This window comes from Lactuca sativa, chromosome 3 (assembly GCF_002870075.4).
Source record: "Lactuca sativa cultivar Salinas chromosome 3, Lsat_Salinas_v11, whole genome shotgun sequence".
Classification (NCBI taxonomy): domain Eukaryota; kingdom Viridiplantae; phylum Streptophyta; class Magnoliopsida; order Asterales; family Asteraceae; genus Lactuca; species Lactuca sativa.
Window position 1 is genome coordinate 115,080,127 of NC_056625.2, and position 72,089 is coordinate 115,152,215.

The window sequence follows — 72,089 nt, forward strand, 5'->3', positions numbered from 1 at the left end:
CTTCTGCCACATTGACTATTCGACAATCAACATCAAGCCACATTCAACACTCACCTTCTTCTTTAAATCCATCGATTTTCTGATTTTGTGGGTCTTTGTGGAGGGTGAGAAGTTAGCAGAGCTCGACCAAGCTTTTGGTTTGATTTTTCCGGCAAGATCTGGGAGGGAAAGGCATATAGTAGGGTTTTCTAGAAAAAATCTGATGACCGGTGGTTTGGTGGTTGGTGGTGAAAGCTTATCAGGTTAAGGAAGGAGAGGTGGGGTGGGGGAGATAGAGGTGGTTAGCGGCAAATGGTGTTAGGGAATGGAGATAGTGGCAGGAGGAGTGATAAAGAAAGATTTGGGGTGTGTTCTTAAACGGATGGTGGAGAACAACGACGGTGGCAGACGGATGGTGGTGGTAAATGGCGATGATGGCAGACAGATGGTGGTGATGAACGTCGTTGGTAGCAGATGGATCTTGGTGGTGAACGATGGTGGGATATGTTGGGAGTTCTTGAGAGGGTGGCATCTGGTGGGTATACTTGAGAGAGAGAGAGAGAGAGAGAGAGAGAGAGGAGAGAGAGAGAGACTTTTTGTATCTTTAATTATTTAAAAACATTTAAAAAATAGAAAATACAAATCTAAAGGGTATAATAGTCATTTTAAGTGTATAGGGACCAAAAACACTAAAAAGATCCAAAATTGGACCATTGATGCACCACCAAACTTTTTGGACCAAAACCGCAAAATTTTGTCAACCACAGGGACCATTTTTGCAATTTTGTCTTTCTACTTTCATAGTTTCAATTTTCATCAAATATTTAAATGAATATTGTTATTAGATGACATTGATTTTGAAGAGTGAACTATTTTTTCTTCCAAGAATGTTACGAAAATCTTGTGATTCATGTAGTTATATAATATTACATATTGTACTACATTTGTTTGTTTGATATATGTTATAACTATGATAGCATTAATGAATTCTGGTTATAAGTAAAAAAAAGTATACTTAAAGACCTTTTTATTAATTCACACATGTTCCTTAAAATCAACGGACCTGGATAAAGGCATTAGTGGCGTCGGCAAGAATTAGCAATGACAAACATATTCATGACGACATATATTATTAGCAACAACTTAAGCAATAACAACGACGAATCATTCGTGGTGACACATTAACGACGACTTGTTATTAGTGGGGACAATTATATCCCCTATTTCTCTTATTTTCTTTCTAGTGATGGATCATTTTTATTTTTTTATGGTTTTCTAGTATAAACAAAACAAACAGTATTAATAAATAACTAAATTTTGGCATAAAAATATGCTTTTACGTGTTCGCTTTTCACATTTTAAGATCAACAGTCTACTTTCATAATGGGGTTACATTTTTTACCGATATATGCAAGGAATTTGATTTATTACCAACTTAAGGACTCATCTCATCAATAGGCAAGAAATTTATTTTGTTTTATAATTTATAAATTGATGAAAATGGACATATGCAACAAATAGAATATGCCGACTCCATCGCAGCAAAGCAAGGCTTTGACCTAAGCAAGTGTTTGTGACATTTCTCTTTCCACCTCTATCGGTTCATATTGGAACCTTTAGATTATTTTCTTTTGTATGTCACACGACTCTATTTTAATGATGTCGACCTATCTTCAATTTTTGCCCTTGCATCTTCTTGTCTCAATGTCTTTCCGAACTTTTTGGTGTGATATTTTCGTATATATTCTTGTATTATCAGTTAATGATTCTTTGTGTCTAAATGTAGTCGTATAGGATATGTGACATTTTATTTGTCGTATTTGCCTCATCGACATTGTTACAAAGAATTTTTTAGGATATATATATATATATATATATATATATATATATATATATATATATATATATATATATATATATATATATATATATATACACACTAGGTGTGAGACCCGTGTATTACACGGGTTGATTTAAAAAAAGATTAAACATTAAAGTGTAAATTATTAATATTTTTTAATGTACAATTTTAAAATAAGAAAGAAAGAAATGTATTTATTGCAATTTAATATCATATATATGATATTTAATACTTTGCATATATAGTATATGACTTTAATTTTAAAAATTGAACAAACCAAAAATTAACAAGTAGATAATATTTTTTTCAAAAATACCACAAAATAACAAATGTCAAAAGTAATGAGAGATTGAGTTTATACCTTAACTTATTTATGAAGGATATATATATATATATATATATATATATATATATATATATATATATATATATATATATATATATATATATATATATATATATATATATATATATATATATATGCACCTTTATTGAGTTTATACCTTAACTTATTAACAAAAAAAAATTGTATGATATTACATATTATTTTATAAACATCATGATCGGTAAAACTCTCTAAAATCTTAATCCTTCAAAGACTACAAAAACTATATTTTTTTAACAAACTCAAAAGTTGAAAGCTATGGTATGCCAACATGGATGAACTCTTTTTACAATGTTTAATTTTTAAGTGATTTTCGTTTTTGTTTGATACGAAACTTTTGAGAGTTTTAGGAGCTTTTAACGAAAAATTTAATTTTCTTTATTTTTTATTTTTATTTATTTATTGTAGTAGGAGCTTTTAGTTTTTATTCTAAACAAAAAAAACTTTGAATGTGAAAGCTTTTCAAAACTTTTAATTTTGAGTTTTAACTAATTTTACGTATATAAAAGTTAACAACTATTTTTATCAAAAAATTTCTTGTTCTTGTTTCTGACTATTATCTATCAATTATTTATGCGAGACATACAGTAGGCTACATTGATTGTTAAAATCATGACATTAAATTCCAATTTAAAAATCTTAGTAGGAACATTATGGAAGGTGTAATTTTATAATTGTAAAAAAAAAAAAAAAAAAAAAAAAAAAGCAATTCGAATGTTCGACGTAAAAAAAGGGCAATATCAAGAAATATCACTATATATGTTGGTTATGTTTGTGGATTAATCACTGTGAGTGAAAATGTTTCGTTATAACCACCCAAGTTTGACGTTTTTTCTATGCTAACTATATTGACATGCTATAGTAGGTAAAATAGAATATAAAAAGTTATCAAAACATTCACTATGAATAAAAAAATATTTCAATACAATCGAAAACATTATTTGAAACCATAAATCATGATCTAGCACACTTAGGGTTTAAAAATATCCGTCATCACATGGAATGCTAAATGTGAATCAAATCCTAGAAATCTTACTATTAGTCATGAATTAACAAATGGATTATTGATTTACAAGAAAATAGATAATTGAATCACAAATTCAAGCTCATATCATTGCTTGGTGTAACATCTCGAAAACCATGACAAAATTTTTCATTTTATTAAAAACATTTTCATAAAACCATAAGATGATCAACCATTTTTTTCAAATCAAATCCATAGAATCAAAGTATCAAATAATCTTTCATGTATAAATCAGCAGGAGGATATGTACGATCATGTCTTCGCCTTGTCATGATCATTTGAAGTACCTGAAAACATTGAAATCAACAATTATAAGTCAAAGCTTAGTAAGTTCCCCTAAAATACCTCTAACAACAATACATAAACAATATATGCACACCATGCCCACAATATAACATTGGATTGCCCTTAGGCTCACAGTCTCTCGGCTAGATTGCCCCGGGTTTGTTGGCCTACAACACAAAATTGTATCGCCTTAACCCAATCACACTATGTAGACATATGCAAAGAGGTAATCAATGACCAGCAAGTATAGATAATTATACAAATTTACCAATCTAATAGACCATTATAGCATAGCAGCATCTTATACACAAGGATATATAATACAATCTAGTGGGTCGGCACTGATGCCTTCAACCCACGATGTCACACCCCCAAACCAGAACGGCGGAAACGTCTGGGGGCGGATGACTTTCATGTACAGTATCATAACAATTTAATATAATTGAAACGTAGCAACACAAACATTCATACATTGAGGATTCAAGTTTACATTGTTTACAACACTTTGTTTGTTCAAAAGTTAAATACAAATAACTGAAAAGTAGAAAACATGAAATGACAACGCCGACCCTCAAGACGGGTTGAATACTTGTCTACTGGGTTCCTGAGAATACAAGTGATTTTGAAAAGTGTCAACAATTAAGTTGGTGAGTTCATAAGCGTTTTGTGTGAGAAGGATTTGTAACTTTTTCGCGTAAAATGATTTGTATACTTCTAGAAAATCCAATATTTTCTTTAATATGAACTATAAATGTATGTGGTTCCTTTGTATCTTTTCCTTGTAAGATAATAATGTATGTTTCCAGAAAATCCAGTATTTTCTTTTGTAAATAAAATGTAGTCTTAGGCCTTAAGACCAAAAATGTACAAGTTTTCTTATGCTTAAAAGTTGTGATGCGAAGTATGAAATTCATGTAAGTAGTGTAACCCTTTCTAGTTCCTTCTATGATCACTTAGTGTATACAAGTTATATATAATTAAGATCGAACGGACAGTCGATTGAATGATTCTGCCCTAAGCCCACAACCAAACAAGGAATAGGAAGTAAAGCGGAAATCAGACATTTGACTACCTATCGGTTCTTCATTTTATATAACCCTAACGCATACACTAAGAAATTATAGAGAGAACGATAATGTTCCTATCAGAAATGTAAGTTGCACTGTACTAGAAAATAGTATGCTATAATTGTATTTGTATGTAATCCTTTTTAGTGTATGTGTCCAGATTCACCATTTGTACTGTAAAATATTGTATTGTAGTTTTACTATTTAATAAAACTAACTGAAGTTATTTATGTATTCATACACTAATCGTATTGTTAATACCAAATTGTGAGTTATTATAACCATACTTGATGACCTAGCATGACCTGATTACGATGTTCTTCAAGGGTCGACAAAGATACGACATTTGTCACCCCAGGCCTGCTGGCCTAACTCTAGCTAACAGTTTAGGTGCGGGGTTGTCAGTCCCATATAAATCTATACACAAGTGTCACGCTCTCCCTCCAGGAGACTCTGGTTATAATGTCAGGTCTTTTGTTGGTACTTAGGTAAGTACTTGAAGTGTGTCTCACAAAGCTATATTTACGATTACATGTAGAATAATGAAAAAAAAACTTCATGTAATGAATAAACTGTATGTATGCCTCATAAACTATATATATATATATATATATATATATATATATATATATATATATATATATATATATATATATATATATATTATAGTTTATTTGTTTGATTCCCTAATGTATCTTAAACTTAGTGAAATAGTACGTAGGTTCCATAAACTATATCTATTATAGTTTAACATGTTTGTTTGTTAAGTACATTTATATAACCATTTATATAAATATGTAGTAATTATCTTGTCTAGTTTCAAAATGTAAGGTTAAAACATTATGTTTTGGGTTGTAACCCACAAAATAGTAACTAACTAGGATGTACTCCCTTTGTTATAAAAGTTATATTTTAGTAAAAGCTTCAAAAATCATGTAGTTTCACAAGACATAAATTTCTTATGATTTTATAACATAGATTAGACAAATAATATCTTGTCTTGAACATAAAGATGAAAAACACGTAAATATTTGTATGATAAACGAAGTTTTATTTGTATTCCCCCCCCCCCCCTCTAAACATGAAAAAGATTGAAAATGTGGGGGTATGAACTCATCTTGAGTTGATTTTGTGGATGGTTTGAAGGAAGATGATGAGGATTTTCGAGCCTAGCTTTTGGTATGAACTTGAAGAGCTTCTTGGAGGTGTTAGTATCCTAGTAATTTAACACATGAAAATGTGTGTAAAAATGATGGAACCAACATAAAATTACATAGGAAAAGCTAGAGTTTCATGTACTATCTTACCTAAAACCCAAAAATTTCAAGATGGAGAAGAAACTCTTTGAGACTCTAACTTGTCTTTGAGAGAGAGATGGAGAATGAAAGAATTTTAAGCCTTTGGAGTGTGGCAGAAATGGCCTCTCAGCCATGGTATTTATGGAGGGAGTAAAATAAATTCCATGGATGTATAATGGATATAAGCATGTATAGCATAGATGTATGGAGGATATTAGCATGTATAACATTGATGTATGGAGAATATTAGCATGTATAACATGGATGTATGGAGGGTAAAGAAGTGTAAAGTTGTTTGTGGTTAATTGTATGCTTTGCATGGGAATATGTTAGGTAATGGCTTGTGTTGGATAAAAGGTGGTAAAGTGGATGCATGGTTGTTTGGTGGGTATTAGTATGGTTTGTATAGAATTATGATGGGTAATAGAAGGTAAAGTTGGTAGGTTAAATCACAAAGTCAACTTCTTGAACTTTACACCCAACTGAGACCCTTAAACCGAGGAGAGGTTCTCAGGTTTTGAAGCCACCGAGATTTCGGTCCAAAGAGGCCAAGAACTAGGTTCTCGGTCCCAACCGAGAACCATGCGTGCGAGGTTTCTGGTCCGAGGGAGAGGGTTCTCAGTTGCGAGTCTTCTCGGCCCAAGCTTGAGTCTTTCAACTACAAATTGAGATTTTGAAATCCTTAATCCAAGTTTAAAACTTCCTCCATGCAAATTGAAATTTCTAAATTTTTTGATCTATCACATTAAATCTTCAAATATTTATTACAACAAGATTGTGATGTGGTTTTATACCATCTATAAAGGTACCTTGCTTGATCAAAATTTCATGGTTGTCACACACGAGTATAGTGAGAAACTTACCTCAATCCGAAGACAAGATGGACCCACACACCTAATTTAAAGATATCTAGTCTCCTCATGTTAAACGTATAATAAAACTCTAATTAATAATTAAGGTAATAACTAACTCACGAAAGGTCTAGGCTCAGAATTAAACCTTCTTTGGGAAAAAGACCATTTTGCCCTCCCAATACTAAGTCCCAACATGGTTGAACAAAAGTCAAATCGGCCAAAAAGTCAATGATCGAACCTCAATTGACTTTCACTCAACGTAACACCCTAATCTACGCCCAGCGTAGAGCTACGCTCAATGTACAGAAGTCTACGCCTAGTGTAGAGCTACACCCAACGTAGAGCCTATATTTCCCAAACCTTCTATTAAGCTCTTAATACAACAAGACAAAATCTCAAACTCCCAGATATGATCTAAATGAACGTCTTATTGGATAAAGTCTCTGACTTTATCTATTTTCATGGTTACAAAGAGCACAAAACCAAAACCTAGGTCCATAAAGTTATCTACTGCTCAAGAACTCATGCATGGATGGATGAGAGTGACTAAACTCTAATTTTTATGACTCTATAACCTCAAAATCATCAGAAAAAGGCATTCAAATGGTCTGGAGTAACCCATACTCACAAGAACTAAGATTATGGGGACAAAAGCATGGAAATCTCAAGAGTAACTAGATCTAACATGAAACATCATCAAGGTAGAAACTTTTTACCTTTTGGAGATAGATGTTGGCTTGCAAATCCCAGATCTACACACCTTGAAGCTTCCCACTTGATTCTACAAACACTTTCTTCCTTCAAAGGGCACACAAAGCTCTCTAAAAGCTCCAAAAACTCATAAATGGTGGCTAGGGTTTCATAGGAACAATATGAGGTGATGGAGGCTGGTCATGGGAATGACCCCAAGAAGTTAGAGCCCTTAAATACGACTTAAAACCTTAGGGTTAGGGTTTTGGTCTGCAACGGCTACGCCCAACATAGCATAACCTATGCCAAACGTAGGTCATTAAACTCATGACCAGACTTCAGCACCTACGTCCATCGTAGGGCAAAATTTCCAGCTTCCAATTCAGCTTTAAACAACATAACTTCTTCGTTAAAACTCCATTTTCGGCATTCTTTATATGCATAGAAAGGTATTGACGACGCCCACAATTCTATCTAGTTGCTTTTGACTAAAAACATATTAAACTAAAATCCTTAAATCATGCAAGAAGCCCAAGATATCACCTTTCCAAATTTACCCTTTTGCTTCAAGGCACAATCGAGGGCTTTAATCACTTAATCCAACATTATCAACATCTGAAAGACTCTAAACTCTACTCCTTTGAAGCCCAAGACCTACACTTGATCAAATTCCGGCCTAATGTCCCGAAATTATAACATCGCTAAAATTAGGTGTTACACTTAGTACACAAATTTCGGATTTGAAGATCTAGGATTATGGAAACCCATTAAATAACATTAGTTCTCACAAATATCCCAACTACTTGTTAATTGGATTTTGTAGATAGTTTAAGGAATTAAACCACATTAACAATTTCACATTAACATCATAATTTAGCCATAAAATTCATATTTAAGGTTTAACAAAATCCAAGAACGAATTTGTCGAAAAAGGGAAAGAAATCTACCTTTTTATGTAGGATATTGAAAGGATTTGAGAAATGAACCATCTAGAAATTGCAATCACCAAATCACCATGAATCTAGAGGGAAAAATCAATTATGAATATGGGAGAGAGGTTTGGATCGAATGGATAAGAAAGTGGGTGAAATGAATGAGAAAAAATTGTTGCACTAAACGATGATATAATTTGGACAACGTTCTGAGCACGACACTTCAAACTAAAGGGCGCAATGTGTTCCAAAATTTTGGTCAAACTGACATTTTTGGTCCCTTATGCCAAATTCTTTTCAATATTGGTCCCCAACTTGGCTAAAAACTAAATAAAATTTATCTATAGTCTAAAATTTCTCCTTCTCCACCATAACTTAAGAAAACATAGTCTGGGATGCTTATTTGGTCAAATTCTCGGATCAAACACAAGTTTCCTTAAGTTGACACTATTAGTCCCATTTTTACAAAAGTCTTATTTAACGCCAAATTCTCTATGATATATTTATTTAAATTAATGGAAAAGTTATTATTGTTATTGTTCTAAAATATTCATTTATTTCACTTTATTTTATTTTATTTTAATTTAAGAAAAAAATATAGTTTTACCAAAAAGCCCAAAACTTCTAGCCCCAAAAACAAGTTGTTATGTTTATGCCCAAAAGTCATTATATAATGATATTTGTTAATAACATATGGTCATATAGGCTTACACCTTATAGCAAGTTACTACTTAATGATTATGTATTAGTATTTCGTTACTAATAAATATTATCAACATTTGTATTTAATTGTACAATTATTATTTATGGAAATAATATTTTCTATGAGAGAAAAACAACTAGTAATTCATAAGGTATGAATTTATAAGTTGTGTACATTATTTTGGAATAGTTAGAGTTTATTTATATAGTTTTAAAAAATACAAACACATGTTATAAAATAAGATGGAATAAAAGAAAAACTAGTTTTGACTTTTGGTGGTCATCACCATGGGTCCCCCATGGTATGAGAGAGTTTGCTCATAAAGCAACCTCTTACATCTCCATGCTTATTTCAAGATCCATGATTTGAATTGATGGAAGTATGGTCTTAAGATACACTTGTGCAAGTATATAAAGTATATAAATGAGACAAATGCTAGTTGTTAGAACTCTATCTTCTTCTTTTTTTCCTCTCTAAAATCCAAAAGCAACAAGTCTTTTTTCCTTCTTCTCTCTTGCATTGTGTAGTGTAGAGTTTGAGTACTTATAAGTTGCTTCTCCTTAAGACTAATTTGGTATTAGTTCTTAATGGATAAAGAAGTGCTTAATACAAGTGAAGACTAGCATCTTTTGGTGGTTTACTCTTGCCTAGTGGATACATTATAGAGAACTTCTACTTTGGAGTTTTTTTCCTCACTTCATCAACTTCCAATCTCTCATGAGAATCAAAGTCTTAAAAGGTTGTATTTCTTTTTTTCTTCTATGGTTGATTTAATCTTTCCATGTTTTGCAAAATGATCCTTGGTGGGTTAAAATGGTTTTAAGTTTATTCATTTTAAAATCATTTCGTTGTTAATCTCATAGTTTATTATAGACTATTTTTTTAATAAAACCCAACACTTAAGACTAATTTTATAATTAGCTTTGGGACAACTATATAACATCAAAATCTATGTGTTTGGATATATTGGACAAGTTTGGAATTTAGGGTGACAAAAGGGAAATGAGTGAAGTTATTTTACCTAACTTCCCAAAGTGAGTATATAAAGATATTTCCTTATTGAGGTACATGTCATAGCTAAATGTTTTTATAACATAGATTATCTTGTAAAGTATACAAGTATGATTTCAAGTATGTCAAGTTGTTTTACTTGAGAACTCTTTTGTGGAGTAAGCTAGTATATCTCAAGTATTTTATGAAATAAAAATCATGTTATGTACTCTTTTATTTTAAAAAAAAGTTTTCTAAGTTCATTATTTCCATTATTTTATGAAAAGCTTTATATATAACATCTTTCATGAATTATGTTAAAGTAAAAGGTTTTGTCAAATACTTTTAAAGTTATATTTTGTTAAAAACCCATGTAGCTCGTGAGATATTATGTTATTACATACAGTGTTCTAAATACCATGTATTCAAGATTCCTGTATCAAGAACTAAAAGAATATAGTTCATATAATATTTTATATGCATTTTTTGTTGGTAGCAAGAAGAAAGGCTTGTGAAGTTAGATGGAGTGAATCGATGTAGTTACACTACTTATGTTGAACTTATATTTGTACTTATGATTTGCTTTTATTATGCCCCATATTGATATGAAGTTGTAACCTCATGATGGATGGACACGTTTCCAAATGTTTTTGTTGGACCATATTATGCAAGATGTAACTTTATGTCAAATAATGTTTTAAAAATATGATATCATAAATTCATAAAAGGATGGGGTATTAAGAAGGATCACAAAGCTTTATCTTAAATCCTACTCCATCTACACAACAATATACTTAGAGAAGTGTTTAAATAAAACATTGTCATCGCTTGTATGGTCCATACTAGAATCGATTTGTCTTAAGAATGATCTTATGAGAAATATGCAATAGAGAAAGAAGTTGGCCTTATATAATCTTCAAGATTGAGGAAACTTGCTCATCTACATATTTGAATTCAAAGATATCATTTCCTAATTTAGCCACTACTGCGTCTAAAACTCTTACTTTGAATAGAGTCTATGAAGCTTTGTATTCTAAGGAAGATATAAAACACATGGTTTCTTTCAATGGGTCACGTAATTCTAATGTAATTATATAGGATTGATCAATATAAAAAGGTTCTCAAGAAAAAACAACAAATGTAAATACTGGGGAATATATAAGTCTTGCAAGTATTGTAAGAAAGATGCACACATGATTTCCAAATGTTATAAATTGCAGAATAAAGAGAAACGAAACGAATTTAAGAAAGATGAGACCAATAAGCAAATTATGTTTGTGACAACAATTGTGATGGTGAAGTTCTTACGGTTGTTATCAGATATGTCGACATCAACAATGGCTTATGTGTATTGTGTATTGAGTATTGTGTATGTGATAATGTAGCCTAACATCTATGTTTATATACTCAAAAGTATAATTAGTTAATAGCTTGACTACTATTATATAGACAAGTAGCCTTCATAAGTGAATCTTTAAGTTCCATCATCCCTCTAACAAACTTCAACAACTATACCAAGGATATCATGTTGACAAGGATATCATGTTGGATTGTTAATGGCTTAAGTACTTTAACAAGCTAAGCATCTACGATGCCATGTTGAAAAATTATGGTGTTGTGTATAATATATATCAAGTCACATCATCTCAAGATCTACACTATAGATAATTTCTAAGTAGAAACCATAGTCTTGAGTAAACTGTTAAATAGGCTTCGTAGGTTCAAATATGATGCAAAAACTATGGTATGAGAACTGTTGACTTGGCAATTCTTCATTTTTTCTTTTGTGTAAGTATAAATGCCACTTCAAATTACTTTTACATGAATGCATTCTAAGTTTCAGCATCAATCACTTCAAAGAAACAATATCCAACATGTTTATTACGCATGACATAAGAGAACAAACAAACTTGTATTGTGTTTAATATTCATGGATCAAGACTATGATTGATATCAATAAAAAATGAAATTTGTTATGTGCTAAAAAAGATGAAACAATGTGGTATTTGATTTGTCTAATCTCTTCTATATACAAAAGACGTAAAAACGCTTCTCATCCTCAAAAAGAAAAAATATATATATAAATATAATATTCGTTCAGTCTCAGTCTCATCTTGTCTAATTCATTTTAGTCTTCTCATGCCCCATGTAACAAACACAACCTTAAAGAAATGACAATGTGGCATCCGCCCTTTAACCATTCTCTAAAGATGCACCAATCAAACAAGAGTGCCAATGTGTAATGTTGATAGAGTAGGAAAAAGAATAGATGCAATGTGATGCTAAAAATATCCTTACTAAAGTCATTTTTTCGTGTTGATTTGAGCCCTTATTCTTTGCTATTTTTGTATAGCATGAAACAACAAATATGGAGAAAGTTGTACCTTTTTATTCACCCTAAACAAAAGAATAAACACCAATATAAGAACAAGAAATTCCATCAATACCATTCTTATGCTTTAGAGTTTGTAACAAATCGATGAGTTTAGTATATCTTATTAGGAGGCTTTAATGACCATTAATCCAACCATGAATCAGAATGTATCCTCATTAGATCTCACATATTTTGAAAAATAATAAATTTATCCATTCTATCAATAATCAAGTCGATCAAATCTGTTGTATCAACAAAGATTTGTTCTTTTTTATTGATTCCTATTCATTTGATTTATTAAAAACATGACAAGATGTATATAAAATATAAAATATGCTTGTAGATTATCAATATTGAGATTTGATCACATGGTGATTCCTAGAGCACCTTTCGAAAGATGATGTCATATATGCTTTATGAGTTCAGTCTACTAATTATGTTAATCTTTTATAATGAATTTTTTTTTTATGAATGTGAATGTATATGTTTATTTGGTTAAATATTAGGAAAAAACTGAAGAATCAAAAAAGAAGAAAAAGGTGTAAAGTTTGTGCAATTTGTATGAATTCCTTCCTTCATGAAGAAGCTTCTATGATATGGCTCAAATCAATCAATCCTCTTACTCTTTCCTCCACTCATTGTTCATCATCCATGGCCGACCATACCCCACCACTCCTTTCTTCATGCATATCGTTGTTAGAAAACCCCCACAATCATCGACTCCAAAAGCCCCCCAACCCACTCCCTTTTTCGCTCAAAAGCTTGAAAATTCAACAAGAAGAGAGAAGAAGAAAGAAAAAAGGTTTGGTTGCGTACCTGTAGCATTAGCTTTTGAGGAATGAAATTGCCCTTTGCTTCACAGCAAAACAATCTCTCTTCTCCTGAAGTAAAGCACCAAATAATTAGTGGTGGTGTTGGTGGTGGTGGAACTGGTAGATACGAGCCCAAATCGGTTCTTGATATTTGCCGGAGTTTGCCTGGTAAGACGTCGGAGTTTGATTCGGGTGATCATAATAGCATTGTGTTATCATCGTCGGAGGATCCGTTGCGATTGGATAATTACGAACATGGAATCGTGAATCAGTTTGAAGAATGGGATTCTCTCATGAAAGAATTAGGTCTTAATGATGATTCTGCAAAATCTGCTTACCTCCCTGAACTCCCCGACCTCCCGCCGATTCAATCTGAGGTGACTGCTCCGACCATGTCGCTGTTCTTAAACCCGGATTTTGAGAATCCAAACACGAACACGAACCCTAACTCGCTTGATTTCACGAACCAGTATAATATTGATAATAGAACAGGGTTTGATTTCGTCGATGATATAATCCGGATTGCTGAGTGCTTTGAAACTCAATCTCTCCACCTGGCACAGGTGATATTGGCGCGGCTCAATCAGCGGCTTCCTTCTCCAAACGGAAAACCTCTCCAGCGTGCTGCTTTCTACTTCAAAGAAGCGATTCAGTCTCTGATCTCCGGGTCAACTCGATTGACTCAGTCATCTTCCTCTTCTGAAATTGTACAAACAATTAAAGCTTACAAGACGTTCATCACCGTCTCCCCGATCCCGATGTTTTCCAGCTTCACCGCCAATCAAGCTATCCTGGAGGCGGTTGACGGTGCGATGATCATCCACGTCATCGATTTCGATATCGGAATCGGCGGTCATTGGGCGTCGTTCATGAAAGAGATCTCGGAGAAATCAGAATCACGGAAGGTTAACTCGCCTGCGTTCAGAATCACAGCCGTTGTTCCTGAAGAGTACGAAACCGAATCGAGATTGATCAGAGATAATCTACGTCAGTTTGCTCGTGATCTAAAACTACGATTCGATATCGATTTCATCTCCGTTAGAACTTTCGAAAGCCTCTCGTTTAAATCGATCAAGTTCATGGACGGAGAGAAGACTGCTGTTCTATTAACTCCAACGATCTTCCAACGAATCGGCACTGGTTTCATCAACGATCTCCGACGATTATCTCCACAAGTAGTAGTTCACGTAGACGGAGAGGGATTGACGGGAGACGGAACGTCGTCCTTCCGTCAGTCGGTGATCGAGGGTTTAGAACTTTATTCGACGATATTAGAATCATTGGAAGCAGCAAACGTTGGTATCGGAGTAGGAGCTGGTGACTGGTTACGGAAGATTGAGATATGCGTGTTGCTCCCGAAGATAATAGCAGCGATGGGGGCGGCAGGCCGCCATGTGACGCCGTGGAGGGAGGCGTTTGGTAGAGCCGGGCTGCGGCCGGTGGGGCAAAGTCAATTTGCTGACTTTCAAGCGGAGTGTTTACTGAGGAGGTTACAAGTCAGGGGATTCCACGTGGCGAAACAACAAGGGGAGATGATGCTTTGCTGGCATGATAGGCCCCTTGTTGCCACGTCAGCATGGAAATGTTAGGCAATTAAAGGGTATATATAATTAATTTTAAACAATAAAAAAAATACTAATGCAACAAATGAACCAACCATTGTAACTTTTTTTTTTTTTTTTAACTTTTTAATTTTTCTTTTTTTATCTTATTAATCATAATTCCAAAAAATAACACTGCTCTTTTTTTATTAGGGCGTTATAAATAATATAATTAAGAGAATGCATTAAGGTTAATTTATGAGCATAAGATGCTCAAGGAGTCGTTTGACTTTTTTTTTTTTTTTTGTCAACTATCATATCTTGTTTGATAATATATTAGAATGTACTATGAATAATTTCTCTTTTATTAAGTACTTGAAATTGGATGTTGTGTTATGATTTTGTTCTTCTTCCTTTTGCTTATTCGATCTAGTTGCCATGAACATGAAGTATTGTCTCTATCGAATTTAAATATGTGAGGATTGTTGGAAAAAGTGGGTTGTGAAGATATAGAACATTTATTTCTTTATGATATTACATGTATTAAAATTACTTGTTAAATTTGTTTTTTTTATTTCTGAGCATGTTGATAGTCCTATGAGCATTCAAATGTTTATAAGGGGTGTAAGTTAACTTGAGCTATCTATTAACGACCTTTCAAATATTCGATTTGAGATCAAGTTAAATGAGCCCAAGTTGAGCTTAATTTAAGACTTATTGTAGTAAATGAGCTAGAGTCCAAGATTTAATCGGTGAATCTGATAAAAACCAAGATTCAGTTAAGGTTAAAAAGATGTTGGATAAAAGAAATGGAATCAAATGGATTTGGAAAATGAGTTGTGTTTTTCGAATGACTTTGGAAAAAATGATTCTAGAAAACATTTAGATAATTTTTATGTGGACACTTTCTAGAGGCACTTATGGAAATGCCTTAGCTCAACGTTCTTCAAAAATTTCTCATACAAAATAAAACCAGATGCATTAGTAGTTATTTATTAAGGATTAATGAGATGGCTAGGAACGGGCAACGGGTATCCCCGTTATTCCTAGGTGGCATCCAAAAAACGGCGTTATAATGTTGGAAACACCGCCCCCATACTTGTTTTTGACCGTAACGTTAAGAGGTATTATGGTGTCAATGGGAAGAAACGGGGCTTGCATCGAGTTAACGGTCATTTTTTCGACCGTTGTGAAACGGTCACATAGTAAAAAAAAATTCATTTTAACTCCAATATATATAAGCATATAAATTCAAATTTTTACCTACATATTTAACATATTTCTCTCATCTTATTTCATACAACCCAAACAATTTCACATTCACTCACTATGGATCAAAACTCCAACACTCCTCCAAACACAAACACATTCCCTCCTCTCGGTTTTGCACAATATGAAGCGTACACGAACATCCTCAACTCGCAAAGGTCACCGCAACTTCCATTTTCCGACAACTTTTTCAATACTGCCTCATCCCACCACAATTCGCTACAAGCCTTCCACAAAACATTTTCAACACATTTGCTACCATGCAACAAAATACCATAGAACCATCACTCACATAAGAAGCGGCTGCCGAGACGCAAACAGGGGGGTCGGAAAAAAAACGGCCAACAAAGGGAGAGAAAGAAAGAAAGGAAAAGCGGTCGCGGTGGAGTAATCGGAAGAAGAGCGTCCAACATGGTGGACTGCAGAGGAAGAATACATGTTGGCGGTGTCGTGGTGCAGGACATCAAAAAACCCAACTAAGGGAAAAAATATAAGAAAAGTCGTTTTTTGGGAAGTTGTGATCGGCAAATTTCAGACTATTTTGAAGAAGGATGAAAATTATCGCAATCATGATATGTTGAATAGCAAGTAGACTCAAATAAGCAAGAAGTGCACCATGTTCAATTCCATCTACAACAAACTATCATCGCATAAGCAAAGTGGTGCGACCGATTTTGATGTTTTTAGAGCAGCGATGGACCAATATCATGTCAATACGGGTCACGTTTTCGAGCACGAAAAAATTTGAGAGATTGTTAAGGACGACCCAAATGGACTGAAACGGACACATTTTCGGAACAACAATTCAAGACGTCTCGCGGCTCAGGTTCGGTCAACGTTTCAGACGCATGCACGAACATCAACCTCAATGCGGACATAGATGAGCTACCAGACGACCTCAATGGCATCAAAGAGGTATCCCCACCTCGACGACCGATAGAGCGCGACAAAATGAGGCGGGCTCAACAACATGCGGAGGAAAGCGAAAGTAGACTTCGAGAGCAGACGGAACTGAAACATATATTTGACGCCCATAACGACATTACAATGAAAATATATGACTTGCAACATGAGCATTTGGAATTCCTTCATTGAGAAGCCGAGGTAGATCGCATAATGAAGTACGTGACAATTCTTCAAACTAGAGAGGATAATATGTCACCGAAACAAACGGTAGTGCTCCGAAAAATAAAGGCAAAGATCAAGCGGAAATATTTGGACGACAAATAATGTATCGGTTTTAAGTTTTTTAAATTATTAGGATTATTGTATGTTTTTTGTCAATGTTTTTTTTGCTTTGTAATGTTGTTTTTAGTTTTAAAATGGTATGTTAATTTAATAGTTAATTGAATTATGTTTTTATTAATTTATATGTTTTTTTATAATTATTTTGACATAAATTAAGAAAAAAAACAAATTAGAAAAATAGAAATTAAAAACATAAAAATATAAAAATATAAAAGAAATATAAAATAATAAGTGTGATCATATGTTATTTTATGTTGTCCATTTTTATATTAGGTGTTATAACACTAAAAATATGACTATAATGATAAGGTAGACATTTTAAATGTGATAACATGTAATAACATATTGTCCCTGTATTTCGAGATCAAAGTTTTTGAAAAGTAAACAATTAATTTAAGTTAAAAATGTGCTAAGTTTATCTTAAATTTAGGAAAATATAATGGGCCTATAATACACCATCATTGACTTACATTTATCCATGAGGCTAATATGGCATCCATATGTATTTAAAAAAAAACTATTATTATTATTATTATTATTATTATTATTATTATTATTATTATTAAACCTAATAAACCATACCCAAGTTTATGTTGTGATCCAGAGTTGAACATAGGAAAAAAAAAAGAGAGAATAAGAGAATAGAGAAAATACACAATGTATTTTATATTTCAAAGTTTAATAGAAATATACGTAACGTCTTAAAATTAAGACCAAAATTTTTTTATTTTTAAATTAATAAAACTATTATCCAAAATATCATCATAAAACCATGGTGGAACAAAGTGTATCAGAGTAATCATAAAATGCGAAATGAGGTGGTGTGCACTGTAATCGTTTTGGGCTCTTCCCATTCGAACCAGAAGTATCTAAAATATAATTAAAAACTGTGAGCACAAAGCTTAGTGAGTTCTCAAAAATTCCACATACCATACATAATAAACACATAATGGGCCCCATCCGGCATCTAGCCCCGCTTGATATACAGATCTGTCAGTCAACGGGCCCCGCTTGTATACATATAACAAATAAACACATAAACACATACCACATGCTGTGACAACCCAAAAAATCTCGTTAGTTTTAACGTCGAAATTAAGCACGTCAAAAATTAGCCAAATTTATCCCAAAAATATTTTTGACCGGATTTAAACCCGTTGGAATATTTTAAATAATATTCGTCAAGCGAACCAATATTAAGGAGGTATAATTTTAAAATTTGCCATGTTTAACGGTAGTCGTGAAAAACCCCGTTCGCGGTTGGTGTCGGGTGAACCCCCAACCAGGCCATAAACTCCACCTTATATAAGGGTTGAGTGGGTTTCATCCCAACCTTTTTCCCACCTTAGACACTTTCTCTCTCTACTTTCTCTCTCTACAAATCGGGTTTTAGTCAAAAATCGCCCCTTCGAGCTTTAAATCGGTAAGTTAACCTTCCTAGCTTGTTGTTTAGCTCATTTGACTTGCAAATTCATGGCTTAAACATCCAAAAACCCCCAAGAACAAGAGTTTACGGTCTTGGGAGCATCCCAAAACCGTAAACACCTTGAAAGAGGGTTTTGGTGCCCAAAAACCCCTCCAAACCACTTCTAATGCTTAGCAATGACTTAGGGGCTTACATGAAAGGACTTAGAACACCAAAATTTTAACATATGGGGAGTAAACATGATTTTATGGTCTAATAAAATTCTTGGACCGTAAACCCATCTTCAAGGACCATAAACACCTTTTAAGGTGTTAAATTGCCCCTTAAACACCTCCAAAAGCTTCTATGAGCTTCAATGAGTGTATAGAACCTTATATTCCTTCATGAAATGCACCAAAACATACATAAGTGAGTCACACTTGAGTTTACGGCCCAAGAACATTCTTGGACCGTAAACACCCTTTCTTAGACCATAAACACCCCCAAAGGGTGTTAAAGTGCCCTTAATACTTTGTATGGCTTAGAATTGGACCTAGAACTTTGTATGCTTAACCTACAACCACCAAAACACATGATTCATGGACTAACATGAGTTTACTGCCGTAAACTCATGTGTTTAAGGTAGTAAACTCCCCAAGAACACCTTCATAGACCGTAAACACCTTTCCAAGGTGTTTAAGTGCCTTTAACACCTTCCTATGATCATATAAGTGACTAGAACCTTGCCTACATAGCCTAGAACCACCAAAGCACAAAAGAAATGGACTAACATGAGTTTACTACCGTAAACTCATGTGTTTACGGCCGTAAACTCCTCAAGGAGTGGTCAATGGACCATAAACTCCCTATTGTGTCCATTTTGAGCCCCAATCACTTCCTTAGCCCTTGATTCGACTCTAGCATGATTCTATGAGTGAGTTAAGACCTTTAAACATCCCATGACACCACTACCATGAGTTTACGGCCGTAAACTCATGGGGGAAGTGGTCTTGAAACCGTAAACACCCATAAGGGCCATCATTTGAAGAGTAAACTCCAATGTGAGTCCATACACACCTTCTATGCAACCCTTGGTACTTCTAGCACTTGTAGCAGAGTGTTTTTATGTAGTAAGACATCCTTACTTGCTTAATTTAGTAATTAAATGACTAATTAGATACTTAAATGTATCATTACATGTTAAATAGGATTCGAGTGTGTGGTCAAGTCCTCACTTGACACTTAGCATCCTATACCGTTCATTCATCTGAAACACCAACGTCAGGTGAGTTCATACCCCTGAATTAACCTTTTAAATGTTTTTACATGCTTTCATGGGGGGGGGGGGGGGAATACAAGTTAAAACATGCTAGTTATCATATCAATCATATGTGATTGATAACCCGCATGCAAAAGGATTTATCACACTTTCAGCTGTTTTACCAAGTATAATACTATAGGTGGTTTTCCAAAACGTCTTCACTTGTTTAAATCTTTTCTCAAATTGTCTCTCGTGCTGTATGTTTTACTTCAAAACCAGTTACAGCAGTATTTTAAACAAAGGTTTTCTTTACTTATATTGTTTTATCAAAATTTATATTCAAAACGTGTTTATGAACGATTTTCAAAGCTTGTTTTACATAACTATATCAAGTCGTAAATTCTTATTTTTAAAGGTTTTCCAAAAGTTTACCAAAGTTTTTTTCTATACTTCTATACTTCTGCTTCATTAAATGCATGCCTGTACTTGTATAGTTATATAAATAATGTTTAAAAGACTTAGGAAGGCTAGTTCGCTCTATTTCCTTTTCCTCGTTTGGATGTGGTCTGGTGGGTATCGGATATCCGTCCGAAGGTCGTTTAATCATTAATTATATATCATGTATACATGTATAGACATAAAGGTTTCCATCGGCTAGTTCATGTTCCTTGGGTAGCAAGGGCATCCTCTCACTCGTCACTCATAGATGAGGGACACTAGTAACTATTATAGGAATAGTTAGGAAGCTCTATTTACTCCTTCTAGTACGCGAATTCCAAAGGAGTCAGTTCAGTTGTGAGTCTCTATCGTTAGTCCAACACTTACATCAGAAATTCACTATACGAGATGCATCTTCAGGACACGGATTTCCCCGTTGTCATGTTGGTAACCAGAGTCTCCTGTAGGGAGAGCGGGCATTGTGTGTATAGATCTATACGGGGCTGACACTCCCACACCCTGACTGCTAGATACGGTCCACAACCTACCAAGCCAAGGGGTGACAAATGCCACATTTATTCCGACGCTTGCAGGGCGTCAAGTACTCTAGTGTCAATCAGTATGGTTACGAGTATCTCCATGTTTACCTTATAATTCATGGCCTTAAGGTAACGAGAATTTAACACTGTATTCTTGAAACAACCCACTTAATATTTCCCTTTGTTTCAGACCTTGCTAGCTATATCTTTCATTTGATACTGTCTGGGGTCTGTGTTTCTTTGTTTTAGACCTTGCTAGTTGTATCTTTCATTTGATACTGTCTGGGGTCTGTGTTTCTTTGTTTTAGACTTTGCTAGCCGTATCGTACATTTGATACCGTCTGGGGTCTGTGTTTCCTTTTGTTAGACTAAGTTAGGCGTATCATTCATTCGATACTCTCCTGGAGTCTATGATTTCTTTTGCCTTAATCAGCAGTATTTTCTGCTGAGGCATATGTTATTTTCCCCTAATATTTTTACTAGTGATATCCTCCTACTTTCATTAAAAATCAAATACCGTATTTTGGTAATGATAGTATTTCGGGGAAAATTACTTTTTAAAACATAACTCTGTCGAGTCTTAGTAGAAGACTGCTTTTATTTAGAAAATATAGGATTTTCTGGAAAGGACTCTAATACACCATAGATTCTAAACTACTACTTTTTATAAAGTTATTTTGAATAAAATGCTTACTTACACAAATGACACTAAATACTTATGAACTCAGCAGCATTTATAAAAATGCTGATACTCGCTTTCAAAATAACTTATATTCTCAGGTCAGTGATAGATAGGTACATCCCAGGAGCTTTTGGCGAAGTAAGCCTAGTATCAAGCTGCACCTATATTATTACTTGTATTACTTTGATGTTGCTATGAATTGTAACTTATGTAAAACTATTACTATTAATGTAATGGTTGTTGTACTTTGATTACTATACTGCATATGTTGTGATACTTGACATGACGTCATTCACCCCAGAACGTTTCCGCCGTTCCGGTTTTGGGGTGTGACACATGCAATAATCACAAAGATAAATAGCATACAGAATGGTCATTAGGTCGCGCCCAGAAAATAATATTTTAGCAATTAAGCCGTTCTGAAATCCAACAACCTTATGCGCTATGCAACCCTTCAAAGCAGATTCTCCGTACTGTAAGTAGTAGAGTAGTAATAATATTTTTATGTGATTTATATCGCATAAAAATAATGATTTTGTTTGTATAAACAAAACATTTAGACACATACACACACTAACATGGTGTGTCATGTCCGTATCAAGTTAAAACTTAAATGGGTAGAGGTAGCTTGACCCTAACCCGACCGATTCGATTACTATGTCGTGTCAACTCGTTTATTGTCGTATCATGTTGGTATGTTTAAGGTTTAGACCTTGTAAATATGTCTTGTTGTACTAGATTGCAACACTAAATAATTAGAGAGAGTAGGAGTTTGAGATGTGGAGAAAAAATGAAAAAAAAAAATAAAGGAGTAGTAGTTTGGGAGACGGATAGACAAAATGCAATAAGGGAAAGTTGGCCAGTGAAATTATGGAGTATGAGATACTAATTAAAAATTGAAAAATTAAAAAATAAGTATTGACTGAGACCGTTAATTTAGTGGTTTTCACATGATAAAAAGACTCAAACAAAAATTTTCTTTTTCAATTGGTTTTCGGCATGTCAAATTCACCTAAAAGATTAAAAGAAGTTGCATATAAATAAACACAACATTTTCGTGTTGAAAGTTTGGACCCTATCATTACTCTTTTAATTTGTGCGTCGTGTCTTGTCAACCTATTTAGTAGAATCAATTGAAAGCTCTTACTTAAACCCATTTATTTGCGTATGAGGTTCGTGTCTATTTTGAATCATGTCGAGAATTATCACCCCATATATGGTTGGTGGTGGTGGCTAAAGGGGAGCCGTTTGTGCGTTTGGTGTTTGTTTGTGGATGAAAGAGATATGGTTATGGTAGATTTGTTGGTTGCATTCTATGGTGTCGACTTAATGAACAAAAATTGGTTTTAAGTCAGTGAAGGAGGCAGAGTCAAAGTAAAGGGGTATCTCAAAAAAAATTGCGTAATATACAATAAAAAAAATAAAAAAAATAAATAAAAAAAATAAAACAGCTATTTCATTAGGCATAAAGTTCAACTTTCATGACAAAGTTACGTTTTAAAGTTCACATCTTCGCTCTTTCATTTTACGAAAGCAAACAAGCAGTCTTATCATTCACAAGTAACCATTCATAAAATTGTCACCTATTTTATTATGCAAATCGGTCTTCAATAACTTCATTGTAGAAAAACACTATTCAACGGTTGTGGTTGCGACGGACAAAACCAAAGTTAATTTTAATAATCTATAAACCAAAGGGAAAGAGAGATGCTTTCTAGTTTCCACAAACAAGCGAGAGAAGTCCGCAATTCCCTTCATGTTGAAAATTTTCAACACAATGCATAAAAATTAAATTTCAATTAACCTAACAATAAATAATAGGATTGAGTTTTTTTTGTACTTACATGTTTCATTTTGCACTAATCACTAATTACTCCCCACCGGGGGATTTCGCCGAAAAAATCCACGGCAGCATGCAAATCGCCAACAGAAAGAAGGGAGGCCGAAGGCAACAACATGTGTGAGACGTGAGTTGCAGTGGAGTTGGGAGATCGTCGATTAGTTTGCCGAGTTGCAGATGTCCGATTTTTCATAATTATTGGGCTAAATTTTGTATATCATTAAACTAATTTTGTGTTGGGCATTTGGTCAATTGGGTTTAACAAGTTTGGACTAGTTTGTCTTTGCATTTACAATTTAGAAATAACCTAAAAAAATATTTTATGGTAGCCCAAATTATTTTCCAGGATATCACCGCAACATAAACAAAAATTTTCCGTAAAAAGTCACTCCTGAATTTTTTTTGAGGAGCATGAGGGTTCTATATCAAATCCGCTTATGTTATAAGTTTGATGTACTAAAAATAAGTTTGCTGAACAAAAAAGATGTACAAACAGTTTAAAACAATACAATTAAAAACGTCATATCGTCTCCAAAGTCTAAACTTCCAAATTTCCAATAGAGCGAGGTGATAAAAAAGAATATATATATATATATATATATATATATATATATATATATATATATATATATATATATATATATATATATATATATATATATATATATATATATATATATATATATATATATATATATATATATATATATATTTCATGTTTTCAAGCTAACATAACAAAAAATCAACTTCAATACCTCGTTTTTCCATATTAATTTAACATCAACTTCCACACAAGAAACATTGACCTACATCATGACCAATTTATAACAACTAGTCTTTTGAAAAATACCTCGTTTGCATAATTTTTGTACACTTTTTTTATGCAAAAAATCATATCAAAAGAACTGAAATTAAACCCCATCTGTTCCATTACAACATTCAACCACATAACACTTGTACATCAAGCTTTCTACGTCTGTTTGAAGTATGAATGAACGATATAAAACAGTAACTTATAAATTTTTTAAAAAAAATTACAACTTACAGTTACATGTATATGAAGAAAAGTAGAAAAAACACAACATATTAGTCTCTCTCACGTCAGTTGAAAAGATTTAGTCCTAATTTTATAACTTTAATCACTAACTTTTTTTTTCGCTATATCTCTCTCTTTCTCAACTGTTTCCTTCATCAAGCTTCGACACTGCCTCTGGTCCACAAAACCTGGTCAACTCATCCTGGTCAAAGTCAAACAGTAAATCATTTTATTCTTTTTTCTTTTTTTAATTATTTGTTAAGCTAATAATTTAAAAAAAAAAAAAAAGAAAGAAACCTTTATGGAATTATTTTCAGAAGTAAGCTTCTGACATTCTTCAGAGAGCCTCTGAAGCTCATCTCTTAGTGTATGATTTTCACTGGTCAGCGCCTCGACTCTCGTCTGTAACTCTTCGCATTCCGCCTGCCCAAACAACGGAATCAGAAAAGAAACGGAATGGAATTGATCATTCCGACGGTGGAATTAGATTTTGTCATTTTGATACCTGTTTGCGCAATCTTGATCTCCTGGCTGACTCACGGTTAGACTGCTTCCTCTTTTGTCTCTTCAGTTCACGCTCGTCCTGCTGATGTCATAAGTCATAAAATCATAAATTCATTAATTAATATTTTTATAACTTTCGAGTAAATTACACAAATGGTCCCTATGGTTTTGGGTAATTTGCATGTTTGGTCCCCAACTTATTTTTTTAACTCAGAAGGTCCCTACTGTTTGTTTTTGTTGCGCGCTTGGTCTCTGTCTAACCTAAAAAGACTATTTTACCCTTGATTTTTTAATTTATTTAAATAAACCTACCCCACTTTATTTAAATAAATGAAAAAATCAAGGGCAAAATAGTCTTTTTAGGTAGGACAGGGACCACACACGCAAGAAAAACAAATAGTAGGCACCTTCCGAGTAATAAGTTAGGGACCAAATGTGCAAATTACCCCAAACCATAGGGACCATTTGTGTAATTTACTCTATCTTATAACAAGAAAAGGAAATTCATTTATTCACACCTGAACCCACTGATCAGGCATCATGGGAGGCGGCACCACCCCACGAGACACACCGGGTCGCATTTTGATGGCGGTGTTTCCGGCGGCCGGATTCCACAAATCCATTCCCATGTTTAGATTGGTGCCTGGAATTGAAGCTACAGGATTCCCGGGAACCGGTGTCTGTATATTGTTATTCTGTGCATTTGCTGAAAATAGCAACATACTTTCATATTAACTTATTATTAAAAAAAAAAGTAATTTTTTTTTTGAATTTAATTATTTATATAAATGGAAGTGAAAATGTGTAGAACTACGGAATTACCATCTGCAAGCATCTGATTGAAGCTTCCTTTCTTGCCTCCAGAAAATTCCTGTATATATTTGTGTATTAATTAATAATTATAATTATCATACCTTCAAAAAAAATTCTTATTTAAAAAAAAAAAAAGAATTATTAAGAGTTTCTGAGATATGTACATTTTGGTCATTTTCATCACTTCCATCTGAAGAACCATCGCTTCCACTATCAGCACTGTTTAGTTCAAATTTCAAAAATTACAATAATTTAAAAAACAAGGGTATTTTTGGCATAACAAATGAAAACTTCGAATAAAAAAAATAGAAAATTAAAAAACCTTTGGGTGGCGCCTCCATCATTCCCTGAACTTGATGCTGCTTTTCCACTCTCTCCAGTTCTAACACCAACATTTCCATTTCCAGAAATACCCTTTGACTTTTTATTAGTAGTAGTTGACCTTTCTTTTCCTTCATACGCCTTTGCTTCCATTTCTGTGTTTGGTGGAGCAGTAGTTGGAGTCTGTAAGAACAAAATTCAATAATCATAAATAACACATAAAAGATTAAAAGGCAAAAAAATAAAAAAGAAAAAGAAAAAAGAAAAAAGAAATTATGAATACCATAGGCATATTAGGATGAGCATAAACTCCAGCTGGTGGATATAAAGCTGGATATGGAACTGGAGTTCCATATGGTGACATCATAGGATGCTGAAATAAATCAAAACATTTTCCAATCATTAATTTCTACAAGAATCCAATAAGATCTTTGAATTTTGCCACATCATCATCATCACCTGGCCTCCCCACATGTATGGATGAGGAGTTGGAGAAGCAACAGTTGAAGCAAAAAAAGGTGGAGTTCCTCCAGCACCATAATAAGCCTAAACATGAAAATTGCAAAGCCACAATAAGAATCTTGTAACAAAAAGTTTAAAACTTTAAATCAAAAATTTAAATCATGCCTGCATTGAGTTTGACCAGTCAGCATATGAAGGTGGAGGTGTTTCCTGAGTTGGAGCAGGTTTGGAATGCTTAGCAGGTGAGTTATCTTCTCCAGCCCCCATGAATTTACAGGGAAAAACTCAATATGCAGAGTCTGAAAGTTAGATTTGTGTGTAACTGTGTTTCCTTGAAATATTATCTACAAGAACATTGAGAGATTAAAGATTTGTTCAGGTTAGGTATTAATGAAAGGTGTTTAATGATTTGTAATCCATACAGCAATTCCTATGCAGCAATCATAAGTTCATAACTGTGATTTATCTTAACAAATATGGAATTAAGCTTTCTATACTGCAATTTCCTTCCATCAACTACAAAATCGTTCCCTTTCAGACTGAATAAATCCTTCTAAGCTTTTTTTTTTTTTTTTACCAAAAATAGGGGAAGCAGAATATTCAGATAAAATGATTTCATTCTCTTTGTCTTAAAGTCTACACATGTCATGTAAGAACCCAAAACCCTACCTACACTTGCAGCCTCAACAAAAAAAAAATTACAAAAATAACTGAAGAACAAATAGTCTGAGCGATTTCAAGGAAAAGCCCCAAATTATTATCAGATCTGGCTTCTTAATTTAAACAATTGTTCACAAAAAGCGTAAAACAATCGCGAGTATCTGTTTATTCTTGATAAGATAAGATACATAATTACCCGAAAACTAATCGGGATGTTTGTGTTTTTATGTGTGTCGACATGCGAATATAGAGGAAGCTTAAATTTAGAGAGAGGAGAGAGACTGACTTGTTTCAGCCGCCGGCTTCGGAAGAGATGCTAATCCGACTAGGATCAAGCAAATCCAGTAAACATGGCAGCTTTTAATACAAAATTCCAGAGCTTTGGAAGAAATTCAACAGCTGAGATTTGAGAAAGAAGGATTCCCTCTTCTATTTGGTATATCGAAAAAAACAACTCTGAAATTCGAAAGTAGCCAAAAGGAGACAGGTCGTTTACTTGCTTACAAGCTGCTTGATGCGTAGGGGAGAAGCGGAGGCGGAGGCGGAGGCGGAGGCCGGGGAGGAGGGAGAGACCACCGTGAGAGAATGGCAGTGCGGTGGTTGAGGGTAGGGTTAGAGGGATGACATGTGAGGGTGAGGAGGGATCCAGCTGTTAAAAGGGGAGTGGATAGAGAGGCATGACAAGGCAATTACGTTTTGTTGATGACTGGGAGCTTTTAAAGTATTAAAAAGGATAATTTATTTTAGAGATATTAGCATTTACTTCCCCTCATTTAATCTTATTTGCATTTCACGCCATATTCTTAATGTTTGGTGTTAAATCTTTTAATTTGAGAAAAACAGGTTAATTCTAACTTTTTTATTATTTTCTTTTTTTAAGATTTAAGTAAAAATTAGAAGGTTTTTATAAGTTGTCATGAAATGTTTGCAGTTATTATATGCAAAATCATAAAATAGACTGCAAAAGATGATATGGGTGAGAAATGATAATATAAGAAATTCTTCACATGTTTTATTTTTTTTTTCTTACTTAGAGAATTTTTTTATGAAAAAATGGAACAATACCACAACAATCTATACTATGTTGTAAGTTTTTTATTCGTTTTATTTAATTTTTTACATTTTTGATGTTGTATACGATTTATTCCTAGAGAAAATATATTTTTTGCAGATGACATCTGCGGAAATCTCATATTTACCTATGGAAATCTATTTCCGTAAGTATATGAGTGAGTAATATAGTTTTTTCATAGGTGTTAATTAATTTGTAATGCTTCGTTTTCCGTTTAATTATTTAAAAAATGAACACATTATAAGAATAATTCTTATATAGATATTAAAGGAGGACCATTGTTAGAAATAGTAAACTTGAGTTTTTTTTATAGGAATGGTCATTTGTTTATGGGTGTATGTTATGTTTTGGTTCTTTTTCTATTCTGGGTAGCATTTGTTGTTTCTTTAAAACTTTTATTCCACGTGTTTGCCTGTTGTTTTGTTCACCGTCATGCTAGCTAATTGTCTTTAGATTAGTGTCCTTATTATTTTGTATTTTTTTTAATACTTTTTAACAATTCCCTACCCTCTGCTCCCCACCTACTGTCTACATTTACGTCTACTCCACCGATTCCAGTCTATATTCGGTAACTGGGAGAAGAAGACGCCTCCACCACTTTCAGGTCTTCGTCAACCGTGTCTTCCCGATCCTTCCACCACCCGTCAGTTTTTTTTATGTGTTCTCTTCTCAACTTAGTCAGAGCAAACCGAAAAAACCCTCAGCCCATTTACCATTGACGTCACCATTTTCTCTATCATCTACAACCGTGTCATAAGGGCTTCCGCCCCTATCACCACCATCGATTGGTGGAGCCTAGACGACATCGTTACGACTTGTGAAGGTGCATCAGTCGGAGATTAGTGGTTGGCTGTTGGTGGTTTGGATCAGGTCGCCGATGGTGGCGACACATGAGGAGAAGGAAATAGAGGTCGGCGATCGTTGTTGGTGCCTTTGACGAACACTGATGTTTTGATTCGCTTCGTAGGAGAAAACGGTATCCCGGAGGTGCTTTGTCGGCGTTGAAGGCGACTAGTTTTTATGGTTTAGGTCGTAAAGTGAATCGTGATTTTTTGTTTGGGTTTTGTAGGAAGAAAAGAATGAACAATGGGGATCTGGTGGATCAAATACTTCTAGGCGACCTCAACAGTTAATGTTAAGTTAAGTTGATGACTGTGGATTGATCTATTTTCTGCTGATTCGACATACATAAAGTCAACAAGTTCAATTGTTGATGAAATTGTTAAATCATTTTGATTGAAGTTTCCTGTTCATATGCGTTCAAGTTATAGAAATCACATATAGGAAAACAAACAAAGTATCCACTCAAACCAGATTTCATTAGTTGTAACATAATGTTAGAAATGTCTGAATTGCAGGCTTCGAATGATTATAATCAAAGGCAATATCACAAGGTTGTTTAGTTGTTCTTAATAATCAATCACAATTTTAATAGCTTAATATCTAACAGTTTAAGTGGATTAATCCAGACTGAAGAGGAAAACAATGATGGCTAGGAGACAGTTAAGAAGAAGACTATGAAATCGACTATGGTGAAGGAAAGAAAGAACAAGCTGGTTTCATTGAAGAGATATGTAGAACTGCACCAATTACATACCTTTTTAAGTATCTTTCTTCAAATGGTGGTGTATCCCAAGATTATGTTTTAGGTTCAACACACATTTTATCATTTAGGTTCCACTACTCTTCTTTCGGATTTCGTGTAGGTACTGCTTTCTTACTACAATTCATCATGTTTGTGACCGTGAATGTTAATAATTTTGTTCATTTTGTTTGATCATGTTGATTGTTGAGGCGACCTCATTGGGTAAATGATATGTTATTCATACAAACACCTTCTTTACTTGAATATGTGCTACATTTTCATATTTTTAAATAGGACTTCTATATTGCCTTCCAAAAAGTTTTTTTTTTTTTTTTTTAATTTGTTGGATTAAATTTCATTGTAGTTTTTTTAATTCATTTCAGTTTGTTTTTTGGGCCCATTTTATGATGTATTTGGTGTTATTGATTGTTTCAGGTTAAAAAGAACACAGAAGACCTAACACATCAACATGTAGATGCTCGGTCAAAGGCCAGGTGTAAAAAATGTCATAGTTAATGATTTTAAATTTTATATTATGAACTTAATGGTGTTTTTTTTTTAATTTTGATTTGTTTTCAAGTTTGATAGGGAACAAGAAGTGGCCATGTACTTGGGAGCAATTGCATTCTTTTTGCTCAGGTAACCATAAATTGTCTGTAAATGAGAGTACATACCTGATGTATGTGATGTTTTCTTTTTTATTTGTTAAAATTAGATTGATTATAAATGATACTTATTTTGTATTAATAATGATGATCTATTTGCCATTATGTAATTATGTTTGTAGCAAAACAGTAAAACAAAGTTGGCATGAAACCAACCCTGCTTTGGAAATTTTGGTCCATGAATCGTTAATCAAATCTACCCAACTGTTAATAGCTTTAAATTGACCATTTTTTCCAAGTGATACACTATATCTTCGGGTTTTGTCCTAAGGGCATAATTTCTTTGGGTTTTGTCCCAATGACAGAATGGTCTTTTAGGGATTAAGGGACCAAAATCATTATGAAACATTAACTAAAACTGCTAAGTGATTTATTTACAAAAAAAACGAAAAAACTACTAATATAGCTGATTTTATTTATTTATTTATTTATTTTTTGCAAATTTCGTCTCTAAAGGTTTTCTTTTGCAATTTTTGTCTTTATTTTCTTTTGCAGTTTTCGTTCCATTTTTTTTTCATGTCTGGTCATAAAAAAAATTTCTTTGCATTTTTGGTCCTAAAAAGTTTGTCTTTTGAAATTCTGGTCCTCATTTAAAGTTTTTGTAAGTTCTTTTTTTTTGTTATCTTCTAAGTAAAATGACAATATTACCCATTTTTTTAATATTTGTTATTTAATTACCCTGATTTCAATAATAATAGAACTACATGATAAATAATAAAAATAATTTCAAAAAGTTAAATAAAGGGTGATATAGTCATTTGCACATGGAAGAAGGACAAACATTATTATGATTCTCTAAAATAAGGAGCATATAGCAATATACATTACAAAACCATTAATTTTGATGTGTTTGCATGTTTGTGCCATTATAGGCTTACTAGCCTACTACTTTAATCATTTGGGGCTTTTAGGTTAGTTTGGTCAAATATGAGCTTACTTTAATTTAATTTATTACTTATATTCATGATTTTTTTTTGTCAGGTTTGGATCATATAATTAGGAAATTGGTAAAATATCTTCAACACCAAAGAGTTAGTGGAAAAGTCATACCATGTTAAATAGAAAACTATGCTGTGTAAATGAGCAAAGTAAATGCATAGTAACAAAGTAGGTTTCCAAAGTCAATTTGTAACATAATAGTGTTATGTAGTAAACAGCAATGTACTTTCACCTTTCATTTTTTTTTTTGTTTTTTGTATTTACTTTTTATTTTTTTCCCAAATAACTAACTTCATTACCATTAGGCTCATCACTCATTCTGAGGAGTTACATACACTAAATAACAACGTAGTTTGAATTTACATCTACTTTTTCCTTTTTTTTGCAATTTCTTTTGGATGTCTTAAATTTGGTATTTCATCATGTTTCAGGACTTTTGTTTGAAGCTGAAAGAAACATCAATAGACAAGTATTGAATGGGCTTTAGACTATAAATTATAATTTTGTCAAGTATCTAGTATTGTTTCTCTGGTATGCGAAGAAGACAATGAAGTTGAATGGCTCACTTTCCGACTCAAATCAAATGCTCTCAATCGTATCTGTTTAGCTCCTTCCCCGCAACGCGGGGCTCCTTATCTAGTTATATAATTAAAAATAAAACTTTTAATGCTTAACAAATAATTAAAAGTATGAAAATAACCTTAAAAGAAAACAAACAAAATATGAATGACTATTTAGGGTGTTTTATAAACTTCATATCTCAAGATTTTAGACATAAGGGAAAATAATTATTTATCATAAAATCGTGGGACTAATTTTATAGTTTATGGAAACATGTGAGCATGGGCCTTTTAGCAACACAAATTCTTGTTACTTGTTTCTCAGCCCATGAATGGGTCAATATCGCTTATTACCCTTCAAACAAACCCCTTATCCTTTGTGTAAAACCTATATAACCCTAGCCTAAAATCATGTGTGTACGCTTTCTTTGGTTTGACCATAAGCAGGGGAATGAGCTAAGGAGAAAAGTAGAATGCCAAGAAGAAGAGGAGGAAACTAGGGAAGACGAAGGTTTTAGAGGCTCACCAAAGCAGTGGTCATAGGTGGGAGAAGGCGGAGGATAAAGGTGGTAGCTTGACATCCTTGTGTAGGTAAGTAATCTCTTTAACATCTAGCTCGTTTCTCTTCTTTTTTCTCATATCAACCACCAAGAATCACCACAAGTTACTACCGTCGTCGGTGGTGGTGGTGGATGCTAGAAATTCATCGCATCACCACCATTGGGTGGTGGTGAGGTCTTGGATGCTTACATTTTCATGGCTAAAGTGTTGGAATCATAAATTTATTCTTCTTGATTGGTATAAGCACCGGTGTAAGGGTAAAACCCACCCTATGACCACCATTACACCACCTTGTCACCGCCATTTCATGGTGGTTGAATGGTGTTGTGGTTTCCAACTCTTTTTAGAGGGTATAAAGTGCTTAATAGGTTTAGATTGAAGACCAAACCCATAAATCCCTTCTAATGGTCATTAAGTGAAAAAGTATGGGTTATATGTTGATTTTTAGTCAAGATCTTAATGCATCAAGATTCTTTTTTTACATCTCTCAATTAAGATGTTTAGAATTTATATATTGTTGTAATTGCTGGTTATAAGTTTAATAGTTAAGTGCTTAATAAGTAGGTCCCAAATGGGACTTAAACATGGTGGTATTATGATTTCAAGAATTTGTCCTCTATATTTCAAACACCATATAAAAATAACAGGATGCCCAAATTTCATGAAATTTATGTCCCTTAAAAGGTATGGATGTCTTAAAGGGTTTGATGTCGTTTTATATATAAATGTAAAGATTTTTCATCCAATGCAGACTGGTACATAAAAACTACTATGATATTTGTCATTTTGTAGAATTCATAATTAAATCTAGGGAAATCCAAATTACACCAGGTTTTAGTCTGGAACTTGTTCAGAATGTCTAGTTTCTTCCCTAAAAATTCCTTAGCCTGATTCCACTCCCAAATTGGATGGGCATTCTTTGCATATTGGTCTAGGAAGATGGTAACCATCTTGTAAAATGTGTAATTAATCCTAGAAAATACAATTAGCATGAGCTCTTGGACTACGTTTAGAGAAAGGATTCAATTTTAACATTTTTTTTCAGGGAATGATATGAAAGATCTTTATGCTCTAGAAACATTATCGAATGATATTTACAACATAATATATGATCCTAAAGGATCACACTAACAACAACTTGAGGTTAATATATTGTTTGTAAGAATTTGATCTTTGATAAATATTTATATTTCTTGTATTTAATTGGAAAATTATTATTTTATGAAAATAGTATTTTACCAACATAAAGGGAATTATTGTTTCTAGGAAATAATAATAAAATAGAACATTAACTAGTTATATTTATATAATATGAGTATATAAGTCTTATACATTTATTTAAACTTTGAGTGACCATCTAGTTACTACATGTAACTAACTAGTTCGAAGATATAGTAATAGACACACAAACATCTTATCCTCTTTCGTGTTGCCATGAATTACAAGAGGAAAAGAAGGTTGAATGTTGGTCTTCTTTCTTCTGAGCCTTACCTCTTAGAATGCCACACTTTGATTTGATTAAAGGCATGATACTCTTGTACATGTAGGAGGTATAAAAGGAAGTGTAAGGAACAAAAACATGCTAGTTTTTCCTACTTATTTCTCTTTTCTTTTCTCTTTAATTATCGAGAGCAATTAAGGGTTCTCCCCTCTCCTTTCTCATGATGTGTTGTGTAAAGTTTGAGTGATTACAAGTTGCTTCTCATTAAGACTAATTTGGTATTATTAGTTCTTTATCGCTTAAGACGTGCTTAATAAACAAGAAGTATTAGCATCCATGAAACGTACCAAAAAAATACCAAGTAAACATTTCATTTTAAATAAGTTAAAGTCATTCATTCATTATTTTAAAAGACGATCATAGTCAAAGTATTCTCAAAACATTAGAGTAATTTGTAAATATTCAATGTGGAATAAAACTCCAGGGAATGCAGTGTGATCAAGACGGACCCTTCCTTTTGGAAACGAAAATACCTGAAATCATAAACATAAATTGTAAGCACAAAGCTTAGTGAGTTCCCCATGGTACCACATACCATACACACATATCATACTAAAACATGTAATGGGTCTATTTCAACCCTGAGTCCCTCCCGACTCGTTGAGTCCCTTCTGACTCCTTCGATATCTTTCAACCGGTACGGGTCTATTTCACCCCTGACAACTAAGCATATAGTCATACTATTAAGAGTCAAAAAGATATCAAGCACATATAGGTATATCGATAAGTGTCAGAAAGACCACTACTATCCTACAACATAATCCAATGGGTCGGAATTGGTGCCTTCGACCCACAAGTACAATGATGAGACTCACCTCACAGTCTAAAAGAATAGATACACCGATCAATGCTCCAAAAGTTATCTCTATCGGATACGTATACAATTAACAGGGACCCAAATCATAACTACAATTCAAATTACCCAAAATACCCTTAGGTCAAACTTGGTCAAATTAAAAAATTCAAAAAGTCAAAGGAGGTCAACACAGACTGAGTACGCCCAACATACTTAGTCACTACACTCATTGTAGTAGATCCCTTCTTGATTACCAGCCTGGTATGCTCAATGTACTACCTGGTATGCCCAACGTACATGACTAATTCCATTTACCTTCATTAAGTGTTTATTTCATTAAGATCTCATGTCCAAAGCTCAAATATCTATGTCATAAAGTTCCCAACTTTATGACTTTCCATGGCTAGAAGGAGACAATACACCACAACCCTAAATTAATACACAAACCAAGAAATCATAACTCTTGCATTGAGGGAAGAAAGGGACCAAGATCACATTTTTTATAGTTCCTAATAGCTCCATAATGGATAAAGTTGGGTTTCCAACTTTATCCATTAGGATGGTCCAAATAACCAAGATCTAGTCTTTAAGTCTCAAAGGGACCAAAAATGCATCTTTCTCAACTTAATCCATTAAGTCCAAGTCTCCAACCTTCGTATCTGAATCAATATAATGTTTAGATGGATAAAGTTTCCAACTTTATCCATACCAAGGTTACAAACTTTTAAGACCTAAACTTTATGCACTAAACTGACCAAAAAGTGACAAATATGAAAATTAAAAAGATCTATGAAACTAATGAACAAATTTGAAGCTTTGTACTCATAAAGGTCCATAAATGATGTAATCTTGTTGGATCTATGCTTGAATCCTTCTTCCATACACTTTGCCACCACCTTGTTCTTCAAGATCCCACCTTCTAATGGAGAAATAAGCTCATAAATGATGACAAGGCTCAAAATAAGAGAGAGGAGGCTAGGGTTTTGAGTTAGAGGTTCAAGAGGGCGGAGGCTCATGATAGGAAGGACCCCCAAGGGGTTAGAGACCTTAAGTAGGGCTCAAAACCATGAAAATAGGATTTTTACTCTACGGCGGTACACCCAACGTACCTAAAGTTACACCTATCGTAATGACCTAAAAACGCTTTCCTTCAGCCTAGTACACCTACGCCCAGTGTACTGCCAGACCCCATTTCTCCAGGTTAACTTCAAATAGCCATAACTTCTACATTTCAACTCCGTTTTCGATGATCTTTATATCCACGAAAAGGTATCGAAGAGCTCTACAATTATATATTGATACTTATGAATAAAAACATCTCGAACTAAAATCCTTAACTTATGCAAGAAGCTCGAAACATAACCTTTCCCATTTAGCCCTCAGCTTCCATCGAACAGTATAAGGTTTAAATCACTTGTCCAACATCATATACCTCCAATAGAGTCTAAACTCCATTCCATTGAATCCCAAGGCATCCATTTGTCTACAGTCCTGAAATAAGAACTTCTCGAAACAGGATGTTACAATCCATGTCAAGTTGAAGTATTCTTGGTGTTTCTAACTAAGGTAAAGTTTTATATCTACATTCTTCATCAACTTCCAACCTCCCAAGAAGATCAAAGTCTTCAAAGGTTGTAGCTCCTTTCATCTTATGCTTGTTTTTATTCTTTTCATGTTTTGAAAAATGATCATTACTAGGTTAAAATGATTTAAATTTATTAATAATTTTAAAAGATTTTGTTGTCGTTTCTAGTGTTTTTAGAAATCGATTTTTGAATAATACCCGACAATTAGTATTAAAGTCATTTTTTCAAGATTGGTTAGATTATTAGATTATTTGGTATATTCTTTGTTTTTGGAAAACATGGATGTTTTTCTATTTGTAAGAAAATTTCGTACATATTTTCTATGACAACTTTAAAATGTTTATAATTGTTATTTTTATGACTAGAAGCTTACTTGCATCTTTTTAGTAATAAAAGTTGTCTTATAAAAACAAAGAGTTGTTTATATATATATATATATATATATATATATATATATATATGTGTGTGTGTGTGTGTGTGTGTGTGTGTGTGTGTGTGTGTGATGTGCATAAACTAGCCATTGACCTCTTGTGTTGTTGTATGTGTTGATTTGACAAAATGGTTATAATATTTATTTATTCATATGGCATGTAATAATTAAATATATAGTTTTCATTTTGTTTATTTTTACAAGTAATAAATTAGCTATTAGAATAATTTATTTTTATAAAAATGTAACAAGATGAAGATGAAGACCACTTTGGAGGATCAAATGTCTCCCCATAATTTTATAAAGTTTTTATAATTTTATAGAATTGTGAAGTTTTGCTACTTGGAGTTGTCAAAACAAGTGGGATGACAAAAGTGCAACAAGTTGAAGTTTTGGTCCCTTTATGTCCCTTAGGAATGAACTTTATATTTTTGTGATGACTCACAAAATGTCACTAGATTTTGTTGGTTTATGCACACATCTTTGTAAAATTAGATTTTAAAATTTCTAGATAATTTTTAAACAGAAAATGATCACAAGAAGTTTGGTTTTAATGAAATTTATATTTTAACGTAAGATGGTAAAAAGGTTTTAAAAATAAATTGAGTTTTATCATTTAAAACTAGTTAACGGTAAATTCTGACGATTAATATTATATAAGTTTAAAATTGAGATGTTAGAGACTTATCATACTCAAAACCTTATATTATAAAATGATGTTTTATTAAAAGGGTTATAAATATTCTTTAGCGCTCAAACATTAAAACTTAATACTATATATTAATTTTAAAATTTTATCGCGTCAATTTTATAAAATTAGATGAAATGTATAAAAGAATATTGCTAAAATATGATTTTAAATCAAATTATAATGTGACTTATTGGATGTATGCAATAACCATGATAGCGAATCTTTTTTTAAACTAGAAATCTAGAATTATAAAAATATCAAAGATCCCTTATTAAACTCAAATCTATGCATTCCAATTTGAAAGCACTCGCACACCACTTGTATGCACTAGTGGGATAAATGTCACATAACCGATAGTGATATCTTTTGATAGCCGAGGTCTATTCACGATTTTAATAACCACATTATAGGCCGATTACACATGTTCCTCAAACTGGATGATTTGATCGGGAATCTATCGTGATAAAGGTCACCTAAGCAATAGAGATTCAAGACATAGATGAGATCAAACATGTCTATTAATATTTGTTATTAGTGATCTCATAACGCTAGGAGGTATTAATTATAATATAATTGGTACTCGATATCTACCTAGTTGGATTCAATGAATGGGTTAAATGATATCTAACCATTTATTTGTTTTGCAACTTGGATCCTCGACTTTGATAATTAATGTTTTTGGAAACATAAAGGGTATTAATAATTAAAGATTTAAATGTTGAAAATACTAAAAGAATTCTATTAAAATATTGTATATGAAAACAAAATCTGATCTCATTACCATGCATCATCTTTCTCTTGTTTATAAGAGATTATAATATTCGATGGATACAATTTCAATGAATGTGTTCATACCTTGAGAGAGAATCTCAAGAGAGATCGGAAATTGTATATTCTTGAAGGTCCTATTCCTGAATAACCTGCTTTGAGCAAAAGACATGAACATGATACTTGGTGGAAGCACCACTGTAATGCTAAAGATGTTTCTGACATCATATTATAGAGAATTAGAAAAATTAGAATCATTTTGATGTGTTATAAAACAAAGATTTAAAATTTATATCATATCTATTCAACTCAGCTAAAACACAATAGGCAGTGTACCTAGTAATGTAGTAGTAAAGTAGAGTAAGTTAGATTCGAACACATGGAACATAATTTTAGTTAAGAAAATAATGCTAATAATTAAACTAAAAGAAGTAAACTTTGATTTGGGGGGTTTTGTATCTGATTTTTCAAGTCTAGAAAAACTTAATTTAAGCAATCTACTAAAAACACTTTAAACCAAAACAAACAACTAGAAAATGAGATTTAGTCAAGAATTAAAAGATATTTCCTTTTAGCTTCAAATCCCCCTTTTCATATGGTTAATTTCAAACAATGGATTAATTATGTTGGCTACCAAATTGGAAGTTACTAGATATCATGATCAGACTAACTAGCATAAGTCAATTTATGAACTTTAACCCCAATGATCATGCAAGTTAAGTACATCAAATTGATTTTAAGATATATTTGGACCATTAATGAATATATCTAAGAATTATCTATATATCAAGATGAACAATCAATGTAATAATGCTCTCTAACACAATTAAGCAACTAACTTTACCACCTATACTAGGATATAGTCAATTTCTAGCTCTATCAATTTAATGATCATAAACAACTAGGTAAAAAAGTTCATGCAATAAATGGTCATTTAACTACAAAAAACTTGAGGGAAAGGCAATGAAGATTGAAACTATAACATGCTAGGATAATGATCTACCAAACACAAGATACAACTAACTCCAATAATCCATAAAAGTGGAAATTAATACATAGTATTAGGGTTCATCTGATCTAAACGAAAGTAAAGGGTTATTAGACCATGATTATAGAAAAACACTCACAATCAAATAGTAATCTAGGTTAAACATAGTTAATCTAGGCAAACCAAATTATTAATGATGAATCTTTACTTCAATATATTTAACTCTTGTTCTTCAATTGAAATAATATCTCCAAGGGTTCTTGGTTGCTTTTGGTCAAGGAAAACAATAACTCTCTATGAATGTATTCTGAATTTTGACCTAAAAACCGATATTTATACTTGCCAAATTATAGCTTCCATGTCATGACTATATGATCGCCACGCCGTGGGAATTATTCCAAACGCGTATTCCTCAAGCTTCATCAACGGTCAATCGAGAAGGTTCTTATTGTCATGCCATAGATTAGAAGATGCCACGCCATGAGAATCTTTTTATGCATAATTCTTCTATTCTTCTGTCACACTCCATCCAGCGGTGGAAACGTCGGGCTGTGCAATGTTAGGATGTTGGATCACAGTTATCAGATACTGTGACAACCCGGAATTTTCATTCGGTCAAACCCTGAAAGTCAATCACTTCATATTATAAGTCAAGTTCACTTTTACTTGTTTTTGGGAAAAATAAATTTCTTTGATTATTTTAATATTATTTTTAAACGAACGGGTGAAAGAAAGTGTCGTCTCGGGTTTTGAATTTTAAAAACCGCAAACACCTCGCGTCTTAGAAGTTCCCGGCCAAAATATTTTGTTTGGGTCGAAAAATCATCCCAAAAATCCATAAACTCATGCTTATCCATGAGTTTACTCCCCAAGATTAGTCATTCTTGAGTTTACTCCCCAAACACCAAAAGAGTAAACTCCAAAATATCCTCTCAAGTATCATCTTAGATTTTATTCAAGATCTTCAATCTAGTAAGTGTTTCTAGCCCTTTCAAGTTAGTATATCACTTAATCTAGTGATTGTACATCCTTTAATCCATCCATTTTTGTGTTTTGATTAGTTTTCCAAAAACACCAAGAACACCAAGAACACACACTAAGTGTTCTTGGACTTTTAGCTCAATTCAAGCTTCCTTATGTAAGTACTTCTATCCTAGAGTCATTTAAAGCTAGCTATTCATGTTTATACCAAGGAAAAGTCCCAAGAACACCAAGTTAAAGGTGTTCACGGTTTTAGGAGGTCCCAAAACCGTAAACACCAAGATTAGGGCCAAAGTGGTGTGTTAGGGTGCCTAGATGCTTCGCAATGCCTTAGGGACTAGTCTAGATTCATCCTTGATGAGTTTATCACACAAAAAGCACCAAAATCATACATTTTTATGTGTTTACAGTTTGGGGATCTCCCAAAACTGTAAACACCCCAAATGATGTGTAAAAGTCCCATAAATGTCCCACGGTTGTTCCTTATGTCTAAATCTAACCTAGACTACTGCCATGTTTGAGCTAAGGACTTGAAAACCGCCAAATACCAAACTTATGGGTTTAAGGTAGTAAACTCATGAGTTTAAGGTAGTAAACTCATGGAGAAATGGTCCTTAGACCATAAACTCCATTTAGGAGTGTTTTGATGCCACATAACACTTCCTAAGGCTAAATCATGAAGTAGGAATGCTTGGAATAGCTTAGAAGACTTCAAAAAAACAAATGGTCAAAAGGTTAGGAGTTTACGACTGTAAACTCAAGGGGTGTTGGTCCTTAGGGAGTAAACTCATTTTAAGAGTGTTCCTTGAACCCCAAGCATACTAGCCTTTCCCTACAACACTTAGATGCACTCCTGAACACTTATAACACTTATACAAAGTGTTTGTCATGTCCTCGAGTGTCTTGACTTGTTTATTAGTTGTTTAAAGACTAATTGTTTATATACATATGTCCTCATATGTAATTAGGATCTTTGTGCGTGTCTAAGTCTTCACTTGACACCAAGCACTTATCCGACACTTCCTTCCAATCCACTCGCAACAGGTGAGTTCATACCCCCTTAATCAATGTTTTAAATGTTTTTAAATGCTTTATGGGGGGGGGGGATACAAGTAGAATCATGCTACTTATTATATCAATCACATGTGATTAATAAGCAGCATTCAAATGATTGGCTACTCATTAGCCGTTTTACCAAACAGTTTCCTTTAAATGTTTTTCATAAACACTTATTATGTTTAAAACTCCTTATTAAGCTGTACATTTTACTCTGTATGTTTCATTCAAACTCATTTACAATTGTGTTTCAAACAAATGCTTCTTTATACTTAAACTGTTTTATCAAACCCATGCCTTTAAACCGTTTTATAGATTGACATCAAGTCGATCTTTTCTTAGATAATAATTATGTTCAAAGGTTTTACAAAACTTATTTTATGATTTTATATTATCAATTGCATGCCTATATATGTATAGTTATATAAGAAATGTTTAAAAGACTTAGGAAGGCTATCCACCCTATTTCCTTTTCGTGCTTGAGATGTGGTCTGGTGGGATATCGGGTATCCGTCCGAAGGTCCTTTAAATATTAGTTATATATCACGTTTACATATATAGTCATAAAGGTCCTTCCAGTTCATCCAATGCCATTGGGTAGCAAGGGTATACATCCATGTTCATATGTACCAGTTACATTAATAGTAAGCTACCATATGGGTAGTTTAGGAAGATACTAGAACTATTACTAGAACACGATATCATACAATGAGTTAGTTCATTCATGAGTCAATACTTGCTAGATAGAGAGAGAACAAACATTACAGCTAGTACACACAGTACATTACTATACTATTACATAGACACATCTACATGAGTACATTTACATGAATACGTTTACATATATATACTTACATGAGTACTCTACATAGATACATCTACATGAGTACATCTTCATGAGTACATTTACATGATTACACTTACATGAGTACGTTTACATATACGATGATAGGACAGACATCACTAGGTGCTATAGCATGGAACAAGTTCAGGATCTAACTATACCGATGAATCACAACGCAATTGTGATAGTTATATTGGGTATACATGATCATAGTAATGTGGATGTGTCACGACATGCATATATGCATGGGCGTGTAAAGGTATCAAAATACCTTTGACAGGGGAGCGTCTAGCCTGGGATCTAGCCATCACATTATACCTTATCCCTCAAATAAGGCAATAGGAGTATAGAAGTAGTTATTTATTACAAATACTACAGTACTTAGAAGAATTACCCTAGACTTGAGGTAATTGGTACGGTTGTAGTTCGACACTACACCATAGTACTATTTCATTTTCCCATTACATTCACTTCGTGAACATTCACACGACGCATGGTAATGTAGAAACTATATTTTTGGTTAATGATAGTCAGACTTGGGAAAATACACACTCTTACAAGAGACACATACACAGACACTAGATGCCTTGGTAGAAGGCTACATTTAGAACAGTTAAGTCTTGGTAGAAGACTCCCTTTTATAATAGTAGGAATCATAGGGATTTCTAGGGTTTTTCAAACGTTTACAGTTGCTTTACAAACATTTTCATACTTACAATTCATATACATACAAATACTTACAATTCATATACATATACTTACAATTCATATACATACAAATACTTACATGCAAATTAAGACACTAAAATACTTATGATCTCACCAGCTTTAAAGCTGATACTCTCTTTCAAAATAACTTGTATCCTCAGGTCAACCATAGACAGGTACCGATGCAAGGTTTAGAGAAGATGAAGCTCGTTCAAGACTCATCTTTCATTTTGTTTATACTTTAGTGTCTATTATAATTTGATAGAACAATTGTATTAAAATTATATTATTAATGTAATGGATGATGTTGTTGCTTGTTTACTACTTTTCATTGTTGTGATACTGTACATGATGTCCTCCACCCCAGAACGTGTCCGCCGTTCTTGGTTTTGGGGTGTGACAGATACATTGAACAATACACATAATATATTATAGAGCATTACTTTTTATTCAATATAAAATAAATATTACACAATTGTCTACAATACAAGTACGGGACTAATACAAAGTAGATAATTAAAGAGCAAATGTTTCCAATGGTACTCTTGATGAAATCCCCAACACGCCTGTCACATTCGGTACTCATTCTCTGAGAATACATGTGGTTTTGAAAGGTCAACATAATGTTGGTGGGTTCATAAGTTTTTGTACTTTAAACTGTTTTGTGTGATTCTTACTCTAGAATAATTTATAGGTACTATTATTTTGCTTAACTCACTTCCTCGAGTTAGTGTATAATGTTATTACTTCTTAGGTTTCCCTTCTTAATTAGTTATGTTAGTCAAGATTGAACAATGTTACAATGAGTTTCTATAATCGATCTTATGACGTTGAAACTCCCCAAGACGACGCTTCATCAGACGTCACCAAAGTTTAGAAAGTTATGCCTGTTGTGACTCGACCGTCAAGGTTGTAGCTGGCAACCGCAGGTAGGGGTGTCGGTGCCATATAGATCTATACATAACTCTCCTACTCACATAAGATTTAACAATTATAGGTCGGGGGTAGTTAAAAGTTATTTAGCTAAAGGATGAATAACGTCTCATTTAACATCTGTTTTCGTGTAGCCGTATCAGGTACCTTGCTTTCTGTTGTCTTCTTTAGTTGTACTTAACATATATTATCATATATATATATATATATATATATATATATATATATATATATACTTAAGTTAATTTATTTTATTCCAGCGGGATATTCAGGAATAGTAACAACTAAGTACAATGTTATCCCAATAGTTGGCCAGGGTAATGACTAGTTATACTACTTTCCTAATGAGTTATCCAACGTAACGACTAGGTACGATGTTATCTTGAAAAGTTTACCATATTGAGGACTAGGTATAATGCTTTCCTAGTGAGTTGGCCAACATAACGACTATGCATAATATTATCTTTAAAGGTTGAGCGGGGTATCTACCATACATAATATCATCCTATCATTTCTAGGCATAATTATATCACTAGTAATATACAATCAGCTATAATTATAAAAATCAGTAGTATAGTATTTTAACATGTATTCCCTCCCCCCCACATATAACATTTGAAAATTGTAAAAGTGGGGATGTGAAATCATTTTTGAAGTGCGAATCACAAAAGTAGTGTAGTTTTGGGACTCGGAAACTCGGAGGTTGCTCGAGACAAGGAGAACTCGATCAGAGAGAGAAAGAGAGAGAAAGGTAGTTTTGAGGTATACATGAATGGTCTATTGCACCTCCTATTTATGGGAAGAGGTGAAGCACGCTCCATGCGATGCATGTGTGCGTGTGGCTCCATTAAGGAGTTGCCACACGTTCTTTTCTCAGTGCGCCATGTCATCCGTATCCTGATGAATCGAGGAGTCAGAATGCGCTCCGTGCATGACGCGTGTGGAGAAAGTCGGTTTTTGTAAATTCCGTACTCCCATGTACGAGCTCCATTTTCGACGTTTCTTATACCTACACGAAGGTCTCGATGAGTACTACAACTTCCCTTTAGGTTGTTTTGGAAAATTTTAATTTTCATTCTTAACCTATATTTTTATGCCCGTAATGATTTTACAAAATCATAACTCTCTCATACGGGTTCCGTTTTTGGCATTCTTTGTCTCAATTTTTTTATTTCGAGGAGTATACCATTCTCCTTTGGGTGACTTTAGCTAATAGTCAACTGTTCTCCTCGTAACTTTTTATGTTGCAACTTTTTATGCATGATTGATTTTTATATTTTATAAAAATCATATCTCCTCCATACAAAGTCAAATTTTTACAAATTTTATATTTTCGGAATCGCATCACCATGAAATTTCCAAATACAGTATCCAATTCTAAGGGTGTTACGACTTTTTGTGCTCCTAATTCTTGGCTTAACGGCCCAATTGGCCGTGTATTTACAAGTACGTAGTTACAAAATTGTTTTGCCTTTATTAATATAACATAAATGTTACAAATTCAACTGATTACAGTTGTGTGTCTCACTATTCCTATCAGTGGGTGGTGACGCATTTCCCCCGGTTTTCACATCCTCCACTGTTGAAGGAAATTTCATCCCAGAATTTAGCTTGTGGTCGGGGATGCTTTCGAACAAGTGAGGGTAGTTTCTCTTCATTTGGTGTTCACGCACCTAAGTATATTCTGGCCCTCACTATGAGTTCCATAGCACTTTTACTATGGGAATGCGGCTCTGCTTAAGCCTCTTAACTTCACGATCCATGATCTCTATTGGTTCTTCGACGAAATTAAGTATTGTGTCAATTTGGATTTCATCGAGGGGAATGATAATTGTATCCTCAGAGAGACATTTCTTAAGGTTTGATACATGAAAGACATCGTGCACATTGGTGATCTATTGCAAAAAACCGAGTCGGTACGCCACCAGACCAACTCTAGCAAGGATCTCAAAAGGTCATATGTATCTTGGATTGATTTTTCCTTGTCTTCCGAATCTTGTTACTCCTTTCCAAGGTGAGACTTTCAACATGACCTTGTATCCAACTTGGAATTCAAGGCGTTTTCGTCAGAAGACGACATATTTCTTTTAACGGTCACGGGTGGTCTTCAATCACTCTCTTAGTACTATCTTCTCCATAGTCTCGTGTATGATCTCCGGTCCTATTAGTAAAGCATCCACTGTAAATTTATTTTCTAATTGTGTATCACCGACCTCTTCCTAGCATATCGGTGAACATCATTTCCTGCCATAAAGGACTTCGAATTGGGCAACCTTGATGCTAGTGTGATATGTGTTATTATAGCATAACTCAAACAAGGGTAGGTGAACATCCCAAGCATCTCCAAAGTCTATCGCACATGCTCAGAGCATATCCTCGAACATTTGTATGGTCCTTTCACTTTGACCATCTATCTATGGATGGTAGGTTGTGCTCATGTCGAGACGTGTTCCTAGTGCGTGCTGTAATGTTTGATAAAATCGAGATGTAAATCTATTATCTCTATTTGAGATAATAGATGTCAGCACACCATATAGCCTGACTATCTCCTTGATATACGTTCTGGCCAGTTTCTCCATCTTCTCCGTTTCCTTTATAGGTAGAAAGTGGGCGGATTTAGTCAGAAGATCAACTTGTAAGATCTGGATATTCAGATAATTCCATTATAAAACCTAAGTATAAGAATTAATTGCATTTTAGCTGCCGGATGTGATTTAATTGCAAAATTGGCCCATAGTGGCATTTTCATAATTTTGGGCAGGACTTGAGTACGCTGGGCGTACAGATTGCTACGTTGGGCATACATGCGTAAGTCCCAAACCCTAATATTTAGGGTTTGGACCCTATTTAAACATCCTTAACTCCCATATCTTCTTCTTTTCATCAACCTCCAGCCCCATGTCGACCACTTTGCAAATCCTAATCCTTTTGAGAGAATTTATGAGCCCTTGAGTGTATTTTGGTGACCTTGAAGGAGGAAGGAAGTGTTGGATTTGGTGTCTAAGCCCATAACTATAACCGGTATGTACTTGACCCGATTGTAGCATGGTCCTTTTGGCCTTCACCAGTGCAATTTGATTGGATGAATTTTGAGAATAAGGTTATTTATGGTTTATTAATATATTACAAGTATAATATATTAATATGGAATTATTTAATTAGTATTGATCAAGAATTAATTTATTAACTTTGTGATCAAAAGAGACTAATTAAATATATGGGGAGTGATTATTTAAGTCAATCATTCTTGTAGTGTGGGCTAATGATCCATGATTATGGGCCAAACTAATCCGTGGATAGTCCATGGAGATTAAACCCATGGAGCATGAGAATGTGGAAAGTCATGGATCATTAGGGTTTACCAAGTGTAACCCTAGCATGTCCAACACTATAAATAGAACCCTCCATTACCAAAATCGATTGCCTCTTCTCTTTGAGATAAACAGATTATTCTCTTAAATCAACCTCTTGCATATTGGTGTTTGTGAACCATTAGACGCATCACACTTGAGGTGCTCAAGCTTTCAAGGGTCAAGAACTACAAGTCCTTCCAAAATGTAAGTTATCTAACTAGTTGTATTGTTCAACTGTTCAATTGTATGCTAGTTAGGGATAATGCTTTGGAAAAATGTAAATGCATGTATAATTAGAGAAAACATAGATCCAAAGCATTTAGGGTTGCATGTGTACTTAGGAAGTGTTATAGTGTTCAAAATCCAACAATGGTATCAGAGCCTATGATTGTTTTCTATTATATTTGATGCTTACTAGTTTTTCAAAGTTGAAAAAAGTCGAATTTTTGCATCTGACTGATGGACTCGCCGAGTCCACTGGCAGACTCGCCGAGTCCACTGGTTGACTCACTGAGTCCACTCAGAAACAACCAAACTCAACGAGTCCAGTTCATGTACACGACGAGTTGGTGACCCTGTGTGCAGAATTTTGAGTTTCTTTGCATGGTTTGGATTAGGAACACTACCAAAAACTGTTTTGGATCATTGGAAATGTTTTTTTATGATATGGTAGTGCTTATACTCATCAAACCACAAGATAATTGTCAAAGTTTTAAAATAATTGTTGTTTTATATGATTAACAAAATGGCTTTTAAATTGTTGACTTGAAATTATCTTGATTATAAGTTTAGTTAGATCATAAATTATGTGATAATTTTAGTTGTTAGAAAAATGATCTAAATGAATTTTAATGACCTCCATAATTTGTCCTCAAGTTATGGAAAATAAAAGGTCTCATACATTAAAATGGCATTAAACTCATATGTTATGAAAGTGAAAGGACAATTATTAAATATTAAGATAATAGGTTAATTATTTGTATTATTTGATATGAATTGCCTTGCTACATGAGTTAGATTAGATCAATAGAATATTATGTGAAAATATTTGGTTAGAATTGATCTAAATATTCTTTAATGAGTTCCATAACTTGTCCTCAAGTTATGGAACATGAAAAGTCTTTTTTTAATGAACTCCATAACTTGTCCTCAAGTTATGAATTATCAAGAGTCTTTTCATAAAACACACATTAAACTCATAGGTTATGAATGTGAAGAGTTTTGACAAGTTTCAAAACTTTCCCTCAAAATTTGGAATTTGCAAAGTCTCATTAAATAAAACTTTAATTCCAATCCCTAGAGTTTTAAAAGTTAAAATTCAACACTGATACTTTATAATATTATAAGTTTAATAATATATATATATATATATATATATATATATATATATATATATATGTATAAGAACAAGTCAGTCTTACCGTTAGTAGGCCTCATTCACGAAGCCGGTCTATAAAGGGGGGGGGGGGTATAAGGTTACTGCCTATAAAATGGCAGTTTAATGGATGTCCACTCTCACCCACCTCCTCCTTGACTAGTGGAGGGTCGTTAGCCGAACGGGTAGGATAGGACATTAATTATCCCTCATTAAAAGTATAACGATAAAAAATAAAGTAACTAAACTTTTATTAAATTCCCAATCTTAGTTACTTTAGGAAAAATGTGAAATGGTGCTAATCCATGAAATTACACTTTGCACCTTGTTAAGTCATTAGTGGAGCGTGTGTGGTTAACCGACACACTAATATGTGACTGATAATGTGTGGCAAAGGGTAACTTGGTGTTAATCATAGATCAATGGAGCGTGAGTGGTTAACTGGCACATTGATTAGGTGATTTGTAACATTGGGTGTACCAAGCTAATTTGCATGGTTATTCACTCCTTGTTTGTGATCCTCGGCATCCCAGTCACAAACTTGAAGGGAACACCGAGATTTAAACATGCTATTGAGAAGTTCAATGAATCTCAAAGATCTAGGAATTTCAAAACAATTGAAACTTAATAATCTATTTCGTTTTTCATGGTGGAAATTGGTAAATCGTCATTTACTTACCTTAAAATATTTTACAATTGGATTATGACATCCCTTTTCGCAATTGTAGAATATTGTGTTGGGTCCTAGCTTTAATTATTCGTTTTAGGTGTTATATTAAGGACTTAAATCAACTAACTTGAATTTATCCCTTTATAGATGTCTAGGTCAGGCAACTATGGTCTTCTCGAATCTGATGGAAAAAGCTTTCTACATGAAGATGATATTCCACAATATCATACTTCACTTCCTCCACCACCTCCAATTATTCTCCCTGACCACAAGTTCAAAGACTTGAAAAGTTCAAGGTCACTCAAGCCCTACTAGCAATGAAACATCAAAATGGAAAGTCTATATGTGCTCATGTCTTGGACATGAAGCTGCATATTGACAGGTTGGGAATGTTAGGAGTCGATGTCTCAAGGAAGTTGGCTATTGACTTAGTTCTTCAGTCACTTCCCGAGTCGTATAGTCAGTTTGTTGAAGACTACTATATGACAGACCGCGACATGTCCCTTATCGATCTTACCTATTTACGAATTGTTGCTGAATCAACAATGATTTAGCGCACTGGTAATGCAAATTTGATTAGAAGATCTGCTTCCCAAACTTCCATGGACAATGACAATGGTAACATTGGAAATCCATAAAAAATTTCTCCTTCCAAGGGAAAGGGAAAGGGTAAGTCTGAGATTGTCCCGTGTACCATTCCCAAAGAGTCCATATGTTTCTATTGCCAAGAGAAGGGGCATTGGTTGCGAAGCTGCCATGTCTACCTGAAGGATCCTAAGAATGGTGAGGTCAAAAAGTTTGACTCTGCTTCAGGTAAGTTCAATATCTAACTCTATTAAGTTTCTATATGTAGATTCTTGTTACATGATGTAAAGTTAAAATGTTTTATTTTCAAAGTTGAAAAAAAACATGACGTTTGTAAAATTTTAAGATAAATTACTTGCTTTTGTGAAAAATTAATTATTTGTAAAATTTGAATCATTTGCTATATGAGTTAAATTAGGTCAAATTTGGTAAAAGATAAAATGATATGATTATTTTATTAGTTTTAAAAGTTTGATCTAAAGAGTTTTTTGAAACCTCCATAAGTTATGGATATGAAAAGGTTAAAAAAAATTGATTCAAAGTTTTTTTATGGAGTTACAAAAATTGGTGTTAATGTTTTAAAGAATTCCATAACTTGTTCTTAAGTTATGGAACATGAAAAGTTTCATCATTAAACAAACATTAAACTCCATAATTTATGGAATCCAAAAGTTTTTTTTTATTGAATTATCTTGATCTTATGAGTTGATTTAGATTAATAGAAAATTGTGTGATCATATGTTTTCAATCCATTTTAATCTAAGAGTTGATTCTAAAATGTGTTTTTGCAACTTGTCCTCAAGTTACATGAAAAGTCACATTTAAGTTTCTTAAAACGACAAGTTACATGAAAAGTCACATTTAAGTTTCTTAAAACTCATAAAAGTTGTCATAGGTTACAAAATAAGGAGTCTTGTCCACATTAAATTGTTTTATGACTCCATAACTTGTCCTCAAGTTATGGAGGTTCAAGAGTCTCTTCATTAAATAAAAAAAAAAATTGTAACCTTAATTAAATCCATAAGTTATGAATAAGGAAGAGTCACATTCTTTAATGGTTTAAAGTCATCCATAACTTGTCCTCAAGTTATGGAACTTGAAGAGTTTTTTTAGTTAAAACTAATTTAAACACATAAGTTATGAAATTAAATAGTTTTGAATAGTTTCAAAACTTTCCCTCAAGTTTTGGAATTTGTAGAGTTTTCCCATGAATACTTTAATTCCAAGTTAAGCCCTTAGAATTTTAAAAGTTAAAATTCAACTCTTATACTTTTTAATATTATAAGTTAATAATATTTATATATATGAATAAGAGCAAGTCGTCTTACCATTAGTAGGCCTCATTCACGAAGCCGGTCTAAGGGGGTATAAGGTTACTGCCTATAAAATGACAGTTTAATGGGTGTCCACTCTCACCCACCGCTTCCTTGACTGGTGGAGGGTCGTTAGCCGAACGGGTAGGACAAGTAATATAATTCTCCCTTCATTAAAAGTATTAATGATAAATACTAAGTAACTAAACTCTTAGTAATACCCAATCTTAGTTACTTAGGAAAATGTGAATTTGGTGCTAATCCATGAAATTACACTTTGCACTTTGTTTAAGTCGGTTAGTGGAGCTGTGTGGTTAATCGGCACACTAACTCGTATTCAACAAGGTAGGCAAAGGGTAACTTAATGTTTATCATAGTATCGATAGAGCGTGTGTGGTTAATCGGCACATCGATTGAGGGGTAAAAAAATTAAGGATTCCAAGTATATTTGTATGGTTATTCACACCTTGTTTTGTGATCCTCGGCATCACAGTCACAAAACCTGAAGGGCACACTCGAGATTGAAACATGCCATTGAACAGTTCAATGAATCTCAAAACATCTAGGAGTTTCAAATCCAATTAAAAAACCTAATAAATTTATTTCGTTTTTTCATGGTGGAAATTGGTGAATCGTCATTCACCTACCTTCAAATATTCTATAGCTTGGATTACGACATCCCTCTTCCAAGTTATAAAATAGTTTGTTGGGTCCTAGCCTTAATATTTCATATTGGGTGTTATATTAAGGACTTTAAATCAACTATCTTGAATATCTCCCAAAAGATGTCTAGTTCAGACATCTATGATCTTCCCAAATCTCTTGGAACTTCACTTCCTCCACCTCCTCCAATTATTCTCCCTAACCCAAAAGTTCAAGGTCACTCAAGCCCTTATGGCAGGCAAGGTCTATGTGTGCTCACATCTTGGAGATGAAGTCGCATATTGACAAGCCGGGAGAGTTGGGTGTCAAAATCTTAAGAAAGTTGGATGTTCATTCACTTTCTAAGTCACACAGTGAGTTACCTTTGGGACTACTATGAAATAGACTATGACATGACCCTTAATGATCTTATCTATTTGCTTGGTACTGTTGAATCAACAATGATTTGGAGCTTTGGTAAAGCAAATTTGATTAGTATATCAACTTCCTAAACCTTCAATGGACATTGACAATGGTTGCATTGGATACCCAGTAAAAGCTTTCTCTTCCCAATTGAAAGGGATAGGCCATAGTCAACTCGGTTGACCAAATGGTAAAGAGAAAGGCTAAGTCTGAGATTGTCTCATGTACCATTCCCAAAGGGTCTATATGGTTCTATTGCCAAAAGGAAAGGGCATTGGTTACGAAGCTGCCATATTTACCTGAAAGATCATAAGGTTGATCAAGTCAATAAGATTAACTCTACTTCAGGTAAAGTCCACTATCTAACTCTGTTAAGTTTCTATTATGAGATTCTTGTTACATGATGTGACTGGGTCACATGTTGGTGCTGTACGAATCAAAGAAAACTGAAGAAACATAAAGAAAGAGTATGCTCAATCTGATCGTGTAGATGGATTTCTATCGCATAGTTTGAGGATCGGATTCTTGAGCTACTTCTTAGGAGTTATGATATATTGCTTAGGAATAGATAACAACAAAGTTTTCATGTGCTTTTGCACTATAAGGATAGTTTTTCCGCAAAGTTTTTAATATAATAGAAAAACAATTTGATTTTATTTATTTTAAAATACCCTTACAATGGCATTTGTGGAAAAAATTGTTGCTTATATGATTCCATTAATAGCAAGAGTGGAAATATGAATTTGATTCTTTCATTTGTGGTAGTGTCTAAATTTACCAAACAAGGAAAATTTCCCTTCACCCAAGTTTTAATTGGATCGAAACTTGGAATCATGCAAATTGTATAGCATGATGAATGAGAACTTTAAAGCATTGTAAAATTAAGACTAACTACTTGTTCACATGGATGTGTGAGTCAAGTAAAGGGCTAAGGGATCGAGTACACATTCATGTGCACTGGTCAAGTCCACCACAAAAGATCGATAAGACTATTCATCATAATTTACTAAAGCTCAATAAATATAGTTATACTTACAAGCTTAAGTGTAATTCTGAGACATTGGAAAGGTTCCAATGTATGACAGAGCGAATAAGAAGAATCAACTTAGGCAGAAAAATAAAAGTTTCTCAAATCTGAAAAGATGGGAGAGTACTTTAGCATCATGTTTTTTGATCATCTTTATGATTTAAAAATCATGTCACAATTAGTCCTCTAAAGTCATCTTAGTGTATTCTTATGACTAAGAAGAGGAATCTTGAATTGTTGAAATGATTAAATCAAGAAGATGAGTCATGCTTTGTTCTAAAAATAATTCTTAGAGTTATACTCCAAGATTGAAACTTGAGTGACACATCTTAAAGAAGGTTTATTAACACTATTCAAATGTAAGAGTAAAAGGTTTTCTACTCTTGTACATTTGAAATTGGTAAGTTGTGATGTTTTGGATAAAATAAAGACCAACTAAGGCCAATTGTGTGAAGTGTTTATCTTGATAAAGAATCCAAACTATCTCTTGAATATTTGGCAAGTTAGTCTTATATGTCAAGAGGACAGTGGGAGTCTTTAAGATCCTGGAAGAATTTCAAGATCTAATCAAGAATAAAAACCTGTAGTTTAACTCTAGCACACGACGTGAGGTTTATAACCTATCATGTTGACATATTTCTATTTTTGTGCCCACTCCAGTTAAAGTTGGCTTTGCATATGAGTTCTTAGAGTTCTAAATTGGTTGCATAACAACTTGGAAGTAATGGCAGGCACTTGAGCTGCCAGGTGACAAGAAATTAAGATTGAGTTCAGTCCATATGAGTTTGGATTTGTCATTATCCTTGTCTTGTGACTATGGCTTTGACAATTCACATGGATAAGAACACATACACCATAAAATCTAAGGGTCACAAGGTTTGTCTCCGAGTCATGAAAATGATGGTGAGGAAACACTTCCACCAAGTAGATTTGAAGCAGATAGCAAAGATCCAAACAATTGAGACTATGATTACGACATCCCTTTTCATAGTTATAAAATTGTTTAGACACACCTGTGAGCTATCTGAGATAAGGTGTATGATTTTGATAAAGTCTTATCAAAGCAATCTCATCTCAGAAATCTGAACTTTGGTAAGAAAGTCAGTAAAGTATTGACTTCTAGAAGTCCAACTGATTTCTGAGTACATGTCAAAGCTAGTGGGAGCATATGTGTTATGCTAATAATCATCAAGTTAGTGGGAGCATGATAATTATGATAAAGGTTGCAAGTTAGCAATGTTAATTATAGAAAACAAAAGTTTCAATTGGGAAAAAGTTGTTTTGCTATAATTAAGGAAGAGGGAATTATACTTCATTTCAATTCTAAAAGCTTAGATTGAGGTTTTAATCATCTTTAGTCAAGGATATATATGAATTTTGTGTTGGAATGACTCAACATAAGGAAATTCTATATATGGGTCTATTATTTGCATTCTAAAATTCGATTATGATTGCGGCATCCCTCTTCATAGTCAAATTTTGAGAACATGGCAAATAAAAAAATATTGCAGCAAAAGACTAGTTTAGAATCATGTCTTTATATGAGACATGATGAATCGTGTCCCATTTGTTTTGGGTACAAGATCGATTACATGTGCTATAATATTTGTCCTTTCTAAGTTTTCCAAATGCCTAGGGCATTAAGAGGGAAAAGGTCTAGAATTGGATATGACTAAAATGATTAAGCAATTCTCGAGGACAATCTAAGGTTTACCAAAGATTGGTTGCTCAGGGACGGTTGGAAGTATATTGTTAATTTTTGGAAGGACCATATTGACATATTCTGAAAAGAGGCAACTCTTGTTCAGAAGTGATAGTCAAAATGGGAATATGGAAATGTGGAAGTTATCTGTGTAAGATTAGGAAACTTAATGCAAGAAGAATGTTCAAAGGCAATGGACTTTGAATATGAGACTCCGGTTCCATGGAGTTGATCTCCATTGGAATACTCTATAATGTTTGTTGACAAGTCTTTATGACTTTGTGCATAATCGTTACAAGAGGACCAATGCATATAAGTTTAAAATCTAACAGATTTCGATAAATGATAAGGATTTAGAATTCTTACATTTACAATAAGGATTTGGGAGTGTGAAATTAGAATCATGGTTCAATTGGTTTATTTCACAATGTAAAGATCATAGACAAACATAGTGTGCATACTTGGTGTATGGCATGACTAGTGTTTAGAAAACATAGTGTACATGCTTGGAGCATGGGATAACTATTGTTTTAATTCAAGAATAAAGTTGATAGTTGAAATAGTATGCAATGAATAATGTGTAATCATATGGTGATAAATAAAAGGTGTTTTATTTATATTCATAAGTTCTGAGACCATATTGGATTCAATTATTCTTGTGTTTCATTTTGCATGTTTTGACTCCAGAATAAACTAGGTTATTCTTCCTGAATGACTAAGTTATTCCAACCATCCACAGTTGGTCATATGTTGGAAGTAGATATGAATCAAGACTGTCATGCGTTGGCTTGTAGATGTCTAAGATGTTGGACAAAGTGGTGCTACAACACTCATGAGTGCTCATAAGTTCTGAGTATTGGATTCAACCCACGCTCATTGGAATCACTTCATGGGTTTTATCACGAGTGATCATGAGACGATAATATCTTATATTCTTCAAACCTAGAGACATGAGTTGTTACTATGAGTTGGTTATACATTGATTGCACGAAAACACATTGGTAACTCGATGTCATAAAACGTGCCATTGTGTATGATTAAACAAGTAGTAGAACAAGCCATATGAGTCGAAGTTTATCCATTCCTTTTACCTTCGGGATAAAAGAGATACCTGTGGGCCCCTCGATAATTTAATGATGATACATGTGAGTGCTTGGCCAAGCCAGGACTAATTTGATATGTTCAATCAGTTAGTCGTCATGAATCAGAAATCGGGAAACAACAAATGGACATAGAGAATGATTTATAATCCATGTCCCAATCCATATGATATCTAGAATGGAGGAATATATGATCCCTTATCTAATGGACAAGTCATTGACAAAGGTCAGAGTTCGACAGAAGCTTTTGAGAGCTACGATTGCTAGTCGGGTTATGAAGTCATACCTGCAATAATAGTTTTAGACTTATCCAAGTGGGAGACTGTTGGATTAATGTCTATGTCCATAACTATAATTGGTAAGACTTGACCCGACCCGGCATGGTCCATTTGAGTTGCATGGCATCGGGACAATTGGATTGACAAGATGAGGAAAAAGGATACTAGTGATTTATATTAATATATTATAAGTTCTAATATATTAATATATAATCATATTATTTAATTAGTATTGATCAAGAATTAATTTATAATTAGTTAAGTGATCAAAAGGAACTAATTAAGTATGGAATCTTAGATATATATGTGACAACCGGAATTTTCATTCGGTCAAACCCTAAAAGTAAATCACTTCTTATTATAAGTTAATGTCATTATTTCTTATTTTTAGCAAATTTAAAGTTCGTTTGATTATTTTAATATTATTCTTTAAACGAACGGGTGAAAGAAAGTGTCATCTCGGGTTTTGAAATTTAAAAATTGCAAACACCTCGTGTCTTAGAAGTTTACGGCCAGACTTTTATGTTTGGGTCGGAAAATCATCCAAAAATCATGAACTCATGCATAAGCATGAGTTTACTCCTCAAATTAGTCACTTTTCATTATTTCACCCTAAAAGAGTAAACTCAAAAAGAGTAAACTCAAAAACCCTCTCAAGTATCATCCAAGAATTAATCAAGATCTTCAAACTTGTAAGTGTTCTAACCATTCCAAGTTGGTATAACACTTAATCTAGTGATTGTACATCTTTTCATCCATCCATATTTGTGTTTTGTTTAGATTTGCAAAAACACCAAGAACACACACTAAGTGTTCTTGGAGTTTTAGCTCATTTCAAGCTTCCTTATAGTAAGTACTTCCATCCTTGAGTCTTATTAAACTTGTATTACATGTTAGCATCAAGAAAATATGCCAAGAACACAAGGATTAAGGTGTTCACGGTCCAAGAATGTTCTTGGGCCGTAAACACCAAGAAAGGCACCAAAGTGTGCCTAAGTCCTTTATCTAGCCCTAGTTTGATGTTTAAGCCTTCCTTGATATGTTTAAACCTTCCCTTGATGTGTTTAAGCCTTGAAAAACACCAAAGACCACCATTTCTATGTGTTTACGGTTTGGGGATCTCCCAAAACCGTAAACACCCTAAAGTGTATTTATTTGGGCCATACTCCTTCCTTAGGCCTAAAAACTAACCTAGACAATTACCTTGATGAGTTAAGGACTTGAAAACATAGCAATACCAATTTACATATGGGTTTACGGTAGTAAACCCAAAGGGAAATGACCATGAGGCCGTAAACTCCTCAAAGGAGTGTTTTATTGCCCTAGTCCCTTCCAAAGGCCTAACCACCAAGTAGAAATGCTTCAAAGGACTTGTAAAACCTCAAAACAACATATGGTCATAAGGTGTAGAGTTTACAACCATAAAACCTTGAGTTTACTGCTGTAAACTCCTTGGGTAATGGTCATTAAAACCGTAAACTCCAAAGGAGTTTACCCTTGAACTCTAAACACTCTAGCTTTGCCCTACCAACACTTGGATGCAACCCTTGTGATCTTTAACAATTGAAACAAAGTGTTTTCATGATCTAGAGTGTCCCAACTTAATTTATTAGTTATAAATTGGCTAATTAGTTATATATATATATATATATATATATATATATATATATATATATATATATATATATGTTCATTATATGATAACTAGGCTCGTGCGTGTGTACAAGTCTCCATTTGTCACCTAACACCGTATCCGACACTTGAATCCAATCCATTCACTGCAAGTGAGTTCATACCCCTTAATCAATGTTTTAAATGATTTTAAATGCTTTAATTGGCAGGGGGGATACAAGTAGAAAACAACATGTTATTAAATCACTCATATGTATTTATAACTGTGTTTTCATCCAGTAGATTTCACATACTTCAAAATGTGATGCATGAAATGGTTTTCGGTCTTAAAAATACCTTGATAGCAAAAGTATTACGTTTGAAATGTTTATTAAAATGACATAAAGTCATTGTTAATTATTGTTCAAAGCCCTTAGATGTCTTACAAAACCATTTTTACCTTCTTGAACAAAACTATATCTATACACTTATGTTCTTTTATATGTATTGATGTTGTAGTTTTCATCCTTCATTCAGTTTCCCACACTCTTGTGTAGCAAGGGTGTATAAACCTGCTTAGACAATCAATTACCTTCCAGTTAACTATTATAGGGATAGTTAGGAGATACAAAACATTATTCCTATTACAAGAAATTACACCAGAGTCAGTTCATTCATGAGTCTATACTATACATTACATGTTACATGAATACGTCTACATCGATACGCTTACATGAATACATTTACATATATACATTTATTTGTATACACTTACATGGATACTTGTACCTACATTCATTAGGATGATTTACTAGTACATTATGTGTAAATTGTTCTGCCTATCCTAGTTTAAAAGGATAATTGGACGGGACTAACCATTTCGGAACCCACCTGTTAGCAACAGAGGTAATGAACATCTATGGATGCCTATGGTTAATACTTATATTAGGAGTACCTTTACGGGACTAACCATTCCTTAAACCTGCTGCCAGCTACAGAGGAAAATGAACAATCTACGGATGTTCAAGGTTATACCTTTCGGCAGTCGCGATGTCGAGTTGATCCTAATGCAAAAGGACAACACCTACATGATTATAATTTTCCTATTACTTTATTTTGTGATACGTTCACATAAACGATGAGTTAGACTAAGTACTGTTTGTAATAGTCAAAAAGAAGGAAAAACTATCATTGTCATAGCAAAACATTCGGGTCTTGGTAGAAGACTACATTTCATACTAGTAGGAAATATGGGATTTTCTAGGGTTTTCATACTTATATCAACTGATTCATTTAAAGATTTACATGGCATTCATAACAGCTTTCCAAAACAAGACAATGACACTTAAATACTTATGAATTCACTAGCTTTAGGCTGATACTCGCTTTCAAAATAACTTGTATTCTCAGGTCAGCAGTAGACAGGTACGATGGCCAGGTTTTGAGAAGACGAAGCACAGACAAGACTCGTCTTTTATTTTGATTGTATATTTTGGTGTCTTATTACAATGAAAGAACACACATGTATTAAGACTTTACTTTTAATGTAATGGATGATGTTGTTGCTTGTTTACTACTTTACACTGTTATGATACTGTACATGACGTCCTCCACCCCGGAACGTTTCCGCCGTTCTTGGTTTTGGGGTGTGACAGATTGGTATCAGAGCGTTGTATATAATGAATATAGTATATCAACCCATAAAAGATATACTAACTATAAATACATTGGGATTAAAACACTCTGTCTAAGAGTATATACTTCTAAATAATAAAATATTTAAGTAGGTATACGTGCCTTCATTCATGCTAAAATCAGTGTCACAATGACAAGAACAAAAGTATTACGATTGTTGAATATCACAAGTAAGCCTGGGGATATATGGTCAGTCTTGGGAGTGGCATAGCCTAATCAACTATGCTGGTCCAAGGAGTGATTAGCATATGCCCAAGAATGGTTGTGATGTGGCAACAAGTATAAAAACTTACCAACACAACAATAAAGAAATACCATAGGGGTATTTGGTCTTACTGTAATTATCTTAGTCAGTTCGTCTATTTAACTATTTCTTATATCCCTTTTCTCGCGTAGATTATAATGGATGGATTTCATCATGGCGACCCGTACTTCCCAAACCAAGGCAACGCTGGATGGCTAGAGGAAAAACCAGAAGATGATCACCTAATCCCTTTAGATGATCACCATGCTGAGGGTTTTTCCGATAGTTCTGACTCGGAGCCTGAAGTCAACAACCTACCTCTAGATGCTCAAGACCCAAACCTGAACCCCCGTCCCACATTTCAAGGACCCACACCTCTGTGGACCACTAACTTGAATAGATGGAGTCAGGAACAGGGTCAACCCATTCCCTACAACGGAGACAGAAGTTTCTACAACCTCAATGAGGGAGGTTCTGCTGATAGGGTCCTACCCATCGTGGTTCGTAGGATTTCTAGGAACACGATACTGGGTCAATCAACTATCAATCGAGTCTTGGAGATTGATGCCAACTCTGGCATTAACACAGTCAGCATTCGCCAACTAGAGTCTGCTCAGGAAAGGACTTTGGTCCGCAATGCAGCTCTGCATAGGGAACTTGCTGAAACTCAAGCTGAAGTTAGGGAACTTCGAGCTCAGCAAGTGAGACCTGACAGGCGCATGAGGGACATAGAATGTCTACTGTCGGGATCGAGAACTCATGCTAGCAGTTCTCGTCGCCGATAAAATCTCATCGACTCATCTTTTGGATATAACCTAGTTATGTAAAAACTTTGGTCTAATTTCCTATCTTTGTAAATCTTAGACCTGTTAGGTCTTGATCTAGTCATAGTTCTGTCAAAATTTTCCTATCTTGGTTGATATAAGGCCTACTTCTAGGCCATTTTTCCCGAACTTGTTACATCTGTAATCCCAGTATCATTGACATATATCTAATCATATGGAAATTATTTATCCAAATGCTATCATCTTCATTTAGTTATACTATTCATTGTGTTGTTGGACTAAGGGGAGTTAGTCCATGAGTCACTCTCATTATTCATCTATTCTTATCCATGCTGTCATCTTTTAAACATATAGTTAAATATACCGCAGCGCAGAAATCCCAAGCGTAACTCAAATAACGAAACACCGATACAACCACCTCCACCACCACCTCAACCTCCTCAACCACCTTCTCCTTTCGATGCCACAATGTTCCAGGTAGCCTTCACAGCAGCAGTAGCAGCTGCTGTGTCAGCCATCAATGCTCCTGTCCCTAGTGGATCGGGAACAGGTGCAGCTCCCTCAATCCACGACGAAGGCCATGGACATCCCCGGGAATGCACCTACAATGTAACACTCGTGTTTCTATCCTAGGCATTTATATTGAGTTGATAGTCTAGGTTAACCTTTGTAACTCGTTTTGAAGAAATGAAAAGGAATTATGTGAATATTATGTGAATTATGTGTTTTATGCTTAATTATTAGGGCTTAATTAATTAAGAATAAAAATAAGCGTCAAAATTAAAGTGTGAGATAAGCCCGATATCTTTGCATAAAGTTGTAGTGGTCGAAACAAGGATTTCGGGGATATAAAGAATACAAAAATCCGAGTTATAACGAAGAAGTTATGACTTGTCGAAGTTTCGCGACAAAACCGGCACGGTGCTGAATGTCGTAAAAAGTGAGTTTTTGATAAACTACTTTTTAGCCTTATTAATCTAAACGAAAGTTGTAGTATTCGTTAAACCGAGAAGTTCGATAAAAAGAACGCCCAAATCTGACTTCGTATGAGGAAGTTATGATTTTTCGAAGTTTCAGCGTAGCAGTAGACAGCTAAAAACTCGAATTTTAGATCGAGCGATTTTTAGCCGACACAACCTAAACGAGAATTGAAGGTCTCGTCATTAGGAGCACAACGGTAAAAAGTCTGACGAAAACGGACGTCGGATGAAGAAGTTATGAATTTTTAACGGATTTCCTGTCTCGGTCTGTTAAAAATAATAATATAAAATTTAAAGTCAAAATTAGCCGGTGAAGTCTAAACGAAAGTTGTAGATCGTAATTTTAGCTACGCGTGCATATAAAGAACGTCAAAAACGGAGCTCGTATGCGAAAGTTATGAATTTTAGAAGTTTTGGCACGAAAACCGAGAAATTTCGCATAGTCACAATTGCCACGTCACCCTCGCTTAGAATGTGACACGTGTCCTGCTGAGTCACCTGGCTGCTGAGTCACCGAGGCTGCTGATTCATGCGAAGCCATGTGCCCTCTTCTGATTCGACCGAGGAGGAGGCCTAATCCGAAGCAACCAGCTCCCCAGCCGAAGCTTCGCCCAGCTGCCGCGTGTGTCCGAGCCTCGCATAGCCTAGCTCCGAGCCTCGCAGGTGCGCCAGTAAGCCGCGGTCCACTTAGAAGCCGCCAGCGAGCCCTCGCAGGTGTGAGCCATGTGCAAGCCATGCGAGCCTTCGCCTGCGAGCCTTCTCAGCCGTTGGATCAGAAGCTTCTCAGCCGTCCGATCAGAAGCTCCCCCCTATAAATAGAAGGCTGCGAGCCTTCTCGGATATTTTTAAGAAATTGCCACTTTTAGCCCCTTTCTCCATATTTCTTTCATTTTAACATCCCACAAAGCCCCGGTATCGATTGTAAAGCCCGGAATACACCACGAAGTGCCCGAGAAGCCCGAAAAATTTATCTTTTCGGTTTCGAAGCCCGACTTTTGCAGAGCCCGGTTTGTCAATAAAACTCCCGGTTTTATTAGAAACGATCGTTTTAGCAAACGAATTGCTGCCCGATTTTCACCAAAATACGTGAGTGTGTAGTTACTTTCAATTTACACATAGATATGAAGTATTTACCTTGAAATACGTGTTATGTGTAAATATATTAATTGTTTGATTGAGGTGACTGTTGAATTGATGTTTTATACAAGTTTTAAACTGTATATGCTTTTTATCTACAAAATATGTTGGGTAGAACATGGGTAGATGAAATAGTGGGTATGATGAAAGGTGAGTTGGATAAAGGAGATGATCAATAATATTGATCATGAGTTGAGGGTGAGTGGTGAAAATTTGAGAGAATCACTTACCCAAATTGTTGGCCCCCGTCCTTCAGCAGAGTATGGATGACAACCATGGACTATTCTAGACAGTCTATGGAACACTAGCAGGCCCGCAACCTGTAGGTGTAATGAACTATATGTTCATTTGCTGTACTCTAAAACCCATTGACATGTATTGCAGGAGAGAACACCTGTAAATAATACTGTCGATAAATGAGAGCTATGGACTTAGCACATGTTGAATAAACTTTGGCAGCTATGGAATTAGTGCCCGTTGTATAAACCCCGGTCACGAGGTGACTTTGTGTCTATTCCTTAGGATGAATCCTTAGGAAGGAGTGATAGTTGATTCTTAGGGTAAACCCTTAAGAAATAAATAAAATAATGGGGTTTGGGGTAGTTAGGTTGATTGATTGATGTTTAAACATAATAAATTTATATATTGTGGGTTGAAAACCCTATATGCTCACCAGGCTTCCAAGCCTGACCCACTCAGCTGTTTATATTACAGGTAGAGGACCCCGAGCATAGTCGGATGATGATGATGAGTGAATTTTGGATTATAGGCCAGTAGTTACAAATAATTGTCGTAAGGCTTATAATGTCTTGTTTATGCTTTTGATCTGTATTGGAACATGACATCCCGAGGTTTTGATATAAAAAGAAATGATATATTTCTTAAAGAAAGGTTTTGACAAAATTTTATCATATTTTGTTTTGGGGACCACCGCAACATCTTTTATAAAGATTTCTCTGATTTGATTTTTAAAAAGCATAAATTAAATCGGTCTTTTCTGGCCGAGAAATTAGGGGATGTCACAGTTGGTATCAGAGCATTAGTTTAAGTGAACTAAGAAATTGTATAATTTCTAGACTTGAACTTAGAATGCTAAGTGATGATTGTGAGATGAGTGTCTACCATAATTTAGATACAAGAACTAGTTTATTTTAGGAAGGATGCCTAAAATGCTTTTATGTGCTAAATGTTTTGTGTTATAGCTATAATGATGCTATTATTTGTTCGAATCTATGGTCTGTTGCCGACCGGATCTGGAAACCTTATGTGTGTAGGATTCTAAACGTATGACTACGATATTGTAACTAACATATAAACGTTTCGAAGTCTTAACATCTAACAAAAAATCAGGATCTAAATTCACCTACGATTGGTGTATAGATCGAAATGCCGAGTACTCAAAGTGGGTTCGAAAGTGATAATCCACAGGCTGAGCCAATCACGATGACTGGAGTGCAGGCAATGGTACGTACGATGTTAGGTGAACAGATGGAAGAAACAAAACCTTTACTTCAACGAAGTAAGGATGAACTTATTGTGCCAAAAGGTCAGACATCTGTTCTTGAGGCAACTATTAGGGCTGCTAAGTCTATAGAGGAAATGATCAATGACACAACCGCCAACAAAGTTGAAGTTGGCAAGAAGAGGAAATTTGAGGGGTCTTCAAGGCCCAACAAGAGCAACATATCCTCAAAGTTTGGCAAAAGATGAGATAAAGGAAAATGGTGCGGGAAGTGCAAAAATAAACACTCTGGGAATTGTGACGGGAAGGTGAAGTGCTTTAAGTATGGAGAAATAGGGCATTGTGCCAATAAGTGTACGATTCCCAAGGAGGTGTGCTACGGATGTAAAGAAGAAGGCCATATTTCTAAGAATTGTCAGAAGAACAATGAAGTAACAAGGCCAAGTGCACCATCAATGCCAAAGGAATTTCAGGATATCCTTGAAGAAGCGATTAATAACACTAGGAAGTAGAAGTCAAGACTTGATGCCCGAAGATCAAGTTACGAAGTAGTAATGTGAATAGTAACAAGTAGTTTAGCCTATGAGAGGCATAGTATAGGGTAAACTTGAACCTTTGTGTAATCGTTTCAAGGAAATAAAATAAACCCTGGTTTTGTCGTTTGATGAATAGAATGGCTGGTGTAATTTTTGAAGTTGTCCCAATCATCTGGAATTTCCATCACCAACCAAGTTGAAGTAGAGTTGATCATTGAAGATACGCGTGAAAGAAGTCCTAGTAGAGTCTAGGAAAATTTTATGATTAATTGGACACATTTGTATGTGTTAAATTGTTTTGTGATTTTAGGACTTGGGGACTGCGAGACAGTACTTGGGACGTGTATGAGTAGGTGTGAATAGTAGTAGAGATCTATACTACTGGAAGCACATGAATCACACTTGGATCAAGGAAAGTCACAAGGTTACCAAGAAGCTATTATTTGATTCCGTCTTGTTCTAGTCTATCGTTACCATCGTTTCAGTAATGACTAAGAAGATGATTGTTATTCCGACCTTATAGGTCATATCAAATTGAGTCCGACTACGATGAGTTTATTATGTGGTTCAGAGAACCAAGTTCGATGTAACATTTGACTTAAGCCAGAAGATTGAAATGAAAGATGATCAAATTGATCAATAAAAGTATCGCACTCATTGTTAAAGAAGTTGGTAGTTAGAAATGATACATTTTGAACGGTGATTGTATCACATTAGAACATGAAGGAAGGTATAATTTGTTCTGAAATTTGTCCCTAGGAGATCTGAGTCTAAGTAGTGCAGTATACAATGAGAGATCATTATAACATGACCCATCGGTCTATTACAATAAATACTTATTCCAAGAAGAAGGAGGAGTCCTCAATAAGGATTTATTTTGTAACTCGAAGGTTACAATTGAAAGTCCTATGGAGATCTGAAGCTTTTTAGGATTAGCTGGATATTATCGCTGATTTATCCAAGGCTTTTCTTTGATCGCGACTCCATTGACAGCTTTGACCCACAAAGGAGCTGTCTATACTTGGAATGAGAAGCATTGGAAGCTTTGAGAAGTCAAAGAAGAAGTTGTGTGAAGCACCGATTCTTTCATTACCCAAAGGAGTTGATGACTTCACAGTTTATAGTGATGCCTCTGGAGTTGGGTTAGGATGTGTTCTGACCCAAATGGATAAGGTGATAGCATATTCATCGAGGCAATTGAAAGAGCATGAAAAGAACTACCCCACTCACGATTTGGAGTTGGCAGCGGTAGTATTCGCCCTAAAGATATGGAGGCATTATCTTTATGGCACAAAGTGTAAACTTTTCACTGATCATAAGAGTCTTCAATATCTCTTTAATCAGAAGGAATTGAACATGAGGCAACAACGTTGGCCAGAGTTACTCAAGGATTACGACTGCGAGATACTTTACCACCCTGGTAAAGCAAATGTGGTTGCTGATGCTCTCAGTCGGAAGGTAAACCTTGAAAAGTAAAGGCCAAGAGCGTGGAGAATTGAAGTTGTCTCGACAATTGTAGAAAGTATAAAGAAAGCTCAAGAGGAAGCTTTAGAGAAAAGTGACCGAAAGGAAGCATGTTTGGGCAAAACGTTAGTGTTCGGTACAAACACCCAAGGGTTGAAGGTATTCCAAGATAGAATTTGGGTACCTAAGACAGGCGGAATAAGGGATCTTCTGATGGAAGAAGCTCACAAGACCATGTACTCGATTCATCCCGGCAGTACAAAAATGTATAGGGATCTAAAACCCTATTATTGGTGGTCGACGATGAAACTCGATGTTGCTAAGTATGTGGCCGAGTGTGTAACTTGTGCTAGGGTTAAGGCACAACATCAGAAACCGTATGGGAGTTTAGAACCTTTACCCGTACCCATGGGTAAATGGGAAGACGTCACCATGGATTTTGTGACTAAACTGCCCAGAACAAGGAACGGTCACAACATGATTTGGGTGGTCGTTGATCGCTTCACTAAGAGTGCGCATTTCATAGCGGACAAAGAGAAATGGTCTATGGATAAACTTGCGAATTCTTACGTGAAGGAAATTGTGAGGCTTCACGGTGTTCCGTTAACGATTGTGTCCGATCGTGATAGCCGTTTTACCTCAAGGTTTTGGAGGAGTCTACAAGAGGAATTGGATACCAAGTTGTGTTTGAGTACAACTTACCATCCGCAAACCGATGGTCAGAGCGAGCGAACGATTCAAACATTGGAGGATATGCTAAAAGCATGTACCCTAGAATTCCAAGGTAACTGGGATGAACACTTGCCTTTAGTAGAATTCTCCTATAATAATAGTTTCCACTCAAGCATTAAGATGGCACCTTATCACGCTTTGTATGGGGAAAAGTGTCGAATGCCATCATGTTGGCTGGAAGCTGGGGAAAAGCAGTTTATGGGACCTGAAATAGTCCATGAGACTGCTGAAAAGTTGAAAGTGATAAGGGAAAGGATGTTAGCTGCTCAAGATCGACAAAAGAGTTATGCTGACAAGAAAAGACAACCGATATCCTTTGATGTTGGAGATTCGGTTTTACTTAAAGTCTCGCCGTGGAAGGGACTTATAAGATTTGGGAAACGAGGGAAGTTGAGTCCAAGGTTTATTGGACCATTTAAAGTTCTTCAGAGGATCGGGAATCAAGTTTACAAGCTAGAGTTACCGGAAGCACTGGATGGTATTCATAACACCTTTCATGTGTGTTACTTGAGAAAGTTCACGGGAGATGTGCCCGACATAATTCCGATTTCTGAGTTAAGGTTGGATGAAAACAAGAGGTTGATCGAGGAACCTGAGGCAATCGTTGACCGTAAGACTATGAAGTTACGACGCAAGATAGTCGATTTAGTGCTTGTGCGCTGGAAACATACGACTGGACCAAATCTCACTTGGGAAACGGAGAGTGACATGATGAGTCGCTACCCGCAGTTGTTTGGTTATATGTGATTCCGGGGACGGAATCATCCTAAGGGGGAGAGAATTGTAACACTCGTGTTTCTAGCCTAGGCATTTATATTGAGTTGATATTCTAGGTTAACCTTTGTAACTCATTTTGAAGAAATGAAAAGGAATTATGTGAATATTATGTGAATTATGTGTTTTATGCTTAATTATTAGGGCTTAATTAATTAAGAATAAAAATAAGCGTCAAAATTAAAGTGTGAGATAAGCCCGATATCTTTACATAAAGTTTTAGTGGTCGAAACAAGGATTTCGGGGATATAAAGAATACCAAAATCCGAGTTATAACGAAGAAGTTATGACTTGTCGAAGTTTCGCGACAAAACCGGCACGGTGCTGAATGTCGTAAAAAGTGAGATTTTGATAAACTGCTTTTTAGCCTTAGTAATCTAAACGAAAGTTGTAGTATTCGTTAAACCGAGAAGTTCGATAAAAAGAACGCCCAAATCTGACTTCGTATGAGGAAGTTATGATTTTTCGAAGTTTCAGCGTAGCAGTAGACAGCTAAAAACTCGAATTTTAGATCGAGCGATTTTTAGCCGACACAACCTAAACGAGAATTGAAGGTCTCGTCATTAGGAGCACAACAGTAAAAATTCTGACGAAAACGGACGTCGGATGAAGAAGTCATGAATTTTTAACGGATTTCCTGTCCCGGTCTGTTAAAAATAATAATATAAAATTTAAAGTCAAAATTAGCCGACGAAGTCTAAACGAAAGTTGTAGATCGTAATTTTAGCTACGCGTGCATATAAAGAAAGTCAAAAACGGAGCTCGTATGCGAAAGTTATGATTTTTAGAAGTTTTGGCACGAAAACCGAGAAATTTCGCATAGTCACAATTGCCACGTCACCCTCGCTTAGAATGTGACACGTGTCCTGCTGAGTCACCTGGCTGCCGAGTCATCAGGCTGCCGAGTCACCGAGGCTGCTGAGTCATGCGAAGCCACGTGCCCTCTTTTGATTCGACCGAGGAGGAGGCCCAATCCGAAGCAGCCAGCTCCCCAGCCGAAGCTTCGCCCAGCTGCCGCGTGTGTCCGAGCCTCACATAGCCTAGCTCCAAGCCTCGCAGGTGCGCCAGTAAGCCACGGTCCACTTAGAAGCTGCCAGCGAGCCCTCGCAGGTGCGAGCCATGCGAGCCTTCGCCTGCGAGCCTTCTCAGCCGTTGGATCAGAAGCTTCTCAGCCGTTCGATCAGAAGCCCCCCCTATAAATAGAAGGCTGCGAGCCTTCTCGGATATTTTTAAGAAATTGCCACTTTTAGCCCCTTTCTCCATATTTCTTTCATTTTAACATCCCGCAAAGCCCCGGTATCGATTGTAAAGCCCAGAATACACCACGAAGTGCCCGAGAAGCCCGGAAAATTTATCTTTTCGGTTTCGAAGCCCGACTTTTGTAGAGCCCGGTTTCTCAATAAAACTCCCGGTTTTATTAGAAACGATCGTTTTAGCAAACGAATTGCTGCCCGATTTTCACCAAAATACGTGAGTGTGTAGTTACTTTCAATTTACACATAGATATGAAGTATTTACCTTGAAATACGTGTTATGTGTAAATATATTAATTGTTTGATTGAGGTGACTGTTGAATTGATGTTTTATACAAGTTTTAAACTGTATATGCTTTTTATCTACAAAATATGTTGGGTAGAACATGGGTAGATGAAATAGTGGGTATGATGAAAGGTGAGTTGGATAAAGGAGATGATCAATAATATTGATCATGAGTTGAGGGTGAGTGGTGAAAATTTGAGAGAATCACTTACCCAAATTGTTGGCCCCCGTCCTTCAGCAGAGTATGGATGACAACCATGGACTATTCTAGACAGTCTATGGAACACTAGCAGGCCCGCAACCTGTAGGTGTAATGAACTATATGTTCATTTGCTGTACTCTAAAACCCATTGACATGTATTGCAGGAGAGAACACCTGTAAATAATACTGTCGATAAATGAGAGCTATGGACTTAGCACATGTTGAATAAACTTTGCAGCTATGGAATTAGTGCCCGTTGTATAAACCCCGGTCACGAGGTGACTTTGTGTCTATTCCTTAGGATGAATCCTTAGGAAGGAGTGATAGTTGATTCTTAGGGTAAACCCTTAAGAAATAAATAAAATAATGGGGTTTGGGGTAGTTAGGTTGATTGATTAATGTTTAAACATAATAAATTTATATATTGTGGGTTGAAAACCCTATATGCTCACCAGGCATCCCGATAGTGAAGGTTCGCTGGAATGCCAAGCGAGGACCGAAATTCACTTGGGAGAGTGAAGAGTCAATGAGATAGAAATATCCGCATCTCTTTCCAAATCCATGATTTGTATCTTAATTCTGAATTTCGGGACGAAATTCCCTCTAACGGGGGGATAATGTGACAACCCGAAACTTCTAACCCATGTAATTGATCTGTGTTTCAGCACTAAAACTTGAGTTCATTGTCTTTTATTAAATCTTGTGGTTCCATATGGGTGCTCTAGACTTAGTATAATCTAGATATGAGTCTTAGGAAGGGTTGGAGAGTGTTTAGTATCACAAAATCGGGCCAAACTCACCAAATAAGGTGTGTGCGGCCACACACCTGTGTGTACGGCCACACACCCAACCGCAAACACCCTCAACCTCACACCCAATTCAATATATGGATGGATACCCCCTTCATTCATTCATTTAGATGTTTCTCTTCCCTCTCTCTACTTTCTCTCTTTAAATCATCAACCAAGAACCCTTGGAAGGCTTCATAATCGTGATCTACTCCATTTTCAAGCTAAGTATAGTGGTAAACACTTGAATCCCAAGCTTAAAACTCATTATGTTCATCATATTCATCATCCCTTGAAGGTGTACGGCCGCACACCTTCATATGGGGGCAGCACACATTCAAAACTCCCAAGTATGAAGAGCATACACTTCAAAATCATCATATAGACTCAAATGAGGAGTGTACGGCCGCACACTCCTGTGTACGGCCGCACACACCCTCTATACGGCCGCACACTCTTGTGTGCTGCCTCACACACACTCTTGGCCGCACTCCCTAGCCACACACTCATTTTCAAGACCATACACCCACTCTAATGCCCATATTTGGCCCTATACTTGCATAAATCATTAAGTTTGGATTATAGGACACTTATTCTTAGTAATTTCAAGCCATAAGGATGTTTTCCCATCATGTTTAGTCATGAAACACCTTAGTTCTAACTCATTTATGTGTCGTCACATGAATAATAGGGGCGATAGGCGTTCAGGGCATCCGTTGACATTCGAACCCTACATTAAGCGGTGAGTTCATACCCCTACTCTTTTCAATGTTTTTCACTGTTTTCAGGGGGGAATACAAGCAAAGTACAAGGAATACTTGTACTCTAAACTTGTTTTTACATGTGTTGCGTTCCATAATTCATATGCTTTTAACACTGATAATCATAACAGATAACAGTTTGAACTCGCAGAACACACTATCATATTATTTGTGAAAAACATTATAAAATGTTGTATTTTATATTTTCACAAATGGTTTTCCACATTATATCTGTTAAAAGCATAACCTTTGAACTTGAAACATGAAACCTAGTACATTGTTTTATCCTCGGTAACACTCCACAGATATTTGCGAGTGGAGGATCATCGTTTGCATCAGTACCTTTCTATATTATTACTAGTAAGTTTGTTATTCCTGTAAATTGGAGACAAGTCCTTGGTAACACTCCACAGAGATACGCGAGTGGAGGACCGCCCCCGTAACCAGAATCTCCTGGAGGGAGAACGTGACTTGAGTGTATAGATCTATACGGGGCTGAGTACCCCACACCTGGCTGCTAGCTACAGTCGAACCGAAAGGTTCAAGGGTGGCGAAAGTCATAAGGTGATGTGGACTACTTATTGCCATAGCTAGTTTATTGTATGGTTATGGAACTTGCAATTTGGATAATAGAGATTTACTAAATAGTAATAATGAATAAAGTAACTATGTTTACTTTGTATATATTAGTTTTATAGACGTGTTAAAACTAATACATTTCACAAGGACAACCAGGTTTTCAGTATACATCTTTCACATTTGGTAACCAACATTCAGGAAAATATGGGATTTTCCTGGGGTAACATTTGTACATTACCAGATTTGTGTAACAAATTCAGATAACTAAACCTTATAGTTCACAAGGGTAAACATGTTTTCAGTGTACAACATTTACATTACACTTTGGATTTGATAACCAACTTTTAAGAAAATATGGGATTTTCTTGGTGTGTAACTTTTTCAGAAACAAAAAG

At 34.7% G+C, this 72,089-nt stretch overlaps 2 protein-coding genes across 3 annotated transcripts; one reads left to right on the plus strand and one right to left on the minus strand.

Annotated features, from left to right (window-relative positions):
* Window positions 1-13,034: 13,034 nt before the first annotated feature.
* On the plus strand, window positions 13,035-15,288 carry LOC111919376 (scarecrow-like protein 15). The gene has a single exon (XM_023914966.3). The coding sequence runs from the start codon at window positions 13,281-13,283 to the stop codon at window positions 14,841-14,843; it is 1,563 nt and encodes a 520-aa protein (XP_023770734.1). The 5' UTR covers window positions 13,035-13,280; the 3' UTR covers window positions 14,844-15,288.
* Window positions 15,289-24,383: 9,095 nt separating this feature from the next.
* Window positions 24,384-27,971, minus strand: LOC111919375 (G-box-binding factor 1). Of its 2 annotated transcripts, none has more exons than XM_023914965.3 (11): window positions 27,560-27,971; window positions 26,779-26,957; window positions 26,611-26,697; window positions 26,435-26,524; window positions 26,153-26,334; window positions 25,995-26,049; window positions 25,840-25,888; window positions 25,536-25,723; window positions 25,019-25,096; window positions 24,811-24,936; window positions 24,384-24,715 (listed from the first exon to the last, which is right to left on the minus strand). In XM_023914965.3, the coding sequence occupies exons 2-11, from the start codon at window positions 26,878-26,880 to the stop codon at window positions 24,653-24,655; spliced, it is 1,020 nt and encodes a 339-aa protein (XP_023770733.1). In that variant the 5' UTR covers window positions 26,881-26,957; window positions 27,560-27,971; the 3' UTR covers window positions 24,384-24,652. The 2 variants fall into 2 exon arrangements, with proteins under 2 accessions (XP_023770733.1, XP_023770732.1); XM_023914964.3 differs by having other exon boundaries at window positions 25,019-25,099.
* Between the last annotated feature and the right edge of the window lie 44,118 nt (window positions 27,972-72,089).

What these genes read in the sequence shown, in the direction of transcription:
- LOC111919375 (XM_023914964.3), bottom strand. Translation starts at nt 26,880, where the DNA reads ATGGGGGCTGGAGAAGATAACTCACCTGCTAAGCATTCCAAACCTGCT. An exon ending in ACTGGTCAAACTCAATGCAG is followed by an intron (nt 26,698 to 26,778) that starts GCATGATTTAAA and finishes TTTCATGTTTAG; the next exon opens with GCTTATTATGGTGCTGGAGG. An exon ending in CTGAAAATAATTCCATAAAG is followed by an intron (nt 24,716 to 24,810) that starts GTTTCTTTCTTT and finishes GACTTTGACCAG; the next exon opens with GATGAGTTGACCAGGTTTTG.
- LOC111919376 (XM_023914966.3), top strand. Translation starts at nt 13,281, where the DNA reads ATGAAATTGCCCTTTGCTTCACAGCAAAACAATCTCTCTTCTCCTGAA.